Source organism: Pimephales promelas, chromosome 9 (genome assembly GCF_988280905.1).
Source record: "Pimephales promelas chromosome 9, fPimPro1.hap1.1, whole genome shotgun sequence".
Taxonomy (NCBI): Eukaryota; Metazoa; Chordata; class Actinopteri; order Cypriniformes; family Leuciscidae; genus Pimephales; species Pimephales promelas.
Window position 1 is genome coordinate 37648507 of NC_142777.1, and position 72089 is coordinate 37720595.

Below are 72089 nucleotides of genomic sequence, written 5' to 3' on the forward strand. Positions count from 1 at the left end.
ATTAATTGTAATGTAAATAATTGCTATTAACAATTTAATTCTGTTTTGGTCATGTCATTTACAATGTACAAACTAACATGATGTTTTTTTTTTTTACTTTGAATCTATTAAATAATAATAAACAGTAGTGGCCAAAAGTTATATCTAGCCTTGGAAAATCAACATCTTCACTTTTTATTCAAATAATATTAAAGTTAAAGTCCCCCTGTAGTCAATAATTTTATCCCTTTTAAACTCATCTTTTATCACCAAAAGTTTTCCGTTTTTAATTAAAAAACGAATTCCTTAAAATATCTTGAATGTAACTCGACACCCTTGCCTTATTTAGAATGCGCGGTTCTATGAATATGCAAATGAGCCCCGCCTCCACTCATAACAAATTGTGCGGACAATATTTTTGGTCAGGCTGTCATGCAAAGTTATACTAATGTTTGATTGTTGTAGACAATATAGGCTTTTTCATGTGTTTTTTTTTTTGCATTGTAAAAAAAATACTTATCTGTAATTTGCCAAATAATTGAGTCTGATAAATACCATAACCAGGTTTAGGGTTTAGTTTTTTTCTACTAATGTAAAATATATAAAAAAATATAAACTGTGTTTCTCATGTTTGGATCCTTTAATTGAACTTGTAAAATAAAATAAAATAAAAATCTTAAAGATATCACTTTTGGCCACTACTGTGTAAATAGGCTCATATGATTCACTTTAATGCTTTAAAAAAATTAATAACTTAATTTTATTTGCTTTGTTTGGCTTTGATTGAATCCACAATCCATTTTTTTAAATATTATTATATTCTGTTACTGGAAAAGTAGATTATATTGTACATGAGTGGCATTTCTTTAAGTGCTTCAATGTCCTTTTTTTGAGTAACAATTGCAGTTATTTTAAGTATTTGCGATTAGACCAAATAACCCTGATCTGATCATTAATGAATAATGGAGACGGGCCTACTCTAGAACTTGCTGTAACATCGGTCTCGTGGTCATTAACTCGATCGCACTCCTCACAGAGCTGAACCTCAAGCTATCCAGCCGTGGCAGCAGCTCCAGCCTATCAGAGAGCTCGAGCGGGTCAGGTGGTCCAGCCAGTCGCGTGGTCAGCTGGGCCGTGTGTTTCGAGCGGCTGCTTGAAGACCATGTCGGTGTGCGATACTTCACTGTAAGTTTTTAGACTTCTTACCGCTGTTTAGTTTAATGCAATATCTTTTTATTTATTCACATTATCTATAATATTAGTGTTAATGGGCTTAATCCTAACTGTGCCATTTAACTTTTTCATATATATTTATTTAATTTAACTAATATCTTGTTGTATTTGTGCGCTCTGGAAGATTAATTTACCAAGAAAATTTTTTTTTTATTCTGCTTCTGCTTTAAAATCTTATATAAAGATCAATATTGCTGTCCATATTACAGTAAAGATGCAAATAAGATGATGTAATCGCTGTAGAAAAATATATATAGTTTGTGTGAGCATTTAGAGATGTACCATACTATTTAAACAGGATTTATGTACAGTATATTGATTGTTTACAACAATTTAACAATTTGGTCTTTAAAAAAAAAATGTATTGAAGTGTTTGTAATCAGTTATTTAAAAAAATGTAAATACTGTTGATTGTCATGAATATTGCCATTGCTGCTAATATCGTGTTAAATCATAAATAAAAAAAAAAACAAGTTTATTTACATACAGTACACTCTAAAAATGCTGGGTTGTTTTAACCCAAATCTGGGTCCAATATGGACAAACCCAAATGTTGGGTTAAAAATATTGTTGAAAGTTGAAGTTGGGTTATATTTTTAACCCAACATTTGGGTTTGTCCATATTTGACCCAATTTTGGGTTAAAACAACCCAGCATTGTTTAGAGAGTATGTTATTTCCAACTTTAATCCACATAATATAGTCACATAAAGCAATATAGCAAATCTCAGCTGCTTTAATAGCTTTTATTGTCCCAAAATGTAATTATATTACTGTCCAGCTCTAATCTGCGAAATGTGACTAGGACATAAAGATATTATAAACATTAACACATGATTTTCTGATAGAAAACCGAGAAATAAGGCTCTTGTCTTCCCGTTCGCCAAATAGGGAGGAAAACTTCAACACCCATAATGCACTGGGCATGTTGCCGACAGAAGCCACGCCCACCAGTCTGCTATGGACACGCTTGACCAGTCAAATATCGCATTGCTTTAGTGTGTTAAATTTCTGCTATTACGTTTCAAGAGATTCTGCATTTCAAGTTATTAAAACTAAATGTGTTACTTCACACTTCAAGTTATCGGTCAAAAGGAAGTTTATTCATAAAAACACATACTTTACGTTTGGATATGATCTGTGAAGCATTGAAATGTTTTGTTTTTTCCCGCACAGGCGTTTCTCAGATCAGAAGTGAGTGCTGAGAATATCCTGTTCTACCAAGCCTGTGAAAAGTACAAGAAAATCCCGTCTACGAGACTGGAAGAGGTATGCACAGATGTATAAAATTGATATGGGAATTAAATTTCATTTAAAAAGGGGGAAAAATCCCATTTTAACCAGGAATAGACAGTTTTGGATTTTTGTAGATGCATTATGACTTCCAATGAGTGAGAAATGTGTCTGTGTGTATTGGACTCGATTAGTTTTTTTGTTTTTTTTTCATCTTTATGATGTTTAATATGTGAATGTGCAATCTTGTGAAATGCACGCCATCTTATAATTGCATATTAGCATTTTACACAGACAAACCTCAAACTAATAGACACTTACTAGTCGTCTTCAAGCTATCTGGGGTTTAACGCCTTTCTCAACGGCACAATAGATCTCCAAAACAGTCCTAATCTCACGAGATGCAACGTAACACAAGTAAAATGTGGTGCAACATTGCTTGATTTTAGTGTAAAACGTGTCTCAAACCATTAAATGAGGAGCAAGTTCAACTATGGGTGGTGTCTGACAAAAAAATGATCTATATAATCAATAAATGGAGCCAAATCGTGGAGAATGGGGGTTAAAATGCAGTATTTAAACTTAAATGGTTGTAATTCAAGAATGCTTTGGAATATGCCCAAGTTTGGTCTTGTTTTAAAGAAAACACTCAGCAGATTATTGTTAAAGTGAAAACACTTCAAAAAATGAAAGTATGAAAAAGTTATGGAAGTTTAAATTCATAGTGAATCAAATATACTGTACTATATATTTTTTATTTTATATAAAATATATTTTTTACTATAAAATCAAAGCCATAAATATAACCAAGCTATGTTCCAAATTTGAAGTTGATATCACAAAAATTGAAGTTCCCATGAGATTTTGTTTAGGCGTAGTACCAAAAATAGCCACCAGGTGCCATTGAATTCCATTGAATTTAGTTGTGTACATTCTGCCTTAACAAATTAATACATTTCTGTCCGAATATCAATCTGTCACAAAATTTGGAACCTTAAGACTCAGACCTTTCTGAAAATATGTGTTTTGTCAAGATTAGAAAAGGTTTTGATCATAAATCATGAAATATAATGATGCCCAAAAGGGGAGGAGCCTGATAAAATAAGTACCGTTTCTATGGTAATGCAATGTTCAACTATAAAACGGTTTTCACAGGATGAATTCTGAGTTTATAAGCTTTCAAATGATACCTAATTTATGATAACTACTAAAATATGTGATATAATAAAAAAGGCGATAAAAATTTTAGATTTTAGAGGATAATATATATATATATATATATATATATTATAATTTTTAGAGGATATGTTTTATTATGAACTTTAAGCATGAAAATAGAAGTTTCAATGATTAAAAGTGGGTGCATCGACTTTTTGTGACAGGTCAGACCAGATTTTTTGAGGTGCGCTCTTGTCATAAATTCATCAATTACTCTTCCTACATAATTTGTAACACAAAACAGGGGTAGAATATCTATTTAGGAGTCTTAGACCTTTCCAACGATATACAATTTATCATAATTAGATTAGGATTTAATATATAGTGAAGTAAAGTTAGGCGTCCGAGTTAGTGTAAGAGCAAGTCTAGATTTCTCTGCTCACTTATGCATGTTTAGCATAAACCGCCACTGCTATGAACTCGTTATTTTTACTTAAATAGGGGTTTATAATGAAATATAGCTGCAAGCAGCCATTACCGGGGCCAAGCGCAAGAAGCGGCAACATATGCCAAAATGGCAAGGAGTGGCAGACCAACTGCAGCAAGGAGCAATTAAGGGCATTTTGAGAGAACTTTGGGCAAATGGCTAAGAAAATCACATAAACATTAACTTATAAGATGATTTAATGGGTTATCACTTTCGAACAATAGGTGGCGCAGTTACGAAATAGATGTGATGTGGTCAGAGTGAGGTGACAATGACACATGCAAAGTTTGGTGTCAAAATGTGAAGGCATAGCAGAGATAAAGCCTAAATAGTCATTTTGGCAGCATGCCTAAATTTTGATGCTGTGGTATACGAAAACGGTTTTGTCTATCATCGTGCAATTCATAACTTTTAGTCGACACGGTCTGGAGATGATACGATTCAATTTTCGTGAAAATCGGACAAACGGTCTAGGAGGAGTTCGAAAAAGAAGGTTTTTCAAAGAAATAAAGATGGCGAACAGGACGTTTGTCTGATTATGGAAAACCTGATATCTATGTTTTTCGGCATAATCCAAGGAATCTATTAAGATCAGTTTCATTGCAATAGGTAAATTTATTCAAAAGTTATTAGCGTTCTCAGAAATTAATTATAACTTTTGACCAACAGTTGGCGCTGTCTCAAAATCTTTTGAGTACCTTCAGGGCATGCTGCTTATGGCACACACTGAGTTTTGTAATATTACACCAATGCATTTGTTTAGTATAGCATTTTATTTCACAAAACTCTATTGAAGTCAATGGGAATTTCACGTTTTGTTCTATTATAGCGCCACCAAGAGGCTCAGTCCCACAATTTTTTTTATGTGTCCTCAGAGTGACCCCATACATATGTGTGTCAATTTTGGTGCAAATATCTCAATTCACTTCCGAGTTATAAACATTTATATGAAAAAACACGTAAAAAATGACTGACACATGACTTTGTTTGAATTTTACTACCCCTTACTATCAATATTTTCGCATTTGGGCATTTGCATATAGTTAACAAGCTATGATTCCGTGTTTCTGGCGGTGGTTTCGTCTCGATCGGAACAGCGGTTTTGAAGATATCGCCAAGTGTTTTTTTCGCGCTAAATCGCTACGCTACACCAACCGTAACACGAAACCCAGCATGTTTAGTATCGTTGGACTCGGCAACGATTCAGGACCTAAAAAATATGACTCCCGTGAAAATAAGTGTACCACACCCAAAGTTATAAGCGTTTGAAAAAAACAATTCACCACTAGGTGGCGCTGTTTCGAAACTTCTCAGGCTCCTTCAGGGCATCGTACTGATGACCCATACCGAGTTTCGTAACAATTCGTTCATGCGTTCAAAAAATACAGCATTTTAGCACATAATTCAAAATGGCCGACAGCCAAAATGGCCGATCTGGGAAAATTGGATATCGGTCGACTCGGCATGACGCCCTGAATCTAACGAGACCAAGTTTTTGATTTTTGGAGAAACCGTTCAGAAGTTATGAGCGAAAATAGCCATTTTTCATATCTCCGGACCACTAGGTGGCGCTGCGCCGAAACGCTGCATGTAGCCTCAAGTCATGCTTGTGATTACATGTACCAAGTTTGGTCTGAATAGGATGAAGCGTTGCGGAGATAAAGCCTTACGTCTGTTTTCGCAAGCGTTACGTAAAATTAGTTTGTGCGTTTATCGAAAACGGTTATTCGAATTATCTTGAATTCCATAACTTTTTGTCAGCACTGTCTGGAGATGATCCGGTGCGATTTTGGTGAAAATCGGACAAATGGTCTAGGACGAGTTCGCAAAAGTACGTTTTTTGGAAAATTCAAAATGGCGGCCGTTTTTTTATGACGGAAAATGACGTCATAGGGTGCGATCGAATCGGCATGAGCTCAGGAATAAGAGGAAAAAAGAATTTTGTTGATAGGTCTTACGGTTCAAAAGTTATTAGCATAATAAAAGTGAAACTTTGGACAGTTGGTGGCGCTAGAGGGAATGAGTTAGAGACACCAAAATTGGTGTATTTAAAGTTGGGACTGTCCTCTATCAGAATGTCAAACCAAAACAACTTTCCCGCAAACCGGTCTATGGGCTGCCATAGACGCCCAGTCGGAAGAAGAATAATAATAATAATAATAATAATAATAATAAGAACCGGCACAGATACAATAGGTGCCTCCGCACCTTCGGTGCTTGGCCCCTAATTAAAATCATATTAACAAATAATAAATTTAAAAGACGCATACATCGTCATATGTGATGCACTCAAGCACAGATCTTCTGTAACTCCCACGTCTAGAAAACACACACTTGACCTCTGTAATAGAAACACATGATGCATGTAAACACCATTTAGAAAACAGGGCTCTAGGACTCTTTTATATCTCAATTCTGATTGGTAAAAGAGTCAGAATTGCAAGTTTATAAACTCTCACTTGTGTCTGAAATGAGATATACACTTTTTTTTGAGTGAGAATTTTCACACGACTGTTTAAATCACAATTTTGACTTTCTTGCAATTAAAATTGCAATTACCTATTTTTTTTTTTCAATTCATGGCGGAAACAAGCTTCCAGTCATAATGAGACTCAAATATCAGCTTTAAACGTTTGCATACTGTGTGTCCCCTCAGCTGAAGAGAGAAGCACGCTCCATCTACGACAGTTTTCTGTCTGAAAGCTCTCTGCATGCGGTTAATATCGACGATACGGCGCAGGTGGAAGTGAGCGCTTTGGAGACGCCGACACCAGACATGTTCGATAAAGCACAGGAACAGGTACACACTGACAAATCACATACCAATACTGTGATATTTATAGCATAGTTATTTAAAGTCCCCCTGTAGTGAAAATATCACTTTTAATGTTGTTTATGTGTGTATGTGGTGTTTTTAAAGTTCATAAGTATTTTTAGTGAACCAAAGACAGTCTCAAAAACACGGTTTGAAATCGCTGGTGTTTCTGACGTCACAAACGACCAGATCAACGTGTGATCATCAACCAGTGGAAGGGAGTGAGTGGGGGCGGGGCTCGTTTGCATATTCATAGAGCCGTGCATACTAAATGAGGCAAGGGTGTCGGGTTACATTCAAGATATTTTAAGGCATGACGAATTGTCATTTTGGTGATCAAAGTTGAGTTTTAAACAATACAATTGACTACAGGGGGACTTTTTGTGTTTTTGTTATTAAAGCTACACTGTGTGATTTTTACCCCCATCTAGTGGTGAAAAGGTATATGACCATCCAGTGAATATTAGTTTCTGTTCCTCAATTCCGATTTCGTTTTAACTCCTACGGTGGCCAATGTAGTCCAAGATTAACATGGCTTCCACTTCGACCTCGTTAATGAGTGTTAACTCAAACGTAAACGCGAAAGGCGGAGCTTATGTCCCTCTTTGGCTAATGTACTTTCAAGATGGAGGGGCAACATGGCGACCCCTTACCCAATGGCGTATTATACACTCACGAGAATACTTTATTACTTGAACGAAGTAAATATACATTAATGAGCACATATATTAGTGTTTTTAGCTAAGAATAAACTAAAAGAGTTACACAGTGTAGATTTAATTATTTGCAATTTGTACCAAAAGATCTGATTATTCATAACAAATGAGTTAGTCTGGCATTGCAAAAGTTGCTTCACTTGATGTAACTAAACAGTAAAACTAAGACTATGAAGCGTCTGGAATGATTCGACGGTGATGGTTTATTCTTTCCCCCCGCCGCAGATCTTCAAACTAATGAAAATGGACAGCTACACGAGGTTCGTTCGCTCTCCGCTGTACCAGACCTGCATGCTGGCCTGTGTGGAGGGTCGTCCTCTCCCCAGCGTTGGGACCCCGGAGCCCAAAAGCAAGATGTCCAAAAAGAGCGCAACGCCTCCCAGTTACAGAAAGGTAACGCATTTAAAATCCCTTCAACACAGGTTTAGTTACGTTAAACTACCCTTCAAAGGTTGAGGAGTTGATAAGCGTTTATTTCATGTCAAATACAGCAGTTTATTATTACAGTTTAAAATGACTTTTTTCTATTTTTTTTGACCAATCAATCACTTAATGCTGCTTTTACACCGTCAAATTCGCCCCGTGAACACTTTAAATCCATTTTTCTTTCCATTTCCAGATTTTGTTTTAGTATATTTTTCGGGACAATTTGGGCGGATTTGGGACAACAGCTTAGATTTCGGGACTGTCCCGAATTTTTCGGGACTTCTGGTCACCCTATACTCCAGAATCCTTCAGAAATCATGTTAATATGATGATTTGATGCTCAAGAAACATTTCTGATTTATTGTCAGTGTAAAAAAAAAAAGCTTCATATTTTTGTGGAAACTGTGTTGCAGTTTTTCTTTTGGAAATGTTTTTTTTACATAATTTAATGCATCCTTGCTGAATATAAGTACTAATTTCTTTCCTATATTATATTTTTAATTATTAATATTATATATATATATATATATATATATATATATAATTAATAATTATAAAATATATATAATTATTTTGTATATATAAATACACACACATGCATGTATATATTTAAGCAAATGTGTTATTCATATATAAAATATTTATATTTATATAATATAGATTATTTATTTTTATATATACAGAATTTAAACGCAAATAATTCTTAAATATATACATGCATGCATAGGTATTTATATATACAAAATAATTATATACAGCACACACAAATATATTATGTAAACACAGACTTTTATTTTGGATGCGATTAATCGCAATTAATTTTTGCACAGCCGTAATTTTTAAATGTTTATACTAATTAGGGCTGTCAAACAATTTATCGCGATTAATCGCATCCAAAATCAAAGTTTGTGTTTACATAATATATGTGTGTGCTGTGTATAATTATTTTATATATATAAATACACACGCATGCTTGTATACATTTAAGAAGTATTTTCATGAATGTACTGTATATATAATTTATATTATATATAAATATAAATATTTTATATATAAATAATATTTTTTTCTTAAATATACAAGCATGTGTGTAATTATATATTTATATATATATATATATATATATATATATATATATATATATATATATATATATATATATATATTTATATATATATATATATATATATATATATATATATATATATATATATATATAAATATACACAGTGCACCCACATATATTATGTAAACTCAAACTTTGATTTTGGATGCGATTAATCGTTTGACAGCCCTAAATATATTTAGCAAACACACAAAACAATGTCTTGATTCATCCAGATTTAATGAACCGAACGCTCAAAGTTTTGCTCCAATGGTTTGTTGCTTCATATTGCAAAATATCACGTTGATGGAGTGCATTTTCCTTTCGCTGCGTCTTATGTTGAGTTCAGTTTGCAGTGGAAATTCTGAAACTGCTTCTCCACGTAGGCCATGAAATGAACCCTCAAACTGTCTCTATATATCAGTATATATCTTCATATCTCACAGTGCAGATGTTTAAAGTGTTTGTCAGTCCGCCGTGGGAATATGATGCCGTGTGTCAGTGAGTAAGTAGACCAATAACCACAGAGGAACAAGTCTCACGTAGATCACTGTGTGTTTTTGAACAGAGCGTTGAATTGAAAGTGCCCTCGTCAGACAGCAAGACCAACAGGAAGAAGAGGTTAGAGAAGAGAGGCTCATGGGGAGGTACCATCTGACTCAACACTTCTCTATCTGTGTGTGGCATCTCTGTGATGTGCTTAGCTCTGGCCTTATGCATGTTTCATGCCAGTAATGGTTTGCAGATGCCCACAGTTTGCACCATTCTCTTCTCTGTCGGTTTGAACTGCACTAACAGCGTGTGTTTCTCAGCCGACCAGTCGTACCAGCACGTGTCGGTGTCTCGTAATGAGTCTCAGATCTCCGTGAAGTCCAACAGCAGCTTGGAGTTGGTCTCTGGATTCAGCCGAGCTGAGGTATCTTCACCAAAACAAATGTTCCTGGAGATTGTGTATTTCATGAAGGGAGTACAAATGCAAAATTATAGTGACACATTTGGGTAAATTGATCGCTGTTTCGAGTGTCACAATGTCATACTGTAGTGCTGAACAGGTGTTGCCAAATTAAGTCCTTTACCTAAGTTCAAAAAAGTGACCCATTATGCCCTTTTACAAAGTCTTGTTTTCGTGCAATGAAGCGAGCAAAAGTCAGCGAAAAAAACACTGACACAATGATGAACAAATATCAATAATATTCACAATTACATTTCGTTTTACTGAATTAAGTGAACAGATTTTCTTAATTTATCTTTGTAAAGAAACCGCATTGATTAACTGGCTACTCTCTGCGGTGTCAGACGACGACGACCTGTCGACCGCCATAACTTCTGTTGGTTGCAATTCGCATCCTCACCACTAGATGCCACTAAAATTGACAAACTGCACCTTTAAATTAAAGGAGTAGTTCACTTTAAAAAAAAAAAAAACTTTTGCTGATAATTTACTCACCCCCATGTCATCCGAGATGTCCGTGTCTGTCTTTCTTCAGTTGAAAAGAAATTAAGGTTTTTTTAACAAACATTCCAGGATTTTCTTCATATAATGGACTTCAATGGGGTCCAAACGGTTCAAGGTCCAAATGAGAGTTTCAGTGCAGCTTTAAATGATTCCAGACGAGTCATTTGGTTTTTCGAGTCATTTGGTTTGACTCGGAAAAAAAGATTCGTTCATTTTGATGAACAGGAGAGTCATGAACGCGCATCACAGAACAGAGCAAGGCGAGCATTTGTGCTTATAAAACTTAAAGTTTTTTATTTATTTTTGAAATGGCCGATGGTTTCACTAGATAAGACCCTTATTCATCGTCTGGAGTCGTTTAAAGCCCTTTGAAGCCGCACTGAAACTCTCATTTGGACCTTGAACCATTTGGTCCCCATTGACGTCCATTATATGGAGAAAATCCTGGAATGTTTTCATAAAAAAACATTTCTTTTCGACTGAAGAAAGAAAGACATGGACATCTTGGATGACATGAGGGTGACTCATTTAAGTTAAATGGACATCTTTTGATTGTCTCTCCATCAGAATGGACGCTGCAGTGTGGCCGTCTCTGACCCAGAGGCCTTGAGTTCTGGTTCTCCTACAGCTGATAAGTACTGTTGTGTGTATCTGCCGGACGGGACGGCCAGCTTGGCCCCTGCCAGACCAGGCCTGACCCTCAGAGACATGCTCAGCAGCCTGTGTGAGAAGAGAGGCTTTCCCCTGAAAGACGTGCTCATTTACCTGCACGGCAAAGACAAGGTCAGTCCACAACCCACTGCATTTAATCTGGACTTCTCTGTCCATGCTCCATAGACCACCATTATATGACTGACAGACAAGAACGGTTTGACCTAAAAATATCAATTACAAATCTTGGATGCCCTTGAGGTAAGCTAAAACATACCAAAAATTAATTTCAAAGTGAACTGTCCCTTTAAGTAGGACTACACTGCAATGCATTCTGGGTAAAAAAAGACGCTTTTCAAAACAAAAAAAACGTGGTGGATGGAGTAAGCGCATTTTGTGAAACAGTCTAACTTGCGTTAGCAAATTGTAGACTTGTCCAACACTATAGATCGCTTTATGCTATTGGTCCAGGTTTGTCTTGTAGTATTCGTGAAGACACTGAACACTGTGTGTGTGCGTCTCCACAGCCTCTTTCTCTGGACCAGGACAGCTCGGTGTGTGGAGATCAACAGCTCACGCTGGAACTCAAAGTTACTTTTGTGTGAGTCTCATTTAGAAACGCTTTTCATACTAACATATTTACTGTTTCCTACCCGTTTTATTCCCCATCAAACTCAAGTTGCGATAGTCTTTTTTTCCCTATTATTAAACCAAAATTTATTCAGACACCTTCAACATTTCTCACATTATCACCGTTTATTCGCTATAGTTTAGAAAATGGTAATAAAATATGAGGTTCTCAGATCAGTGGATATTTGACTGGTTTTGTCCGTCCTTTTGAATTATGTTGAATATCTGTTAAATTGAACTACACAATTAGATAATACAAGTTTAGCTCAGCCAGGGACCAAGCAGTGCTTCTTGTTCAGTGTGTGTGTGTGTGTGTAAAAAGAGCATTTACAGAAAACACACTTAATCAAAGTGTCCAGACTACCAGTGAATAATTTTTTGCCCAAAATTTGTATAAATTTTAGTGTATGAAGAATTATTTTGCTATCCTCACTAACATAAATTAACTATATTGTCCTGCACCGACTAGCAAAAAAAAAATCAAAAATTAAATTTGGTGTCTGAATTATTTTTATTTACTGTATATCCGAAACGCTTCTGAACTAGAACAAATGTGGGCGGGGCTTGATTTTGTCTGTGTGGAATTGATTGGCTGGTTGTGGTTTTCTATTGGCTGATCTCATGTGAGTGACAGGTTATAGCTCCGCCCACGTCATCAGAGAAGAGATGCAGCGAGATGAATAGATTCTGATTTAAGATTATTAAAACAATAATGATGTGCACCGAAGAATCATTTATGCAATATCACACACACACACACACACAAAAAACAAAACAAGAATTGTCCATTTTGAATTCATAACCAACATTATTACCGATAGAGCAATATGTAATCTAGGCTGATATTTTGATGATATTAGCATCAGCCAATAGCAATACCTGATGGTTGATTGACAGTAGCGTTAGTTCTCATTGAAACGGTATATATTAATCTGTGCATTATAATATGATTATTAGTCATTTTTGAAATAATTATATAGATCTAGACTAGTTATGGGGTGTTATTTTAGTGTCATTGAGAATGTAATTGTTTATTAATATTTTCAATTAGTTTTTTTATATATATATATACATATATATTTTTTAGTTTTACACACTTTGTGTTGTCTTTTTTTATTAGTTTAAAAAAGTTTTTATAGTTTGATTTATTTCAGTTTTAGTTAGAGTACATCGTTAATCTAAATGAAAATGAGAAATGTTCCCTTGTCCACAAGCTGAAATGATATTTTACATATAAACTTCTTTGAAAATGGTTTCATCTTGCTAGAATAAGCCTGTACCTGTTGTCTGTACAGGCTGGAGATTGTGTTTTTAGGAAGAACGATTGGCATCATTGCGAAGTCCAGCAAGACGTTGGGCGACGCGGTTTCGCCCGTCCTCCAGAAACACGAGCTGAGACCTCAGGATGTGCAGATCACGCTGGTGTGTAAACGCGTGCAAACTCATGTGAAGAAGCACAAATATCATATAATAATTAACTTTTTTTTTTTCTTTGTTGTTCCAGAGTGGCTCAAATGAACCTCTAAGTCTGAGCACCAATGTGTTTCGTCTAGCCAGCAAAACCATGCGTCTGGACAGAGTTAAAGGTGTTCTATCATCAGTTCATTGATTTGTCCATCAAATTATTTATTAAAGTATAACTAAATTTTTATATATATATATATATATATATATATATATATGTATGTATGTGTGTGTGTGTGTGTATATATATATATATATATTATTTATATTATATAATTATTATTTTTTATTTATTTTTATTTATTTTTTACATATGCATTTAGCAATAAATTATATATTATTATTATATATTTTTAATGATAATTATTGAAATTGTTTTTATTTAAATTGTGCAATGAATATGTAAATACAAATTTAACTCATTGTGTATAATTATACTTGTAATAAATATAAATAATAATAATTTTCTGATTTTAATTGTTTAAGAATATTTTTTATTCAATTTTAAAATAAAATCTGATCTAAATCTTTTTAACTGTAAAATACTTTTAATAATTATATAAAGCTAAAAGTGTATTATATTAATTATGATAAAATCTATTGAAATTATAGAATTATAATTTAAAAAATATTTTTCTATAAATGGTGTGTGTATGTATATATATATTTGTGTATATGTGTTTTTATATATATATATATATATATATATATATATATACACACACGCACACTGTACAGACAAAAACTTCTCAAAATGATTCAGATTAGTACATTTATTTATATATATATATGAAGAGTTCAGATGCAAAAGCCTCTAAGTGCCATTTGAAATTTTCTTCTAGAATGATCATTTTTATCAAGCTTGTATATTTAAGTTCAGTGATTTCACTTAAATGGCAATGATAATTACCTATTAATTGTTATTTAAGTGAAATTACTGAACTTAAATATACAAGTTTGATAAAAAATCATCATTAAAGAAGAAAATTTCAAATGGCACTTAGAGGCTTTTGCATCTGAACTCTTCATATATAGTTTGTGTCTAATTTTGAATTTCTTTCCTTTTAAATAGATGAGTTCCACCAAGTGGAAGAAAAACCTAAACCGTTAAATGGATAAACTTCCATAAAATGACAAAATATAGTTCTGAAGTCATCATGATGAACCCTTTTTTTATTTCTGAGCTTTTCCGCTTGTGAAATCTCTGTCTGAGTTTAGTTCTGCAAACCTCTCGTGATATTCCCTCGCTCTCTCTCTCTCGTGTCAGTTTGCGTTAGACGTGTTGTGCTTTCCTGTCACAGTGCTGTAGCGCACCACGAATGAATCTTCTCTGAGGACCACGTTACACACCTTAAGAACGGGATTATGGGGAGGTTTAACTGACATGACATCCAGTGATCCCTGTTTAACAGTGTGTGTCTGTGTGTTTTAGTTGGTTTGGAGACTCAAGCCTCTTCATCATCCAAAGCAAACCACAGACCCAGAAAACACCAGGAGATGGACGGTAATGCAGGAGTGTTATAAACATGATAGTTATGCATCCTCAGATCTGAAGCCATTGCAAATTATGCAGTGTGTGTGTGTGTGTGTGTGTGCACTGCCTAGTTATTTTGAAAGAAAATAGTGTGCAGTTCATATACTACTGTATGTATAATATGCAAATCACGTATATGCATACCAACATACATCGACGGGCATGTACTGGAAACTAAATGGCGGCACCATGGCTGGAAACGTGCAGATTAAGGGCCGATAATATTATAATAAGATCCTCTTCCTACATCAGAAGGGGACCGCTTATTTTTTGACATGCTTTCAGAGAAAGTCTTACAGGTTTTCATGATACGTCCACTTTATGCTACGTTCGCACCGGACGCGAATCGCGCGTCAAATTCGCGCCTGACGCGTCTAGTTTGACGCTTCACCACTTTGTGTTAATTCGCGTGTCAAGAGCGAAACTGGCGCGCGTAAAAACAAAAGTTTGAAGCGAAATTTACGCGCGTCAGAATCGAAATCCGTTGGCGGCCGTTGTTTTTATGTCGACCGAGCATTCATCGAGAGAGTTACCGCTCTGTATTTACTCTGGAGAGCAGAACAGCGGCGTGGGGATCATCGGCGCCGTATATTTGTGTCCACCGGACCCTTCGGAGCCGAACCGTTTGGCGAGTTTCTCGCTCCAGGAGCTGCGCTGGATGACGGCCGCTGTCAGCGGTACTTCCGCCTGTCCCGCGCCCAGTCTGATGACCTGCACTCTCAGAAAAAAAGGTACAAAAGCTATCACTGGGGCTGTACCTTTTCAAAAGGTAAACTTTTGTCCATTTTAGGTGTTAATATGTAGGCTACATTTTAGGTGCTAATTAGTACATTTTAAGTGTTAATAGGTACATTTTAGGTGCTAATAAGTACATTTCAGGTGCTAATATGTACATTTCAGGTGTTAATATGTACATTTTAGGTGCTAATATGTGAATTTTAGGTGCTAATATGTACATTTCAGGAGCTAATATGTCTATTTTAGGTCCTAATATGTACATTTTAGTTACTAATATGTACATTTTAGATGTTAATATGTACATTTTAGGCGCTAATATGTACCACTAAGGTGCCAATATGCAGCCTTTGGGTACAAAAGTGTACCTTTTGAAAAGGTACAGCCCCAGTGACAGCTTTTGTACCTTTTTTTCTGAGAGTGTGTTGTCCCGCATCGGAGCGAGGATCACCCTCGCCCTCATCCACCTAATCTAGCTGTCATTTATTTTTGTTTTGATGATAAATAGAGCCAGCCTTCAAAAATTATTAACCTGTCCTGTTTTTTTTTTTTTTCCTTTTTTTTTTCTCTCTCTCACGTCCAGACACGAACTTATGCACATATGTTGATTGTCTTTACATCATAATACTATTTCATATAATCTAGATATTGAATGAATAACATTCAATACAAAATGAACATGTCTCGTATATAGAAATAATGTTTTAAGTGATAAAACATTTGCTTTGTTGTGCATAATCCCAACATGCATTTAGTCATATTAACAAAATAATTTATTGAAGCATCCAGACACTTCACCACGTGAGCAAGCAGCTAGGCTCCTGATTGGTTGACGCGGCGCGAATTCACGCCAAAGTTCAGATTTTTTAACTCGGGCGGCAGACGCAAATTCGCGTCAAACGCGTGAATGCACAAATGGCACTAACGGAATCATTCGCGCGTAACGCACCAGACGCTCAATTCGCGCGAACGGCGCGGGAATTTTTCACGCACGTAAAGCGTCTTTGCATTGACTTAACATTGAAATCATTCGCGCCTGACGCCCTATTCGCGTCCGGTGTGAACGTAGCATTAAACAGAACCGCAGCTTGTGTTCTCTTCTAACCGGATCGGTGTCTTCCTCAGTTCTGGTGGAGCTGCTGTCCCGTGCCCAGTGCAGTCGAGTGGACGACCAGCGAGGCTTACTCACGAAAGAGCACCTGGAGCTGCCGCAGTTCCTTCAGCTGCCAGCAGGGGACGGACAGCAACACGCACAAGATGAAGACTGCGCCCTTTGACCTTTGACCCTGAGGACATGTCCCGTGACCTTGAGCACTATACAAGCATCTAACAGACTCAAAGCAGTTAGTTGTGTGGAGGAGGGAAACTGTGTGTGTGTGTGTGTGAGATTTCTTAACCTGAGAGTGAATGATTTGTGTATATTTCGTATATCACAGACACTGATCGAATATAGAGCTCTTAAAAACGCTGCCCATCGAAGAATGCAGAATTATGGGAAGATGCCTTTAAAAAAAGATCATACTACATAAATGTGTATTTATTTTCATATCGGATTGTATTGTCCAATAACAAGTGTGCTCTTTTTCTATTTCTAAGAGCATATTTGTTATGGGAAGTCTTACACAGAGTTGTTCACAGTGAGTTGTAGTGTCTGATTAAAGCGGTTTTGTGTGAGCTGCTGTGGGGAAGTTGCACTGTTTGACTTGTTTTGCACTTTTTTTTTTTTGCTTTGTGTGGTGAAACAATCTGATATGAAATAAGGCACGCAAAGTCATTTTCAGAATAGTTTAAAAAATGTGCCGTTCCAAAACTGTATTCAAGCTTATTTATCAAGTTACTGTTAGTGTGTTATTTGGTTAGTGCCTCTCTCTTCTGTAAAATAAAAGCAGATGTTGTACAAAAGCCATAAAATTAGTCTAGACAACCCTGAATATAGTCCACGAGTTGTAGGAAGTAAAAGAGCAGATGATTGTACAAATGTCTCCTTTCACAGACTTTAATCTCGATATTTAATGAGTTTATTCTCAAGATTGTATTTGACTTTTTTTATTGAAATTTAACGAGTTTTTCCTCAACACAGACTTTATTCTCAATATTTAATGAGTTTATTCTCAAGATTGTATTTCGAATTTTTTCTCTAGAAATTTAACGAGTTTTTCCTCAAAACACACTTATTCTCGATGTTTAATGAGTTTATTCTAAAGATTGTAGTTCGACTTTTTTCTCGAAATTTAACGAGTTTTTCCTCGAAACAAAGACTTTATTCTCAATATTTAATGAGTTTATTCTCAAGATTGTATTTCGAATTTTTTCTCTCGAAATTTAACAAGTTTTTCCTCAAAACACACTTATTCTCAATGTTTAATGAGTTTATTCTAAAGATTGTAGTTCGACTTTTTTCTCGAAATTTAACGAGTTTTTCCTCGAAACAAAGACTTTATTCTCGATATTTAATGAGTTTATTCTCAAGATTGTTTAGACTTTTTTCTCGAAATTTAACGAGTTTTTCCTCGAAACAAAGACTTTATTCTCGATATTTAATGAGTTTATTCTCAAGATTGTATTTCGACTTTTTTCTCGAAATTTAACGAGTTTTTCCTCAAAACACACTTATTCTCGATGTTTAATGAGTTTATTCTAAAGATTGTAGTTCGACTTTTTTCTCGAAATTTAACGAGTTTTTCCTCAAAACACACTTATTCTCGATGTTTAATGAGTTTATTCTAAAGATTGTAGTTCGACTTTTTTCTCGAAATTTAACGAGTTTTTCCTCGAAACAAAGACTTTATTCTCAATATTTAATGAGTTTATTCTCAAGATTGTATTTCGAATTTTTTCTCTCGAAATTTAACAAGTTTTTCCTCAAAACACACTTATTCTCAATGTTTAATGAGTTTATTCTAAAGATTGTAGTTCGACTTTTTTCTCGAAATTTAACGAGTTTTTCCTCGAAACAAAGACTTTATTCTCGATATTTAATGAGTTTATTCTCAAGATTGTTTAGACTTTTTTCTCGAAATTTAACGAGTTTTTCCTCGAAACAAAGACTTTATTCTCGATATTTAATGAGTTTATTCTCAAGATTGTATTTCGACTTTTTTCTCAATTTAACGAGTTTTTCCTCGAAACAAAGACTTTATTCTCGATATTTAATGAGTTTATTCTCAAGATTGTAGTTCGACTTTTTTCCCAATTTAACGAGTTTTTCCTCAAAACATCGACTTTATTCTCGATATTTAATGAGTTTATTCTCAAGATTGTAGTTCGACTTTTTTCTCGAAATTTAAAGGGTTAGTTCACCCAAAAATGAAAATTAAGTCATTAATTACTCACCCCCATGCTGTACCAACCCCGTAAGACCTTCGTTCGTCTTCAGAACACAAATGAAGATATTTTTGATTAAATTTGAGAGCTGTATAACTACCACATTGGCTCCTAAGGGACTGCCTCTTGACGGCCCAAAAAGTCAATGAAGAAAATGTTTAAATATCCCAAGTGACTACCGTGGCTCAACTATATGTTTATCAAGCGTCGCGAATACTTTTTGTGCGAAAAAACAAACAAAAATAACGAGTTTATTTGACTATTTCTTTTCTTCCTTGTAGGCCAGAACGAGACTTCCTTATAGATTTCCACGACGCATGCGCGAGAATTGCGATCTGCTCACACCAGCTTACACTACTTCAGATCGCAAATCTCGCGCATGCGTCGTGGAAATCTAAGAAAGTCTCGTTCTGGCCTACAAGGAAGAAAAGAAATAGTCGAGTAAACTCGTTATTTTTGTTTGTTTTTTCTCACAAAAAGTATTCGCGACGCTTGATAAACATATAGTTGAGCCACGGTAGTCACTTGGGATATTTAAACATTTTCTTCATTGACTTTCTGGGCCGTCAAGAGGCAGTCCCTTAGGAGCCAATGTGGTAGTTATACAGCTCTCAAATTTAATCAAAAATATCTTCATTTGTGTTCCGAAGACGAACGAAGGTCTTACGGGGTTGGTACAGCATGGGGGTGAGTAATTAATGACTTAATTTTCATTTTTGGGTGAACTAACCCTTTAACGAGTTTTTCCTCAAAACATCGACTTTATTCTCGATATATAATGAGTTTATTCTCAAGATTGTATTTCGACTTTTTTCTCGAAATTTTACGAGTTTTTCCTCAAAACATCGACTTTATTCTCGATATTTAATGAGTTTATTCTCAAGATTGTAGTTCGACTTTTTTCTCGAAATTTAACGAGTTTTTCCTCAAAACATCGACTTTATTCTCTATTTAATGAGTTTATTCTCAAGATTGTAGTTCGACTTTTTTCTTGAAAATTAACAAATTTTTCCTCAAAACACACAGACTTTATTCTCGATATTTAATGAGTTTATTCTCCAGATTGTATTTCAACTTTTTTCTCGAAATTTAACGAGTTTAATCTCGCATTACAATGACTTTAATCTCGAGATGTTTTTTTTTATTTATTATCATTGCTTGGCCTTTATCCTCTTCCATACAGTTGAGCAAATGAGCTTTCAAAGTACTAAAAATAATGTATAGCTAAATGGAAATTTTTTTAAAATGGTAACAATTTATAATTATTTAACGATATTGACATTAAATCCCCATGAAATCAAAATAGTTTTTTGGCTTTTAGTATGAAAATGTTTTGCCATACTGTTTGACAATTCACATTTAGAAGATATAATTAAGCGCTCAAAGCTTGGTCCCCTTCGGCTAATATGATCAATGATTTTGATGACGTCACTGCAGATCAGACTTTCTGTCCAATCAAACATATATATATATATATATATACATTTTTAGGGTGCAGCCCTTCTCTCTCTCACCCTCATTACACTCATGTGTTCGTGACTGACCTAGTGTGTGTGCGAAAATATGAATGAGGTGTGAGTGAGTGTGAAAGGGAGGGAGGGATGGAGCGACTGCATCGTGAAACGAGGAGGACTCACTCACAGACTGCACACCTTCACGGACACACAGGGTGAGTCTCCTTATCCTCTCTCTTATAATCTCTCCATTACAGTGAGTCGTTTCTCTGAGTTTTTCATGTATTTACTGGAAGGTATTGTATAATGATCTCCTGAGAACATCTGTGTGTGTGTGTGTGTGTTATACGGCTGTATTTGTATTCGTCTGTTGTTCCTGAATCACTGAAGGGCAAATTGACTCAAACATCATTTCTATTCAGTAACTGAACTCAAATGGACAAAATCCAAGCCCTGGTTCTGCTGTCATGATGATGTCATATGCTCTTCATGTCTCATGAATGTATTGAGTGTCTAAGATGATAATGTCCTCTCCGCTGAATGTCTTCTTTTAAAGTCCCTTATAGTCAATTATTGTATCGCTCGAAATTCCAAAATTACATATTTAACGGTTTTCATGTCTTCAAATATCTTGAATGTAACTCGACACCCTTGCCTCATTTAGTATGTGCGGTTCTATGAATATGCAAATGAGCCCCGCCTCCACTCACTCACTCAGAGATCCACTGGTTGACGATCACACGTTGATCTGATTGGTTACAAGGTCGTTTGTGACTTCAGAAACACCAGCGATTTCACACCATGTTTTTGAGACACTGCAGAAAATACTGTCGACTTATGAATTTACACATCGTTTTTCTTAAACAGTGTTGGGTGTAACTAATTAGTAAGTAATTAGTTACTGTTATTTAATTACTTTTCCCTTGAAAATGTAAAGAAAGGGATTAATTTATCTGTAATTTAATTACAGTTACTTCTGATGTAATTGAGGTAAATACTGTGTAAAGATCAATCCGATCTCACAGCGATTCGTATGCATTTTATGAGGTGTCTAAATATTACGACTGCACTCGTACAAATTCGTATGAATTATTGTAAAATATGCATGAAAAAAGTGTGAAATGTCATGAGATCAGACATAAAACAATAGTGGGTTTAACATCAAAATGTATTGTCTGATGCTAAAAAGTATGTTTTTATAATGTTGGTCAGTTTAAGGATAATTTATGCAATTTTATAGTATTTATTTTAAAGAATTAAAACAGATTCATGTCTATCCTTGTATTATTCAGCTAGTTGAAATTGATATGGGATTTTGAAAGTAATTAGTAATTAAAAGTAATTAAATACTTTTTAGAGAGAGCGATTAGTACAGTAATCTAATTACACTGTTGAAGAGGTCATTAGTAACTAATTAATTACTTTTTTAGAGTAACTTACCCAACACTGGTTATATATATATATATATATATATATATATCTAACACGTCTTCACTCACTCAGAACACAGTGGCCTCTTAAATACTCGTCTCACAAAGTTCTCTGTGTCCTAGAGAGCGAAAGGAACATGTAGTTGTTTTGTTAGAATGATGCGAATCTCTCATTGGTTGTTCTTTCAGATCTGTGTGTGTGTGTGTGTGTGCCTCAGAAACGTCACCTTCAGTGCTGTTGACTCACTGGTGTGGATGAATCGATAGGAAGTGTGTTATCGTCCTCGAGCCACAGAGGTCTTCACATCGAGAGCTTAACCTCACACACTACGCCTCATTGCTTTCGCTTTAACTTCTCACACACACACACTGTGGACATCTCTGGTCACTGATGACAGTTTTGTCAGTGTTAATTCACCCTCAAGACACTCCGGCTACTCATTTCTAGTGTGAAATCTTAAAAGTAGATGTTAGGTGGAAAATCAGAGCGAGAATTAATGCAAATAACTTCTCATTTTACAATCTTTTTTTAAAAGTGAATTCTTTACATTCTAAATAATTACTTTTTGTACTTTTTGAAGACTAAAGAACATGTCAAAATGATTGCGTTGTCACTGAAATGATGCCACATGTTGTCTACAGTAGTGCACAAGTGGAAGCAAGGCGAGCATTTGTGCTCATAAAACTTAAACTTGGTTATTTATTTATTAAATGAGTGATCGTTTCGCTAGATAAGACCCTTATTCATCGTCTGGTGTCGTTTAAAGCCCTTTGAAGCTGCACTGAAACTCATTTGGACCTCAAACCGTTTGGACCCCATTGAAGTCCTTTATATGGAGAACTTTTCTCATTTTACAATCTTTTTTTAAAGTGAATTCTTTACATTGTAAATAATTACTTTTTGAAGACTAAAGAACATGTCAAAATGATTGTGTTGTCACTGAAATGTTGTCTATAGTAGTGTGTACTGTATTATATGTGCACAAGTGGAAGCAAGGCGAGCATTTGTGCTCATAAAACTTAAATTTTGTTATTTATTTATTAAATGAGCGATCGTTTCGCTTGATAAGACCCTTATTCATCGTCTGGTGTCGTTTAAAGCCCTTTGAAGCTGCACTGAAACTTTCATTTGCACCTTGAACCGTTTGGACCCCATTGAAGTCCATTATATGGAGAACTTTTCTCATTTTACAATCTTTTTTTAAAGTGAATTCTTTACATTCTAAATAATTACTTTTTGTGCTTTTTGAAGACTGAACATGTCAAAATGAAATGAAATCCACTGAATTTATGCCACATGTTGTCTATAGTAGTGTGTACTGTATTATATGTGATATACACATTTCTAAGGCCTGTAAATGATCAACATCTGCTGAAAAACCTGTCCAGTCCTTCTGTTTTCTGATTGATATAGTTTTAGTTTGCTTTTAAAACTGTTTGTGCTTCACGTGTCTTTCTGCCGTCAAATAATCAAGAGAATGTAAGAATAACTTTGATATCTTTAGTCATATTTTAAGATGAATACTTACTGGATTGATGCAACTTAGGGAAAAAATTATTACTAGGCTTTTATTTGTTCTTAATGTATGCAAAACTACAGAACTTTGATCATTTGCATTACAAGTTTACAGGTCTGCACCAAATCGCATATTTTTGCCAGTTGGTGTAACTAATTACCAAGTAATTAGTTACTGTAATTTAATTACTTTTCCATTGAAAATGTAAAGTAAGGGATTACTCTTAATTTATCTGTATTTTAATTACAGTTACTTCTGATGTAATTGAGGTAAATACTGTGAATAGATCAATCCGATCTCACAGCGATTCGTATGCATTTTATGAGGTGTCTAAATTGTATGACTGCACTCGTACAAATTCGTCTGAATTATTGTAAAATATGTATGAAAAAACTGAAATGTCATGAGATCAGACATAAAACAATAGTGGATTTAACATCAAAATGTATTGTCTGATGCTAAAAAAGTATGTTTTTATAATGTAACCTTCTCCACCTGCAATTTTATAGAATTTATTTAAAAGAATTAAAACAGATGTCCATCCTTGTATTATTCAGCTGGTTGAGATTGATATGGGATTTTGAAAGTAATTAGTAATTAAAAGTAATTAAATACTTTTTAAAGAGAGTAATTAGTACAGTAATGTAATTACATTGTTGAAGAGGTAATTAATTAGTTTTTTAGAGTAACTTACCCAACACTGATTTTTGCTCAGTTTATGCCTCTGAATAAAAATGTAGCTTGTTTTTATATCATACTATATAAGACATGAAAGCCTGATATATCAAATGTGATAACACACATATGCAAACTATATATATCTAAGGTTTAAAAACTCCACTGTTTGAAGAAATTAGATTTTTCCATTATTTCATACAGTACGTCGGGCTTTACAGGGTTGTATTTATTGGGCATTGATGAAGCGTGTGCTGTGGCGACCTCTAGTGTTAGTGACATCGAGTTGCATCTGTGTGTGTAATGACTGGTTTATTCTCCTCTCTCTGACAGAAACTCAGGCTCAAGCGTCTGTGTGTTCACACGGTTAAATCATGGATCAGAAGGTGAGTAAAGCCTGCCGAGCTGACTTTAGCGTATGTACTCATTTACTGTGCTGAATTATCTGTGTTTGTGTTTGTGTGTGTGTGCGCGCAGTCCACTTCACCTCAGAGACACGCGGTGAAAAGCAGGTCAAAGTCTACAGAGGAAGTCCATGAAGCTAAAAAGGTGGAAAACCTCTTTACTTCAACAAATGAATGATTGTTAGTTGCATAATTGATATACAGTAGAACTGTTGATATAGCATCTGGTTCAAACATTTGCAGGAAACACCACAGTGGTGCCAGAATGCAAGTTAAAGTGTCCCTACTTTCTATTTTAAAGGCTCCTAATGTTTGTTCAGTGTCTCTAACACTGTTTTTTGACTTTGGATGCATGTAAACCTCATGTATTTTCTCGTGTCTGAAACGCTTCGATCAATGCTTCAGTCTCTCTAAGCCCCGCCTCTCCGAGAGCTGCTCTGCTGTGATTGGTCAGAAACCAACCGCTCATTATCATATGTGAATCTCAGCTCTTGATCACAGTGATACGTACGGTAACGATGGCGTGGGTTTGAGGGCGGGGCTAAGAGACGCTGTCAGCCAATCAAGACCGGAGACTGGCATTATGCAAATTAGTTACACAGGTTCAGCAGAAAGTGAACCTGGAATTACTGACGCGTTTTTATCGATTCATTCTTTTACATTCACAAGCTGCTCTATTACACTATGCATGAAAGGTAATATCCAGAAAGTATAACAGGAGCACTTTAATGTGTTGGACCACGCTGAATAACTGTGCTTTGATTTGTTAGGCCTTCCGCATCCCTCAGAAATCCCTGCCTGGAGGGTCAGAACTGGAGAAGGTGAAGGTGAGCATTACACTGTGTGTGTGTGTGTGCATCATGACCAAATGTCCCTAAAGTCATAGCAAACCATGATTAAAAACAGTTTCTTAAAGGAGTAGTTTATTGTAAAAAAAAAGTTTGCTGATAATTTACTCGCCCCCATGTCATCCAAGATGTCCACGTCTCTTTTTCTTCAGTCGAAAAGAAATGAAGGTTTTTGATGAAAACATTCCAGGATTATCTCCATATAATGGACTTCAATGGGGACCAAACGAGAGTTTCAGTGCAAACTGTTCAAAGGGCTTTAAACGATTCCACACGATGAATAAGGCCCTAATCAAGTGAAACAATCGCTCATTAAAAAAAAGTTTAAGTTTTATAAGCTCAAATGCTCGCCTTGCTCTGTCCTGTGATGCGCGTTCGTGACTCTCCTGTTCATCAAAATGAACGAATCTTTTCCTGAGTCAATTCGTTCATTTCGTTCGTTGAATGAACCAAATGACACGAAAAAAGATTTGTTCATTTTGATGAACGAGTTCGAACAGGAGAGTCACGAACGCGCATTACAAAACAGAGCAAGGCGAGCATTTGTGCTCATAAAACTTAAAAACTTTGTTATTTATTTATTAAATGAGTGATCGTTTCACTTGATGAGACCCTTATTCATCGTCTGGTGTCGTTTAAAGCCCTTTGAAGCTGCACTGAAACTCTCATTTTGACCTTGAACCGTTTGGACCCCATTGAAGTCCATTATATGGAGAAAATCCTGGAATGTTTTCATCAAAAACCTTCATTTCTTTTCGACTGAAGAAAGAAAGACATGTTTTTTTTTGTTTGTTTTTTTTTAAAGTGAACTACTCCTTTAAAGAGTGTTTGAGTTGGTTATTTCAGTTCATTTTGGCAAATCTCTGTTTCAGGTTGGTTTGTGTAATCACTAAAATGTTCCTGAAAGTTTCTATTTTTTTATTTAAATGTTTTTACTTAAATAGATGTAGGTAAATGTTCCTCTTTGTTTGTTTGTACTGTATATCAAATTTTTTTTTCAACCAGCCCTATAGCGAATGTAATTAGTATAATAATAATCTTTTTATTAATATAGAAGAACTGATATAGAAACATCCACGAAGTAAAACAACTGTGAATGTATTTATCCCTTGGTGTGTGTGTGTTTTAGGAGGGACCAGAAGAAAATGTGACTCCAGCGTCATCCATAGAAAAGCTGAAATGATGACACACACACACACACACACACACACACACACGCACACAAATGCTTGGTTTTTATAAACAAGGTTGGTATGGTACGGTGAGCATGAACTCTTCCTTCAGCTGGATCCCGTCTGTCACAGCTTTTTATTGAAAGATGAACCAAAATACTCTTTTTACAGGAGCAATATATTTTTGTTTAAAGTTTAGTTTTAATGAATTAATTTTATTTCATTTTTAAGTTGAATTAAATGCATTCAGTTAAACCGCTTGTATACTGTATTATAAATCATTGCATTATACTTTAATGTTTAATGGGTTTAGAACAGTTCATAGTTTGTAACTGGTACCTTGTCCAAAAAATAAAGAAAAACATTGAACATTAAGGTCTCATTTTGTTAATTTGAGTTAATGCATTAACTAACATGAACGAACCATGAGCAATGTTGACTGTTTATTAATAATGTTGGTTAATAAACATGTTCTTGTTAGTTCACAGTGCTTTAACTAATGTTTTGACCCTTATAATATTTTGGTAATTCTGAAGTTATTAAATGAGACCTTACTGTAAAGTGTCACCGGTACATTTTCTTGGTGTTTCGGCTTGTGTTGTTGATGCCACTCCAGCTCTCTCGTGTCAAACGTTTATTCTTTTACTTATTTATTGGCATCAGCTGAGATTACAGAGCTGTCTTACTGTATGACTCAGCTGAGATGTTGTGTAAGTGCTTACAGTATTACTAATAAACTGCTCATCATGCTGAAGTTCACTTGGAGTCACTGTCCTCACAGCCATTAATAACAAACATGAAAACAGTGTAGTTTGTTTGGTGCAAGCCATTTTTGACCACAGTAATGTTAAACTGCAATCCACACAGGTAAGATAAGATTTGTTAAGACACTTTTAACACGCCTACTCTTGCTGTCGTGGCTGCGTTAACAACTAGTTGAGTGCAAACACCGATTTAATAAACTCATTTCTCATGACCTGCATTTTTTGGGAGTGAATTTAGCTCTTGAATGCGGTTGTCACTCCTGTAAATAACCAAACTCTGTATTTAATGTGGTCTAAACAATGCAAAAATTAATAGATGTTAACCCCTAATAAGTTGGCTTCACTAAAACGATTTGAGACAAATTTAGTCAAACTTTACATTTTGATTCTGTAGCCTAGTACATAAACATGCTACTCTTTAATTAAAATATTGTTTAAATAACTTTGCATAAACTTTGTTAATATTTAACTGTTTCTTATGTGCTAAAAAGATCACTTTACAGTTGATAAAGTGATTATGTATAGTTAGTCGTAATTTTTGCAGCCCATCCTCAACCTAATTAAATGCTAACACATCTCTCCCTATATTAATCTTGTGCAAAAATAAAACTTAATTTAAAAAAAAATAATAATAATAGGCTAACACAATTTTTAAGGTGTGCTTTTATTTTCAGAGAAAAGGACTAAAGTAGTTCCAGCAGGTTTTTTTTTTTTTGACCACATTAGTTTCATATCAATCCGACAACCGCAAAAGAACCAAAACCCACAACGACATAAAGCAAATAGGCTAAATATAATAAACAATGATAAAAGCTAATTATTTCCATGTTTTTCCACAAAATTGCGTTTTATATACGGAAAGCACATGTTCTCCCGCTCAAACGGACACACACTCGCACAAAGTTCGGCCATTTAAAAGCTATAGACATTTCTCTCTCGTGAGGAAATAACGCGCTGTTCTTGAAGCAGATCAACGTCGTTTCACTATTAGCTGTTGCCAAACACGGTTAGAGACACACTTAATACTCAAAATTAATCTCTCTCTCTCTCTCTAGTAATAACTGCATTAGTTTGCTACCAGTCAAGCTCACTATAGTTCGTCTAATGAAGTTTTGTAGGCTTGGGAATAAGAAATCAGTCCTGGTACACACGAGCGTTAAAAACCTGACAAATATCGAAATACACCTGAATGTCTCGAGGTGTGGTGACAGTGTATGAGCAGAATAACTAGGTATTGATAGAAAATAAGGCAATTCGCGTTTTTCGCTTTCCGGTGGGCTTTGCCTGTATCTCGGCCCCCCGGGGGCCCAGGAAACTGGGGGTGGTCTCTTTCGAAAGGTCTCGGTCCGTTTTTGGTGACGAAACGTTGATTTTTCACGGAGATATTTGCGATTTTCTGCCGAGCTCGTGGCGCCATTTCAGAGCGCGGCCGACGATTTTCGGCTAATATCTCCGCGAATACTCTACCAAAAATCACGAAACGCATATGGTTTTGTTCAGTTCGGCGAGACGGTTCAAATGAGCCGACGAATATGTTGAGTTTTCAACGAGATATGTGTTTTTCGCTCCCGGTGTTCTGACATTCCACAATATTATGAAGCTGCAGACTCGGAGCCTGCATCTACAGTCCCCCACCGAGAGTCCCGCATTCTCAGACCCCTCGTTTTTCGAACACAGCGCCTCCTGCTGTTCAAAAGATCGAATGACACCCGCACACAGAGTACAGTGCACGATTATCCAAATGCAATTAAAAACAATAGGATGCAATATTATGGTCTTCAAATAAATTATCCAATATATATTTGCGTTCCCTGCTTAATACAAAAAAAAAAAAAAAAACTAATTGTTACTGATGGAAGGGATACAATTACAGATTGAACTATCTTCAGAAAAATAGTAGGCTATATTATATTGCTACAATGTTTTTTTATATATATATTTTTTTTTTAATTAAAATTCCAATTTTTCTTTCAGTTCAACCTTAGTCTAATTAACATTACCATGCTAACATTACAATATATGTTTTTGATGTTTTGAATGCGAAGCAAAACAAATCAGAATAGACAAAACACCAATAATAAACAATTCTGTAGTTGGCTACTTTATTTAATGATCACCTAAACATCATCTTGCTGTAAAGAAAAAAAGGAAGAAAAACTGTGTTCTTGACTTTACTTTTCGTCTTCAATTGCATTAAAAAAAACTCATTTATAATTATAAGTCGCTTTGCATAATCATAAAATGATATGTTGATGGATTCGGCAGGGGCAGCTCCATCGATGTATGGTGTGGAATAGCCTACAACATAGGACCGATAGCACATGTCTCATGATGTTTAAAAAAGAAAGAAAAAGATGTTTGTAAATGGTAGTTATATTGCACTGCTCTGTTAAAGTGTCCCTTGAGATGTTTTTGAACTTTGGACAGCTTTGTGGGTTTGAAATATATGGGGGCACAAAATGGGCAGTGAAAATAACTGCAGCATTTATGACATTTCTACAAAAAGTTCAAGGTTAAAGGCTAACGTAAACGTAAGCTATCTAAATATTTTCGGGGTGAAGAGGGCGAAAAAACATACATTAACGGCTCAAATCTTGTTACAAACCATCTTTACAAATATTAAATGGACTTTTCATATGTTGTATCGATGAGCTAAATTAGTTTTATTAATCAAACGAGTAGCCTAGGCTACTACGATTCTCTAAATAAAATTGAAGATAGCCTACTCACGTTTTGGCTTAAGTTCTTCACATGTTTATCCGATACAATTTGATAGGAGGCGCTGTCTCGAAAAACGAGGGGTCTGAGAATGTGGGACTCTGGGTGCAGGGGGACTGTAGATGCAGGTCTCCGAGTCTGCAGCTTCATACTACTCACATTCCATCCTACCCGTCAGATTGTCCTACCAAGGCTTACTGCGCATGCGCACATCAATCATACGTCATTTTTGTCACGCTGAACAACACGCCCATAATATTTTACTACTTGCGCGAGATCTTTTTTCACTATTTATGTCAATTATTACTATACAAAGATATAATAGCAGTAATGAGAACTGTTTACTCTCACATTAAATTGATGAATTGGCATGAATTGATTTGATTGTTTGGTGTAAAATATAAACACACACACGATTATACTACTCGTTTATTTCATACTGGTAGGACAATCTGATGAGGCATTTTGCACTGTAAAATCATAGGCTACTACTCGTTTATTTCATACTGGTAGCACAATCTGATGAGGTATTTTGCAACGTAAAATCATCCTACCGTTTATTTCATAGGACAATCTGAAGAGGTAACTTACTTTTCACTGTAAAATCACCGTAACATAGCCTAATAAGAAAATTCGGCAAAGTTACACTGAAATATTTAATGTACTAGTCACAGACGCGAAGCAGAAACGCTCAGTAGGATTTTACGACGAGGTAGGATCTTTTTACAGGTAGGATGAACCAATAGATATGGCTATAATTTTGCGCTACGGTAGGAAAATCTGACAAGGTAGGACAGATCGACAGAACACCGGAGGGGCTTTGGGGGCCCACGAGGCTGGGGGTGATCTCTTTCGAAAAGTCTCGGTCCGTTCTCCACTCGATAAAAATTTTGGCGTCGAAACGTTTATTTTTTACCGAGATATTTGCGTTTTTCGCTTCCCGGAGGGGCTTTGGGGGCCTGGATCATGTTGACCGTCATAACCGAACGCGACGCGCAGTTTGATTCTGAATGGAAGGAAAAGTTTACTTGAACTTGAATTTAATGAAGATGTTTTTATCGATTGAATTATGAGGGGGAAAAAACAATACTCGGCCAGATCTACATGTGCTATCTTGTCTATCTTTACTTCCGGGATTCTTCCAACCAGAGCCTCGCTTTCGATTTTTAAAATGGCAGCTGCATGAAATCAGCGTATTAGCCTATATTCCCTACATCCGGTCCGAAGCAAAGCATGCTGGGAATATCTGAACATAAGCTTTTTTTCTATTAAATACAATGAAATTTCAGTAATATTTGGGTAAAATGAACTTTTTAAATTAATTTCACTGTTTGGTTTTTCATTGTATTGCAACTCAATACTTGTATTTTTTTAATGATTGTGCTCAGATTTTTTTTCAGAGGTGAGCGGGTTCATGATGCTGTTTGACTGCTGACACTGCAGGCCTCGACAATAATTAATCTGACGAAAACCGAACATGACAAGACCTTCATGAATTACAGTAGGCCTGTTGTACATCAGATTTGACTTCTCCCAGGTGGATAGTGAGGAGAGATGTCAGAGGATTTGTTGCGCAGCAGATCCTGAGTGTCAATGACGATATCTTATCTTGGATAGGCTAATGTGTGGTCAGAACTATGAAGTATATCATGTGTGATTGTGAATTTGAAAGCGAATGTCCCTTTAGGTGCTCCATCCGAACATTTGCCTTGTCTCCATAAAAAAATCAAGCGTGCAAGACTGTCCCATGTCTTAAAAATGCCAAAGTGCAGTAAATGCACACTGAACCCACTATCTCCAAAACCACTTCTGAGGGCTATTCAAGGCTAAGCATATTATCTCATCATGCATTATGTTCTGGAACTCAGATTAGGAACATTTAAAACAATAATGATGTGCACAGATAAATTATTTACAATAAATGCTGCAATATTTCATTAAAAACGAGAATGAACGAGTTTTTTTTTCTCCTTGTCTTCATCTCTGCTTGAAATCTGCAATTGTATTCATTCGTGGAATTATCAATTTTATGCCTTGTCACGGCATAGCGCGGATGAACACAATGTTTGAGGAGACTGTGTGTCTGTCAGTCACCGCCGGTGTGGATACTGAATTACAGAATCACAGATTACTCTTTTCGGAAGTATGACCAACATAATCATTTTCACAGAAAAATGTCCGAACAAGTGAGTAACACCCACTTTTGCTCTTCTGACCAATTTAGTAGAAAAAGCATTGCAATAAATCGCGCGGATTAAATCTAACGATCGATTATCATATCACGTCAAACCGTGCAAATTATGTTAATGTTCAACATCATCATTGCTTGACTACATTTAATTATTTCCATTTCTGTGCAGTTTAAATTCTAATTTTCATACCAACAAATTAATGTTCCTCAGAACTGTTTATACAAACACACGTTTTACCTTTAAGCCCTTCCGATATTTTGTTTACGTTGGCCGGGTTCAGTCTCTTCTTTTCTGTCGCCACTCATTAGTCTTGTGCATTTTACAGCGGGTTTTCGTTTTAACCTTTCTGGATCCGCTATCAAATTAATAAGTTTAATTATATCAAGTGCTGTGAGAAAAGGATCTCCACCTCCAGCATCCTTACACGGTGCCAACTGGTCACAATAACGCTATAAAACATCAAGTTTAGTCTTCAGAACACTAATGAAAGTAAGAAAAACTATATTTACTAAAGAAATAATGGTGTTTGACAAGTTTGGTACGAGAAAATATTTGATACTTTGAAGCTGCAGTCCGTAAATCTCGATTTAAAACCTTAAGCTTTTCTCAAAACTTCACCAATATGAGGAAGTCAGATAACCTGCAGTATAAGAGCATAAGAAAATGAGATTGATTATAGGTAACGTTTTCAAGAAGTTAAGATTCATTTTAATATGTTTATTTGCACGATATAGTGTTTTATATTGTGTCCCGGGGTTATTGTAAACTAAAATCCTAAATAAGTTTCATTATTTGAAATAAAACTTTAATTAGACTTAATAAGACTTTAATTTTTAAAATAGAAACTTTATAGTTTCTCATTTACATTTAGTTTAACTTGTACTAAAATAACTAAAACTGAAATAAAAATGTAAATATTAATGACATTTTTAATACAATTAAAATGAAAACAGAAATTTAAAAATAATCTATTTTTAGATATTAACAAAAACTACACTTAGAAGAAATGGTTCTATTTAGAACCAGAAATGGTTCCATCCCCCGCTTCATATATGGAACTCCAAAATGGTTCTATATAGAACCTTTTTTTTTTTTTTTGATTTGGTAAAAGGTTCTATTGGCCAAGTATGGAACCCCAGGGTTCTATATAGAACCCAGAGGAACCCTTTTTTAAGAGTGTATAGAACCTTTAAGGGGTTCCAAATACGTAAAACTGATAGAACCTTTTAAGGTTCTATAGATGTTAAGAAAAACAAAAGCTTATGAAAATGGCAAAACACAACACAATTACTAAAACGAATATGAAAATAACTGAGATTGAGGTGAAAATGAATTCAAAGTATTAATAAATGTTTTATTGAGTATCTAAATAACACTGGAGTGTCACACATATTCCTTATTCAACATATTCACATATTGAATAAACAAACAAGAAAATGGACATTGTCTGTTCTCACCACAAGATGTCATGATTTTCCAGTAAAGAGATGCTGGAAATATGCATTTTAAACACAAAAGTCATTTTCGAACAGAATCTGTAGATTTTAGACTTTGAAATGAATGTCTCAGTGGTTGCGTCACACGCTGGTTTATGCGTGACCGATCCTGCATTTGGGCCTTCGCTCGTCTGACTGTAAATGATCTGACTGAACACGGATGATCCACGAGTTAATTAGTCAGAGAAGGTCATTATTGATGCCTTATGTCATGGTTTCCCATATAAACCTCCTTTACCATGTGAACTGTCAGTCTGAGAGCCTCGTCACCCGCTGGGGAGTCAAATCTGGAGCCCTGAAAGGTATAAAGATTTAATATAACACATTCAGGTCAATCTGTCCATAGTGAATAATGACTTGCTGATTTTGGTATTCAGGTGAAAAATTCATGGTGCAAAAGTTCAGTAATTCAACTTAAAAGGTGAAACTAATATATTATATAGACTCATTACATGCAAAGTGAGATATTTCAAGCCTTTATTTGTTATCATTCTTTTTTTTATAATTATAACAAATAAAGGCTTGAATCTCACTTTGCATGTAATGAGTCTATATAATATAGTTTCACCTTTTAAGTTGAATTACTGAAATAAATGAACTTTTTCATGATATTCAAATTTTTCGAGTTTCACCTGTATATTAGACAATCTCATATTGAGCATTAACTGTTTACACTAAAAAATTATTTTTTTGGAACATTATTGGAGTATGTTTTCTACTTTAGTTTTTTATGTTTAAAAATGTGACATTTTGGTAATTATTTGTCAAATTTAGGAATTTCTGAGTTTTTCCCAATGCATGGCCCCAAAATCATGTCTTGATGATGTCGTTGCATTAGAAAGCAATGGTTGCATTTATTTTAAAGGAAGTCCGCACATCTGTTTCAGTTGTTTAGGTTCTTCTTTGTGGCCGTTGTGCGTTCTGGACAACACTTGTTGTTCTGTGCACGTATTCCTGATTGAGTTCCTGTTTTGTGGCAAGACTAAATTCAATAAAACCATATTTGGTTCTCAGGGACACAATGGAGAGCCCGGTCCAGTGCTCGAAACGACATTGCACAAGCCATATTGCAATTTTGTCCCTTGCTGTGTTCTTGTGCTGATAAGGGTGATGTTTTAAAGCCTGTTGGGCTTAGCAGGGCAGTGTGAGTGAGAGTACACCTAATGCAGAACTCTGAAAGCATATCCCGGCTAACCAAAATGTGTTCCCAGAATGTTTTTCTGACGTTCCCATTAGGTTAATGAAACATTATTTTAGAGCCCAACCGATAAAGAATTTTGAAGACCGATACCGATATTTGTTGGTTTTAAAATCCGATATTCCGATATATCGGCCGATATTTTTTTTTTCAGAAACGCGCAACAAAACATTTAGAGATTTCCCTAACATTAGTTATTTGTAGTTATGTATGAGTTTTAACTAAAATAATATGATAATGCATTTTAAAAAGAAACCTGTTTCTTTTATTGTCACAACAGAACAGATGATAGTGGCATTATCTAGCTTTGTGGTTAGCTAGTCTATGATGAGCCATAATTTAGCAATGGATAACGTCATACTGCAAATTGTAAAACATAAATTTTCAATATAACAGGCCAAGGAGAGATGATCCGTCTCATTGCTATAACTGTCAAGCGCTATTAAAGAAATACTTCAGTCACATTGTCAAAAGTTAAAAGGACAGTCAGTCGACTACACTGTAACAACGTAACGTAATTACTACTAGCTAATTCCGCTTCACTCTCGGCTTATTTAACTGCAGCAAAACTGGACATGATAGTCACAAATTTTGTCCTGCTTATTTGAGTTTAGAGAACTGATGGGGATGATCTTTTAATTGTTATTCAAGCAATGTATGTATCGTGACCAACTCAACGAGTGTTGCCAACAGGGACAGTAGAGCGCCCTCTGGTGGACAAACTATGCAGCTCCAACACTCATGACATGGTTCAAGCATGTTTTCATTTATATTCATTTATATTCATTTGTTTTTCATTCAATATTCATTTATCGGCCATTATAACTGCCGATACCGATATTTTGGAAAATGCCTAATATCGGCCAAAAATATCGGTCTGGCTCTACATTATTTCTGAATGTTCTTTGTACGTTCGAAATATTTTTTTTAAACGTTGTTTAAAAGCTAAGGGAACATAAGTGACTGATTTTAAAAACATTTAAAAAAGCATATACCGACCCCAAACTTTGAACATACGGCTTTGCAATTTCAAATCTTATCAATATCAAATCTTGAATACCTAAACTAAACCCCGGATTATATGTTCCTCTTCAAAGAGCCAAGGACAGAGAAAGTGGCACCTGTGACAATATTGCGTTGAACAAGAACATAATCTATCATTCACTCAATCGCTCTGACATTCAAGAGCTCCTGCTTTCAGAAATGCATTAGTATGTCGTCCTATGAGAGCACTTTGCAGACAGACGGTGTGTTCAACAGTAACCTTGACATAAAAAGCACATTTAGCTGTTATTAAAAGACCTCTGAAACAAACCTGATGGCTCTGGGGGCATTCAGCTGGGAAACATGGTCCTCAGGGAGCACAAATGTGTTGTCATCTTTACAGTCCTGACAAGCATTCACTTATGTGAAAATTTGTCAGGAATAAGAAATAAATTAAGTAGACAATAATGGATTAAGTAGACAATAATGGATCTGAAATGACAGTAGGTCATTCATTTTGATGTTATTTGAACAAATACTTGATAAAATGTTTATTTTGGGTGGTGTTGTTCCATACCTGTATGTTTTATGGGTCAAAAATGGTACAAAGTACCCTACCCATGTGAACTGTGAGCCCAGTACTGACGAAAGTGTGGAAATATAGCTGCAAGCCACAATTAAGAGGACAAGCAACAGAAAAAAACAGCATTTTGATTTTGACGACGGTTTTAAGCTAAATGGTTGAAAGCCCATAATGCTATCACTTGTAATGTGACATTTTAACTTCTGACCAATAGGGGGAACTGACACCAAATTGATCTGATAAAGTCATTGTTGGGGGGTTTTGGGTGAGATTTTTCATCAAACTGTATATTTCGTGACCACTAGGTTGCATTGTGCCAAAACTGTGCAGGTACCCTCAGGTCATGGTTGTCATAACACGCACCAAATTTGGTCAGAATACACTAAAGCGCTGAGGAGAAATAGCATCATGTCCATTTTGGCGTGTTGTTCATATTTGTTCTCACATTCAATGAGAATGTTTGACTAATTGACTTGAAGTTCTTGGGGGTTTTTTTGTCAGCAAAGTCTGAAGATCATCTGGTGGTTTAATTTTCTTGATAATTGGATCATTTTTAATGAAATAATTTGCAAGTTTGTTGGTTGTGATGAAAGGATTCGCTATTTTGTCGGCTATAATGAAACGATTCACAAGTTTGTTGGCTATAATGAAAGTGTTCGTGAGTTTGTTGGCTATAATGAAAGTGTTCGTGAGTTTGTTGGCTATAATGAAAGTGTTCGTGAGTTTGTTGGCTATAATGAAATGATTTGCGAGTTTTTTGGCTATAATGAAACGATTCACGAGTTTGTTGGTTATAATAAAAGTATTCGTGATTTTGTTGGTTATAATGAAAGGATTCGCAAGTTTTTTTGCTATAACGAAACGTTTCACTTGTTTGTTGGCTATAATGAAAGTATTCGTGAGTTTGTTGGTTATAATGATAGGATTCATGATTTTGTTGGCTATAATGAAAGAATTTGCGATTTTGTTGGCTATAATGAAAGTATTTGTGAGTTTGTTGGCTGTAATGAAAGTATTTGTGAGTTTTTTTTTTTGGCTATAATGAAAGTATTCGTGAGTTTGTTGGCTATAATGAAAGTATTCGTGAGTTTGTTGGCTATAATGAAAGTATTCGTGAGTTTGTTGGCTATAATGAAAGTATTCGTGAGTTTGTTGGCTGTAATGAAAGTATTTGTGAGGTTTTTTTTGGATATAATGAAAGTATTCGCGTGTTTGTTGGCTATAATGAAAGTATTCGTGAGTTTGTTGGCTATAATGAAAGTATTCGTGAGTTTGTTGGCTGTAATAAAAGTATTTGTGAGTTTATTGGCTATAATGAAAGTATTCGTGAGTTTTTTTGGATATAATGAAAGTATTCGCGTGTTTGTTGGCTATAATTAAATTATTCGCGAGTTTGTTGGCTATAATGAAAGTATTCGTGAGTTTGTTGGCTGTAATGAAAGTATTCGTGAGTTTTTGGGCTGTAATGAAAGTATTTGTGAGTTTGTAGGTTATGATGAAAGGAATTACGATTTTGTCGGCTATAATGAAAGTATTCGTGAGTTTGTTGGCTATAATGAAAGTATTCGTGAGTTTGTTGGCTATAATGAAAGTATTCGTGAGTTTGTTGGCTGTAATGAAAGTATTTGTGAGTTTTTTTTTGGATATAATGAAAGTATTCGCGTGTTTGTTGGCTATAATGAAAGTATTCGTGAGTTTGTTGGCTGTAATAAAAGTATTTGTGAGTTTATTGGCTATAATGAAAGTATTCGTGAGTTTTTTTTGGATATAATGAAAGTATTCGTGTGTTTGTTGGCTATAATTAAATTATTCGCGAGTTTGTTGGCTATAATGAAAGTATTCGTGAGTTTGTTGGCTGTAATGAAAGTATTCGTGAGTTTTTGGGCTGTAATGAAAGTATTTGTGAGTTTGTAGGTTATGATGAAAGGAATTACGATTTTGTCGGCTATAATGAAAGTATTCGTGAGTTTGTTGGCTATAATGAAAGTATTTGTGAGTTTATTGGCTATAATGAAAGTATTCGTGAGTTTTTTTGGATATAATGAAAGTATTCGCGTGTTTGTTGGCTATAATTAAATTATTCGCGAGTTTGTTGGCTATAATGAAAGTATTCGTGAGTTTGTTGGCTGTAATGAAAGTATTCGTGAGTTTTTGGGCTGTAATGAAAGTATTTGTGAGTTTGTAGGTTATGATGAAAGGAATTACGATTTTGTTGGCTATAATGAAAGTATTCGTGAGTTTGTTGGCTATAATGAAAGTATTCACGTGTTTGTTGGCTATAATTAAATGATTCGTGAGTTTGTTGACTATAATGAAAGTATTTGTGAGTTTTTTTTTTTACTATAACGAAAGTATTCGTGAGTTTTTTTGGCTATAATGAAAGTATTCGCTGATTGGCTACAAAGCTAAACGCTGCAAAAACACGTTGTCAATAGAAACCTTTGAGCGTTTTTAAAGCAACCGGCTCTCAGAACGTATGGGTACAGCAGAACGGCAGGTTTCGTCACAGTAAATGGTAGAAGAATAAAGCGTTGACGGTTCAAATATTCATTTTGGAGGCCGCCAACATGTTTTTAAGAAGAGAAGAGCCTTATTCGCATATGAATTTATCATATGTGCAGTAACTGTTCCCTTAAATGAAAAAGCAAACCTGAATTTCCTCTCAATCTCAATACACAATGATCATGAAATCTCTTTTGATCTCTTCACAGACGGCACCATGTCATCACGGCCAATCAGAATCACCACAACAGAGCCAACCATCAGCCTCAATGGTAAGACGTCAGAAACATTTAATTATATATATACAGTATATAAATCAAGGGGGGTGCACACTTTTGCAGTTAGTTATTTCAAGCTATTTTCTTTCCCCCTGAAATGTGCCACTTTGGTTTTCAGTGGCATTAAAGGTACAATAGTTCTGTCTTTGTTCCCTTGTTTCATTTTTACATCACAATAACCAATTGTTTTAACAGGGGTATAGGCTTTTTATATCCACTGTGGGCATGTATGAATGAAAACAACTGTTTTCAGCATTGATGATGATAATAAAAATGTTTCTTGAGCATCAAATCATCATATTAGAGTGATTTCTGAAGGATCATGTGACACTGAAGACTGGAGTAATGATGCTGAAAATACAGCTTTGTGACACACCTTCTTCTAGCTGGGGGTCACGACCCCAGAAAAAACAGCACAAAACCAGCTGACCTGATGCAGTCGTACTAAATCACCACTATTGATGACTCATAATTTGTTAAATCTGTGTGTTTGCGTTCTTTCCTGACTAGAGTGACTGATGCACTGCAACACAGATAATGTATATATAATTTCTGCTCGCCCTCAGCACAAATGGACTCCCGCGTTCATTAGTACTTATGCATTAAATAGATGCAAGTTATGTGCTGACACTTCAGAAAACAGAAGCTCTGTGAATTTTGCAAATCATTATCAAGCAACACGGGTGATCAGCTGATGCTTTGATGATGCAGTTCAGACCCAAATAATGTAATGTGAACACAATCCAGAATTCGGTTTCAGACCAGATAATCGAACCAAGTGTAAAAAGCACCCCAATCTTTATGATTCATGCTTATTTTGAACTCTCCAAAGTAACAATGTTAAACTAGCTCTCCTGCACACCGAGACAGGACCGTGATCATGTGGTTTTTCTCGTCTGGCAGTGCCCACAAAGACGAGCGAGGACAGCCATGGAGGAAAGTCTTCCCCGTTCGCCGGTTTACTGAGGGTTCCTCTGCTCCTGCTACTCCTCTATGGGTTTGTTTGTTCTCTGGACGTCCTAAGCTCTGCTTTTCAGCTGGCTGGAGGTGATTATTCATCCTTTACCACACGTTTTGCATCTGTTAACCACATTGGGGTTTTACTCACTTTTACCTTTTAGCTGTTTTTGCATGATTCACAAGTTTTTTTGGCTATAATGAAACAATTTGCGAGTTTGTTGGCTATAATAAAAGTATTCGTGAGTTTTTTTGGCTATAATGAAAGTATTCGTGAGTTTTTTTGGCTATAATGAAATTATTCGGGAGTTTTTTTGGCTATAATGAAATTATTCGTGAGTTTTTTGGCTATAATGAAAGTATGTGTGTTTTTTGGCTATAATGAAAGTATGTGTGTTTTTTGGCTATAATGAAAGTATTCGTGAGTTTTTTTGGCTTTAATGAAAGTAGTCGTGAGTTTTTTTTGGCTATAATGAAATTATTCGTGAGTTTTTTGGCTATAATGAAAGTATTCGTGAGTTTTTTGGCTATAATGAAATTATTCGGGAGTTTTTTTGGCTATAATGAAAGTAGTCGTGAGTTTTTTTGGCTATAATGAAATTATTTTTGAGTTTTTTGGCTATAATGAAAGTATGTGTGTTTTTTTGGCTATAATGAAAGCATTCGTGAGTTTTTTTGGCTATAATGAAAGTATTCGTGAGTTTTTTTGGCTATAATGAAAGTATTCGTGAGTTTTTTTGGCTATAATGAAAGTATTCGTGAGTTTTTTGGCTATAATGAAATTATTTGTGAGTTTTTTGGCTATAATGAAAGTATGTGTGTTTTTTTGGCTATAATGAAAGTATTCGTGAGTTTTTTTGGCTATAATGAAAGTATTCGTGAGTTTTTTTGGCTATAATGAAAGTATTCGTGAGTTTTTTTGGCTATAATGAAAGTATTCGTGAGTTTTTTTGGCTATACTGAAAGTATTCGTGAGTTTTTTGGCTATAATGAAATTATTCATATGTTTATTGGCTATAATGAAACTATTCGCGAGTTTGTTGGTTATATTGAAAGGATTCATGATTTTGTTGGTTATAATGAAAGGATTAGCAAATTTTTTTGGCTATAACGAAACGATTAGCGAGTTTGTTGGTTACAATGAAAGTATTCGTGAGTTTTTTTGGCTATAATGAAATTATTCATATGTTTATTGGCTATAATGAAACTATTCGCGAGTTTGTTTGTTATATTGAAAGGATTCATGATTTTGTTGGTTATAATGAAAGGATTAGCACTTTTTTTTGGCTATAATGAAACGATTCACGAGTTTGTTGGTTATAATGAAAGTATTCGTGAGTTTTTTGGCTATAATGAAAGTATTCGTGAGTTTGTTGATTTTAATGAAAGAATTTGCGATTTTGTCGGCTACACTCACTTTTCAGCTGTTTTTGCATTCTTCAGCACATTTCCCAGACAATTGTTTCCCGGTCTTTTCTTTCTGGGTCAAATGTCATTTGTTTTCATGCAATTCTTCATAATATAAGTTACTGCTTCTGAACTGCTGCATGTGTGTGAAATAGTTTGCAATCATTGGTTAGACATTAAGATTTAGTTAATCAATTCTAAACGCGTTAATGACGATGAAGAAATGGCCTTGCATGATTAACTTGAGCAGTCAGCGCTGTGGTGCATGTCATCTGTACAAAAACAAGACATAAGTTGCTGTTAAAGGGTTTAGTTCACCCCAAAAACACAGACTGTCATCACTTGCTCTTTTGTCATTTCTAAACCTGATTACTTGATGTCCCCGAAGAACATTCATCTTTGTCTTTCCTTGGCTTAAATAAAAGTGAATACACTGTAAAAAAAATATTGTTGGTTTAACTTAAAAAAGTAAGTAACCTGGTTGCCTTAAAATTTTAAGTTCATTGAACTGGAAAAAGTGAGTTAATACAATGAAGGAGAATGATTTAATCATCAGAAAACTCAAAATTATATGTTATCTGAACTAAATAAATTATTTTAGTAAAATAAAAAGAATATTTTATTTTAAAAAAAATATTAAGTTGATTTGACAAAAGGAAAAATGTAAAAAAAAAATATTGTTGGTTTAACTTAAAAAAGTAAGTAACCTGGATTTGTTTGTTTTTGGGTGACCTGTCCCTTTAAGATTATCACATCAAAACTAGCTCACTAAAATCAATTTTTTTCAGGCAAAGTGGCTGGAGACATTTTCAAGGACAACGCCGTCCTGTCCAACCCTGTAGCCGGACTCATGGTGGGGATCCTGGTCACGGTTCTGGTCCAGAGCTCAAGTACTTCCACATCTATCGTGGTCAGCTTGGTCTCGTCTGGACGTAAGAAACACATCTCGACTAAACTCCTCATATCCTCTTATTAGAGTCAAAATACACGTAATTAAGTAACTACTATTCAGAATTTTAAATATTTTAAATATAAATATTTTACTTTAAATATTTTTATTCAGCAAGGACGCATTAAATTGATCAAAAGTGACAGTAAAGACATTTTATTTATCCTGAAGAATCCTGAAGAAATAAGTACGTCACGGTTTCCACTAAAATATGAAGCGGCACGATGTTGATAATAATCAGAAATGTTTCTTGAGGTAGGCTATATCTTTTTCCACTTTATTTCCAGAAAGCCTCATAGAAGTTGTTCCCTGCGTTATGAAGAGCTATCTCTCACGGATGAGCTGTTGTGGTGTGTGTGTGTGTGTGTGTGTGTGTGTCTATCAGATCTCGATCCAAAGAAACAACAGATGCAGAGCTTTAATTAGCACGCATTGTTTGGGTTAATGAGCTTATGTTTAAGAGTTTAATTATATACAGTGGGGTCTGAAAATCTGGGATTAGAAAATATGATAATATTTCAAACAAATGGACATTCACCATCTGAAATCTTCAATGCAACTTTTACTCAAATTGTTATGCCGATAATATAATTCATAATAAAACATGCGCATTAATTTAGAAAAATGCGAAATACAAGCATGCCTGTGTGTGTGTGTGTGTGTAGAGAAAATACAGAATGTGAAATAGTGTGTGTTTGGGGTTTCTGAGCTCACCGCAATCCTGTCTCTTGAAAGAAACCTTTATCTTTAGGAATGGTTTAAAACGAGATAAACCTTGAATAAAGCTCGGCTTTTCTCCGAGTAAGTGAATTGAAGCGAATGGATGTCAGGAGTGGGAGTGTGTTCAAGTTCTGTGTGCTTTCAGTGAACACACACTCCAGCTGTTGTACACCCAGAAGCCGTAATTACTGATCTGAAACAAATGTGACTTGACTCGAATGCTAGCCGGATTTAAGAGTCAGTAAACAATGGGAATTCAATTCAATTATGTCATATCCAGTGTTGGGGCTGTCAAACAATTAATCACATCCAAAATAAAAGTTTGTGTTTACATAATATATGTGGGTGCACTGTGTGTAATTATTTTGTATATATATAAAAATGCACACGCATGCATGAAAAAAGGGAAAAAAAATACAAATTAATTTAAGAAAAAAATATTATTAATATACAAAATATTATGTAATATAAATCTATAAATTAGGGCTGTGCAAAAATTAATTGCGATTAATCGATCCAAAATAAAAGTCTGTGTGTACATAATATATTTGTGTGTGCTGTATATAATTATTTTGTATATGTAAATACACACGCATGCATGTATATATTTAAGAAAATGTGTTATTCATATATAAAATATTTATATTTATATAATATAGATTTTGCATTTATATATATACAGAATTTAAGCGCAAATAATTCTTAAATATATACATGCATGCATAGGTATTTATATGTACAAAATAATTATATACAGCACACACAAATATATTATGTAAACACAGACTTTTATTTTGGATGCGATTAATCACAATTAATTTTTGCACAGCCCTACTATAAATATAAAAAAAAACTATAAATACATGAAAATATTTCTTAAATATATACAAGCATGTGTGTGTACTTATATATATATATATATACATATATACATATATAATAATTATACACAGTGCACCCACATATATTATGCAAACACAAACTTTTATTTTGGATTAATCATTTATCTAGTGTCATAAACCACTGAACAGGAGAGATGCTTCGGGACGGACCATTTTGCACATGTAAACACCACTGAAAGAAGTGCATTTATAATGTTGTGCATTTATAAAGTCTCACCAAAGCTGCATTCATTAAAAAAAGCAATATGTGGAAATAATATCACTTTTAAAACAAGCTGTTTTCTATGTGAATCGATCGTAAAGTAAAGCTAATATCAGCATATGAGAATGATTCCTGGATCATGTGACACTGAAGACTGGAGAAATGATGATCACAGGTGATTTACTTCATATTCACATATAAAAAAAGTTGTTTTTTTTTTACTTTTAATCAAATAAATGCAGCATTGGTGAGCAGAAGAGACTTGGTTGCATGCATCCACATGAAATTATTCCTGTGTGTGTGTGTGTAGTGCTGGAAGTGAAGTCAGCGGTCCCCATCATCATGGGCTCCAACATCGGCACGTCTGTCACCAACACCATCGTCGCCCTGATGCAAGCGGGAGAGAGGAACGAATTTAAACGGTACCGACCCAACCATCACGTCATCATCAGCATTAAATCAAACCATTCTCAAAGTATTTACAAGTTCATTTGCCAAATGATTCTTAATTTTGCAGAATTGGTTTCTCCAAGTCAGCATGAAATCACCTAATGGTCCGCATTTACATGTTCTACGTCTTATTGTGAATAATTTATCAGTGCAAGTTATTCTAAAGAAAACTAATTATCTTTCCAAGCTTTTCTGCCTCTGAAATGACTTTCAGTGTGTGTGTGTAAACTGATGTGATGTGTTTCCTTTGGATGCAGGAACGTCTAGTTTTCTGACTAATTGAGTTTCTGTTTAAAACAAGGAAAAAATGACCTGCCGATGGAGACAAAAAACCTTAAATCAAAGGAAACAGTGTCTATTTTTCTGACTTTGACAAATATTTGCAATAATATAAATCACTTTTTTCAGAGTAGCTCTTGTTTTATGTAATGCAACCTTTCTGAAATTCGGCAGAAAGTTAACAGAAACACACACTGACTTCAGGGCGATGGAACCGGATGTGTTTTATGCGACTCGTTTCTGGGTTTTGTCCTACAAAAATACATCATTCCTGCAGCAAATAATGACGATGACCTTCAGCCTTCGTGTCCTGCCGAAAGCCTTCACAAAACTCACACTCATCCAGCTCTCGCTCCGTCTGATATGAAACCAGCCCAATCCCCATGAATGATTTATCATTTCCATCACATTACAGGCTGAATGTCCTGCTGCGAATGTCATTTCAGGTTTACTTTTACTACATTATTCATCACATTTCCTTTCTCTTCCGTTTTTATCTGGGAAAAACACACATTAAAAAGCATCAGTGATGAATGCAGAGAGTATAAACACACACAGCTGTGTATGGAGGACCAAACCTGCAGAAATTAAAAATGAATAAATGGATAAATAAATGTGATAAATGTTTAAATAAATGTGAAAAAATGGATAAAAAAATTTGTATTATTATTTTTCTATACATTTTTAAATAAATTTAAAAAATCGTTTTAACTTAATTATTTAAATTAATTATTATTTGATTTATTTTTATATTTATAGATTTATTCTTACATTTATTGATTTATTTATTTATGCATTCATTTATTTCTAGATTTATTTATTTCCACATGTATTTATTTTTAGATTTATTTATTTATTTAGATTTATTTATATATTTGTCTTGTATGATAATTAGGTGGGTTGGTCTTGCTTACCATTGGTTAATCATGTGTTTTTTTCTGCTGAACTTTACTATTAATAATGAAATAAAACTGAAATAAAATAAAATATAAATATTAGTTGAAAAACTAAATGAAAATTAGAAATGTTTCCGTTTTACGGAAGCATATTGCATTCACTTGAGGAAACAAAATCTAGTCTGTTTTTCTGAATTAATGAGTTAATTATCTCAGAATTATGATATATTTTTCTTGGAAAAAAAAATGTTCACTCTGTTTTTATTAATTAATGAGTTACTCCTAAATTTTGAGATAGTCAAATCATTAATTCAGAAAAACAGAGCAAAAACTTTTTTTCCCGTGAAAAAATATCACGTTATTAACTCGTTAATTCAGAAAAACAGAGTAGATTTTGAATGCAATACGCTTCCGTACCTTTGTAAACTGAAATACAGCACTAAAAGCACTAAAATTAGAAAAAAAAATTAAACTAAGTAAAAATAAATAAAACATAACAGTTATATAAAAATAAAAAAAATGACATAAAAACATAAAAAAAATTACTAAAAATAAACTAAAATTAACATTGAAAACGAATTAAACTCAACTAATCACTGCGATGATTTTGCAAGACGCAGTGTTATATATCACAACTTAAAATTCAACATTAGAAGAAGTAATAATCTGTTGTTTCAACTTAACGTCAGATTTCGTGCATGCTTGACCTAAAATTGGACGTTTAGTCAAAGCCCCCCTGTCGTCAATAATTACATCCCTTTGCATCCCAACTCATCTTTGATCATATAAACGTTTTTTTCCTTGAAAAAAGTTCTTGAATGTAACTCGACACCCTTGCCTCATTTAGTATGTGCGGTTCTATGAATATTCAAATGAGCCCCGCCTCCACTCACTCACTCACTCACTCAGAGATCCACTGGTTGACGATCACACGGTCGTTTGTGACGTCAGAAACACCAGCGATTTCAAAGCGTGTTTTTGAGATTTAAGTTCTCTCCACATATGTAAGTTGTGACGCACGTAACTGCAGCTCTGCTCTCTGGTTCTCCAGTGCGTTTGCGGGAGCCACGATCCACGACTGTTTTAACTGGCTGTCGGTGCTGGTTCTGCTGCCGCTCGAGGTGGCCTCGGGTCTGATGAGCTTCCTGGCCAGAGTCACTGTCAGCGGCTTTCAGCTCCACAGCGGAGAAGAGGCTCCCGAACTGCTGAAGACGCTCACTGAGCCCTTCACCAAACTCATCATACAGGTGTGTGTGTAGACCCGCTGATGTCTCCTCGAGTGCTGAGATGTGTAGATGTGCAGTGCTGCTGACTCTCTCTCTCTCTCTCCCTCCAGCTGGATAAGTCGGTGATAACGGGCATCGCTCTGGGTGACGAGTCCATGAGGAATCACAGTCTGGTGAAAGTCTGGTGCAAGTCCAGCGTCTCAATGGTAACTCCTCGCTCACACACTCCTAATCGCCACATCAAGAGTTTACCCAGAAACCTTACGTTTCTTTTCTTCTCTGTTGAAAAAAAAAATTGCTTGATTATTTTATGTAGCCTATTAAGAATTTTTGATTGTGTATGAATATATACATATATATATGAAGAGTTCAGATGCAAAAGCCTCTAAGTGCCGTTTGAAATTTTCTTCTCGAATGATGATTTTTATCAAGCTTGTATATTTAAGTTCAGTAATTTCACTTAAATTGCAATTAGGATTACCTATTAATTGTCATTTAAGTGAAATTACTGAACTTGAATATATAAGCTTGATAAAAATGACCATTTTAGAAGAAAATTTCAAATGGCACTTAGAGGCTTGTGCATCTGAACTCTTCATATATATATATATATATACATGCATACAAACTCCCACTTAAATGAGAATTACCAAAATGAACAAAAATAAGCTTTATTTCCATAAATAAATAGTTTCTCTCTCTCTCTCCAGTCTTCAGTGAACGTGACCGTGGCTGCCGCCCATAACTGCTCAGCTGAACTGCATTGTGGGAATGACAGTGATCTCACGTGGATCACACAGAATATCACCTCGCAGGTCAACACAGAGAAATGTGAGTGTAATCTTGGAGTCATTTTCAAGTCAAATTCATTTACAGTTAAAGTTATTCATTTACTTTTTATTTTTAGTTTGATTTATTAATTTATTTTTTAAGTTTATTTTTATTTAATTTATTTATTTATTAGTAGTTTATTTAATTATTTATCTATTTATCTATACGTTTATCTATTTAGATTTTAATTTAGATTTTTTTGTACTTTCTATTCATTAACTTCATTCATTTATTAATTAATATTTTATTTTTTATTTAAAATTTTTTATTTAATTTCTATTTATTTATTTCAGTTTTTAGTTTTGATCTATTTACATTTTATTTATTTATTTATTTATTTAATAGCTTACTTTCTATTCATTTACTTAATTTACTTATTAATGATTTTTTTTGATATTTTTATCTATTTACTTTCTATTTATTTATTTTTCTTTTTTTTATTTATTTATATTTTTGGATTTATTTATTTATTTTCTTAAATTTTATTTATTTACTTTCTAATCATTTACTTTATTTATTTATTAATATTTTTATTTATTTAGATTAATAATTTTGATTTTTTTCCCACTTTCTATTTGTTTTATTTAGTTACTTTCTAGTCATTTACTTTATTTGTGAATAGTTTTTATTTATTTAGAATATCGTGCAAAAGTTCATTTATTTCAGTACTTCAACTTAAAAGGTGAAACTAATATATTATATAGACTCATTACATGCAAAGTGAGATATATCGAGCCTTTATTTGTTATAATTTTGATGATTATGGATTATGAAAATCCCAAATATGAAAGGTTTTCATAAGCTGTCATCCATAATCATCAAAATGATAACAAATAAAGGCTTGAAATACCTGTATCTCACTCTGCATGTAATGAGTCTATATAATATAAAGTAAAATCACTGAAGTAAATCCCCGATGTTCTCCTGTGGTGTGTGTGTGTGTGTGTGTGTGTCTCAGGCCGGCACCTGTTTGTGGACTCGGGTCTGTCGGACCTGGCGGTGGGTCTGGTTCTGTTGGCCGTGTCTCTGCTGGTGTTGTGCTCCTGTCTTCTGCTGCTCGTCAAACTGCTCAACTCACTACTCAAAGGTCAAGTGGCAAAGGTCATCGAAAGGGTCATCAACACAGGTGAGCCAGAGTCACACAACCCAACACACACACCGCTCTTCAGATCTTCAGATCGTTTCAAAGCAGCTTCACCGTAATAAACAATATATGATGATAAATAAATATTATACGATTCAAATTCTTTATAGAAAGTCCATTAATTATGAAACTGGTTATTATTACATTTCTGTTAATTGAAATAAAATATACATTTTCGTTGAAAAGCTTGCAACTAATAGCAAATTAGAAATGTTGCCTTGGCAATAAAATGATATAAGTTTAAGTTGAAGCACTAAAATTATTAACTGGAAATAAATAAACTAAAACTGAAATAAAAATAAACCCAAATAGCAATATTTGAATCAATCAATCAAACAAACAAAACAACAAACATAAAATAATGACAGAAGAACATACCAGAATTACTAAAAATGTAACTGAAGTATATAGAAATTAAATATAATTTAAAATATTAGTAATAAACTATATAAAAACTAAAACTACCTAAAAAAAAAAATGTTCAAAGTAAATCAAATTGAAGACACACACTTGTTTGTAAGGAGTGTGTGTGCCGTGTGTCCTGCAGATTTCCCGTATCCTCTGGGATGGCTGTCGGGATATGTGGCGATGTTTCTGGGAGCCGGAATGACCTTCATCATCCAGAGCAGCTCCGTCTTCACCTCGGCCCTGACTCCGCTCATAGGTGACTATCTGTGTGTGTGTGTGTGTGTGTGTGTTTGCTTTTATGTTATTTATAGGCCATACAAGAACAGATTCAGTGCATTTTTAAGTGTTTTTTGTTTGTTTTTGTTTTTAAATGTTATTTATAGGCCATATAAGAACAGATTTAGTGCATTTTTAAGTGTCTTTGTTTGTTTTTGCTTTTATATGTTATTTATAGGCCAAATAAGAACAGATTCAGTGCATTTTTAAGTGCTTTTTGTTGTTTTTGCTTTTATAAGTTATTTGCATATAAGAACAGATTTAGTGCATTTTTAAGTGTTTTTTTTGTTTTTGTTTTTATATGTTATTTATAGGCCATATAAGAACAGATTGAGTGCATTTTTAAGTGTTTTTTGTTGTTTTTGGTTTTATATGTTATTTTTAGGCCATATAAGAACAGATTTAGTGCATTTTTAAGTGTTTTTTTGTTGTTTTTGCTTTTATATGTTATTTATAGCCATATAAGAACAGATTCAGTGCATTTTTAAGGTAATCTACAGACTCGTGAAAAGCTCTGAAAATCCCGGGATCAAAAATGATCTTTACGTGCAGCAATAAGTTAAAAGATTATTATGTTTTTTGGATGTTCCCTTTTAACTTCAAGATACTGACACAAAATATCTGCTGATTCAGCTATAAACTAATGAACACAAACAGTTTTGATTAAACTTTAATGTGTGCTGTTTCTTGAAACATGTTCAGATGTAGAGGCTCCGATACATATTAACTGGGACTCTGTCAGGCGAAACCACGCGCTTTTCCTTTCAATTATTTCTTCATGAATTTACTCGACAATGATTCATAACTGCTGCGTGATTATGCTAATTATTAACTTCTCAGCCAATAGGGATCCCCCAGTCTCTTGGAGATTGCACTGACCACAGAGTTCATCATTTATTAAAGTAAAGCAAAGGTTAAAAGATCATCATCATCAGCGCTGATAAAGGGACATTAACCCCATGACCTTTCGCTCATTACAACGAGACCATTTACACGGCCCTGTTTGTGTTTTGACATTTTTCCCGCGTCGTTTCGAGTTTATGGAAATCATAGAATTGAGTTTCTGCCGTTCCAGAACTTTCCAGAGTTGCTGTCGGATGCATGTTTTCAATTATTCACAATGCATAACGTTTCAAAGCGGCTGCATGTTTCTACATTATAAAGTAATCAGTAATCAGAGGTGACTGTGCCGTCTTCAACATCAGGCGTTCAGTTAGACTCAACCCGTGAGCTCTTTTGGTAATGATCACAAATTCACAATATATGGAAAATATGAGCTTCTTGTGTATGGAATGCCAAGTCTGCCAAAATAATATACATAAATGTAGAAATAAATACATGTGTTCATTCTGAAATAAAATAAAAAAGTATCAGTTTCCACAAATAAAGCATTTGTGAATCTTTGATTGTTTGTTCATGTCAGTTCAACAAATACAAGATTAATTTTAATAATGTAGCAATAGCATCGAGTAATATGAATAAATGCTGTAGATGTTCATTGTTAGTTGATGTAACTAATATTGTAAAGTGTTACTGAGACTTCTTTCAAAAACATCTTACGGACCCCAAACTGTTGAAACTCGAAAAATTAGAATATGGTGCAAAAGTATATTTATTTCAGTAATTCAACTTAAAAGGTGAAACTAATATATTATATAGACTCATTACATGCAAAGTTAAATATTTCAAGCCTTTATTTGTTATAATTTTGATGATTATGGATTACAGATATGAAAATCTTTTTTCACGTGTATGTATGTATGTATGTATGTGGAGACCGGGGCTAGTTGTCACAAGGGATCTACTTCATATCTAGTAAATAATCCAATTGAACAAACTTGTATTCTCTAGAAGCGGTTTCAGACATTCTCAAACCGAAGTGTGATTGGATATGCGCCTCATAACTGTCGGCCTTTGACTCTTGCAGGCATTGGTGTGATCAGTCTGAACAGGGCGTATCCTCTGACCTTGGGCTCCAACATCGGCACGACCACCACCGCCATCCTCGCCGCCCTCGCCAGTCCCAGAGAGAAGCTTCCCGCTGCGTGCCAGGTAGGCTACGGGACCGAGAGACCCGCCCGAAAAATGAATGGGAAATTGGCAAAAATGTGAAAATACTGAGTTTTTTTGTGCATACAATCTACAAATCAGCCACGATCTTGAAAAAAAGCACACAACAGTGAAGGGGTCAATCTATAAAACATCAAGAGTGCAAAACAGACACATCCAGACACACACACACACACACCAAAAGATTCAAATTATACATGTGTTTTGCATTTTTAAAATGCTCAGTTTGTCCACCAGATGGCATCCATCTCATTTCAAAAATTGCTTTTATGAGGCCTAGGCTTGACTCTAAAATGAAATACAGCTTTAAAAAAAAATATATATATTTAAAAAAAAAAAAAATTTTTTCTTTATGTTCAATTGGGGGAAATTTTGTCATAATTATTGCATTAATACTAATTATAATTTTTTTTTATTTTTTAAATTTTCTCAAAACACCAAAACAGAGAAGAAAAAATATTATAAAAAACGAGTAAAAAAAAAAATCATGATTTTTTTTTTTTTTTTTTAAATATGAATCCCGCCCTTTGGGTCCATTTGTACCCGAACACCCTGAGTGTGACTCTGAAACGAGTGGGTAGGGTTAAGTTTAGGGTTGGGTATCGTTTGAATTTGAACGATTCTGATTCCGATTCCTTGTTTCGATTCCGGTTCCTAAAGATTCTCGATTCCGATTCTTTTAAGAGGCAGGGTCAAAAAAGTTTAGCTAACCTTGCTAACCAACGGCCTTTCTGAAGGAAATACTCCTTTTGTCACAAATTTTGCATTTTGCGAAGACTTCGTTATTTTTAGAAAAGTGAAGCCACACTTTGGACCGCCGACGTAAGCTACTCATGTTCGACTTGCGCGGTTAGACGCTTCTTTGTTGGTGTTGTTCAGCCAATTCTTCTTCTGCTCGCCGGACTGTGAATATCGAAACTAGGAATCGAAATTTTAACTTTTGAACGATTCCGGGAAAAACGAAAAGTTAGTCTCGGTTCCGATCGATACTCGATTCTCGATACCCAACCCTAGTTAGGGTTAGACCACTAGGAGGCGCTAAAGAGCGAACGGGCTGATGATTTGCAGCCCGACTGATAATTTATCATCACGAGACAGTGAAAATGTCCCGTTTTCCCTCCAGATCGCCTTGTGCCATTTTTACTTCAACATTTTTGGGATTTTACTGTGGTACCCCGTCCCGATGACTCGCCTGCCGATCCGCATGGCGTCTGCGCTGGGCGAGCGCACTGCTAAGTACCGCTGGTTCGCCGTGCTGTATCTGCTGGTGTGTTTTCTGCTGATGCCCTGTCTCGTGTTCGGCATCTCTCTGGCCGGATGGCAGGCTATGGTCGCGGTGGGAACGCCGTTCTCCGCGCTCATCGTCTTCATCCTCCTGATCAACCTGATGCAGGCCCGTAACCCCACACGCCTGCCCAAGACGCTGCGCAGCTGGGACTTTCTCCCGCACTGGATGCACTCTCTCAAACCGCTGGACAAGCTCATCTCCAGAAGCACGGCGCTGTGCTGTAGCCCGGCTCGAATGAAGGACCCCGAGGTGGTCGTGGTGTCTCCAGAGTTCAAGAAACCAGCCGAGTGTGGCTACGATAACCCTGGCCTGTCTCTCCCGGAGGAGATCTCCTCCGAGCCCAGAGTCTTTAGACTGAGAGGACTGGAGAGATGCAACAGCACGCCGCTATAGACGCTCTCTCAGATTCAAGCTCTGCTCCAAAACCTCATGCACTGCAAAAAATGCTTTTCTTACGGAGTATTTTTGTCTTGTTTCCAGTCCAAATATCAAAAGATTCTTAAATCAAGATGCATTTGCTAAATTCGTAAAATGCCATAATACACTGTAAAACTGAATGCGCTTTATCTAATCAAAAATCTAAGTACAAGCAATATTATTAATTCAATTTAACAATAGAATTGAGTAAAATTAATCAAATTAATTCCTTAAAAGTTAACCATTTAAAATGAGTAAAGTGTACCAAAAAAAAAGTACTCGTTGGCCTCGTTTACACTGCATGGTTCAAGTGACTCAAATCCGATTTTTGCCTCTCATGTGGCACAGATTGGATATGACCGGTGAACGTGTAAGCAGGAAAAAAACGCATGGATTCCGATTTTCTCAGATCGGATTCAGGCCTCATTCATATAAATCGGATATGAATCGGATACGTGCATTTGCGTGTGCCATGTAAGCAGACAAATCGGATATTCCCTCGTACGTCATTAAAAAGTGCGCGATTATAGGCGCGATGGAAGAAAGGATGCACATTGCGGAGGTTTCATGTCTTTTGAGTGTTTGGGGTGAAGAATGCAGGCCAAAAATGCAAGATTGTTACAGAAATAAATCAGTTTTTGAAGACATTTCACAAGACATGAGGCATCGTTTTAAGTAGAGCCTCTCCTCTTTTTTTCTCCGCCGTACAAGACCAATTGTTTTGATGACTTATTGAAATATTGTGGAAAGAAAACACTGGATAATTTTATTCGCATCTGCATCCATTGAATTTCGTGCTGTGTTGCTTAATTTCCCGGGTCAGAACGTCTACATTTGGTAGTTTCAGCAGTGAGTGTAAATGCAAAAATCGGATATGGGTCACTTTTAAAGGATGATGTAAGCAGGTCGTCAAAAAAATCGGATATAGTCAGAAAATCGGATTTGGGCATCAAGACCTGCAGTGTAAATGCAGCCTTAAGTCACCATTATGGTGATCAGTGTTTGTTTTAAAATGACGGTTTTCTCCTTCAGTGATTCTGCTCGTTAACGTCAAGTGTCTTCAATGTTGGCAATTTAAAATAAAGAGTTCTTAATTATGCTTTTTAGTTACATTTTTTGGTAAACTTTACTCATTTTAAACGGTTAACTTTTAAGGAATAATTTGATTAATTATTACTCAATTCTAATTTGTTTGTAATCTGTTGCCACATTTTATTGATTAGGTAAAGCATATTCATTTTTACAGTGTATATTATGTCTTGTTTTCTGGGGGAATTCGTCAAAATGAAGTGAGTTTTTGCTTAAAACAAGCTAAATCAGCTGAATTCTGTTTGAATTAACATTATTTTTCTGACCCCATTGGCAGATCATTTTGCTTTTTTTTTAAGCAACAACTCACTTCATTTTTGATAATTCCCCCGGAAATCAGGACATAATATAATATATAATGGCATTTTACTCATCTAGTAGCTGCTTGATTTAAGAATCTATTGATATTTGGACTGGAAACAAGACAAAAATACTAAGTAAGAAAAGCAGTGTGAAACTTTTAAAGCATCATATGATTATGCTCAGCCTATTCACAAGGGAACCTGAAAGCTGATTAAATAAGCTTTGCATTGATGCATGGTTTGTTAGGATAGGACAATATTTGGCCGAGATATGACTATTGAAAATCTGGAATCTGAGCATGCAAAAAAAATAAAAAAATCTAATATTGAGAAAATCACGTCAAAGTTGACCATTTATGTTCATGATTGTGCTGCATTCACTCACAAAAATATATTTTTAATAGGAAATTTACAAAATATCTTCAAGGAACATAATCCTTACTTAGAAAAATAGATCATTTTGACCCATACAATGCTATTGCCACATAAATACCCATGCGTCATCATGTGACTGGTTTGATCCAGGGACACATATCAGATTTCGGCCTAAATCTAAGACAGCGTCCCGTGTGTCTTTCATGTAGAATATCATATCATATAACGCACAGTGACAACTCGGTAAGAGACAAAGTGAAATAACGGCTGATTAGAAATGTATTTTCTAATCATCTCAGAGTTGAGATGTTTGCCTGTTGTAGTTTATCCTGTCAGACTCACACGTTTAAAAAAAGAACATTCCATTAAGTTTTCTCTGAACATTCTAAACGGCCAGTATTTTAAACGTTTTTTGAAAAGTGTGAACATTCTATATGATCATTCCAATGTTACTTTTGAATGTCGTCCGGACATTCTGAAGCAAACATTTAAAAAATGTTTGATTGACATCTAAAGAATTTCAGAAAAAAATAACTGCAATTGAATGATTTTTGTGCAAACGTTTTGAGAACATTATTAAAGACAACTTTAAATGAACGTGCACTGTAAAAAATGCTGGGTTGTTTTAACCCAACTTTGGGTCAAATATGGACTAACCCAGCCATTGGGTTAAATTTTTACATTACATTTTTAACCCAACATTTCGGGTTTGTCCATATTTGACCCAAAATTGGGTTAAAACAACCCAGCATTTTTTAGAGTGTGCTATTGAAGAACGGTTGTTCATCACTGAAAGTGAAATAACGGCTGATTAGAAATGTATTTTCTAATCATCTCAGAGTTGAGATGTTTGCCTGCTGTAGTTTATCCACTGTCAGACCAACACTATCTCACGACCAATTCGTACGAATTCGACGCATGATTAAAAAGTGGCTAATTCGTACGACCTCACTCGTACTAATTCGTACGATTTGTCTAAACTTACGTGATGGTTAGGTTTAGGGGCGGGGTCAGGGGTAGGTCATTCGTACGAATTCATACGAATTGGCCAATTCGTAAAATATGTACGATTTAGCAAAATCGTATTAATTCGTACGAGTGAGGTCGTATGAATTGTTACGAATTAGCCACTTTTTAATCATTCGTCGAATTCGTACGACTTGGTCGTGAGATCGGGTTGGTCAGACTCACACGTTTAAAAAAAGAACATTCCATTAAGTTTTCTCTGAACATTCTAAACGGCCAGTATTTTAAATGTTTTTTGAACATTGTGAACATTCTATATGATCATTCGAATGTTACTTTTGAATGTCGTCCGTACATTTTGAAACAAACATTTAAAAAATGTTTGACTGACATCTAAAGAATTTCAGAAAAAAGAAATCTGCAATTGATTGATTTTTGTGCAAACGTTTTGAGAACATTATTAAAGACAACTTTAAATGAACGTATTGAAGAACGGTTGTTCATCACTGTGAAAACTTTATCCGAACGTGTTAGCTAAACGCCACTGATCAGGTCATGATTCCTGCAGACAAAACCGCATTTCAGCTGAATATTTTAAGTAGCTATCAAGTTTTGATGCACCACTTGATAAAATAGTTCAATGCAATTAAATATGGACTATTGTACCTAGTTTTTGTGTATGCTGTATTATTAAAGTTTACATGCTAAGACCAAACTCTATAGAGGAGTGCTATGTTTCTGCATATTACAAATCAGTCACTTTTAAGGGTGTTTAGTTATTACGATGGAGCCAGTCTCTTGTGCTCAACAAAACTGCATTTATTTGATCAAAAATACAGTAAAAAACTGTAATGTGAAATTTTATTCAAATTAACAAAGAGCAGTTTTCTATGTGAATATATAGTACATATCCTGTGATCAAAGCTGAATGTTCAGCATCATTACTCCAGTCTTCAGTGTCACATGATCCTTCAGAAATCTGCTTAATAATTTTGTTGAATCCGTGATTTTACAATTATGTCTTTACTTAGCCTGTCACTTTTGATCAATTTAATGCAACCTTGCTGAATATAAGTATTCATTTCATTCATTAAAAAACCCTGATTTTGAACAGTAGTGCATGTCAGACAGCAAGGCAGTTCACTGGGTTTTGAAACAGAGCCTTAGTTTTACATACGGTGTTTATTCAAATTGGAAATGCATTTGCATTTTTGTGCAAACCAATCTATTTTATTCACCATAATATTTTTACAATATGTTCAGAGCATTAGCTCCAGGCCATTGTGTCTCCGAGGAAGCTGGTAAATGAACATTTTGTTTTGTCCTGCAGTCATGCATGAATGTTTATCATCTGTAAATCTGGCTGAATAAGTGGTTTGAAAGTCTACATCAACAGAAATAACTCAGGGCCATCCCTGCACACCTCGTGTTATTAAATATACAGATATTGAAAAACAAATAGCTTTCTTTTTATTTCCCATGCACAATGCTAATGAGAGACCACATGGAGTGTTATTAGCAACAGTTTGTTTTAATTAAGTATTAAACATTCCCCAGTGTTACTGTGTTTTGTATTAAAATTCATTGAAAGCAGAATATTTGCTCTCACTCTAAAAATGCTGGGTTTTTTTTGCCCAACTTTGGGTAAAATATGGACTATAAAATATGGACCAAAAAATTGTTTTTAACCCAATGGCTGTTTTTTTTTTTCATATTTGACCTAAAGTTGGGTTAAAACAACTCGGCAATTATTCAATGGGAAGAAAAGCTTATAGATTTACTGAGTGATTTTCACATTTGAAACACTGAAAGCTGACCATTTCATCAAACATCATTTTAGGTTGATTTAGTGTATAGGGAATGTTTAATTGAAATAAGCTGTGTGTTATTTTGTATGTGTTTTATATCAGGTGTGGATACTCTTGTAAACACATTAAAGGCACATTATACTGATGACAAACTTTGGGAAAAGTAACGGAATAAAGAAAATGAAACACAAATGGTACAAGAATGCACTATGTCTAATTGTAGTTGTGAAGTAACCAATTTAGACTATTTGCAATTAATATGCACACATTCACTCGATTTAAACACCCACGCGATCGCACTCCAAAATGATCAATTACCGATTGTATCAATTGCATCATTACACCAGTAGGTGGCGACACGCGACAAAATTATGTTATTTTATTCATTTGTCTGTTCAGAATCGTGATCTGTTTGAAAATCATGATTCTCAATTTAACCAGAATTGTGTGGCTCTAATTCACTCTTATTTGCATGTCTTAACATATCGAAAAAGCTAAAGTTTCTTGTCACGAGTTTTTAATAGTTCACAATCACAGTTTTTCACCTGTGCAGTATTAAGTAATAATAATAATAATATGTTTTATTTATATAGCGCCTTTCCAGGGCTTTACAATGAACAAGCAACAATAGCAATGATAACAAACAAAACAACAGTAGATGAGAGTAAAAGATCAGTGAAGGTTGAATATGTAGGTGACTTTAGATGATATATACACTATCAGCGCTACGTATTTGGAACCCCTAAAAGGTTCTATACACTCTTAAAAAATGGGTTCCTCTGGGTTCTATATAGAACCCTGGGGTTCCATACTTGGCCAATAGAACCTTTTACCAAAAAAAAAAATGGTTCTATATAGAACCATTTTGGAGTTCCATATATGAAGCGGGGGATGGAACCATTTCTGGTTCTAAATAGAACCATTTCTTCTAAGAATGTAATCTTTCTGTCTTCATAAATCACCAGTTGCCTCCTGTGAAATGTCTACTGTGACCGCTGCCACAGCGCCTGTCCCCGAGTGTGTGTAGGGGGCGTGGCTTAGCCATAGGTCAATTCTGCCGGCCCAGAAAGTTAGTAAAGACATCGTTAAACAGTGGCTCAACCTTAAGTTTGTCAAGCGACGAGAATACTTTCTATGCGCAAAAACTGTATTCTCGTCGCTTAATAACGATGTCTCTTTAACAAATCTTTTAACCAATTTCAATCCCTCAAGAAGCCTATGGAGGAGTGATCCAGCTCTCAGATTTAATTAAAAATATCTTCATTTGTGTTCTGAAAATAAACGAAAGTCTGACGGGGTTGATCAACATGAGGGAGAGTCATTACTGGCTGTTACGGACCCAATTTTCACGAGTATTACGTAAGCAGTGGACTCTACTAAAGCGCTCACACTGGGGTCGCTGTGGCAGAATGAACACTAATTATCTGGAGACTGTGGCGATGATGACATTTCAGATGTTTTTATAGGTATAGCAACACAAACACACACTGACTGCCACTGAGATGAATGAAAACGGATACGCTCCCCGGGTGTCCCACATGGCTGAGACTATAAAATGAGTTCATTTAAGACGAGTAAATGCATTAAATGATGGGCTTTGCTTTGACATGAACTATACTTTCTGGTGCTTGATAGCCATTGACTCCATTTCACCTTCATCGGTATCTAACACTTTAAAATAAGATTGCAGATTATACCTCAGTTAAAATGAATTTCATTTTCTAAAGGCAAGGCAAGTTTATTTATATAGCACATTTCATACACAGTGGCAATTCAAAGTGCTTTACATGGAAGAAATTAAAAATAATCAAAAGAAATCAGAATAATTAAAACAGTTTAGAATAAAAAAAATCATAATGATAAAATAAAATACAGTAAATAATTAAAACAATTTAGAATCAAAAATAAAATGAAGTAGAGAAACAGTCGGATGAACAGTGGCACAGTGCTCATTCAGTAAATGCCATCAATATAAATAAAAACAGTTAAGAGTAAAAATAAAATAAAATAAAGCATTTATGACTCTTAGTTGATGTTCATTTAACGTGTAAAGTGTCACCGCTCCACCAGAGGGCCTTTTGCCTTTGTTTGTTAAAATAAAAATATGAAGAGTTCAGATGCAAAAGCCTCTAAGTGCCATTTGAAATTTTCTTCTAGAATGATCATTTTTATCAAGCTTGTATATTTAAGTTCAGTAATTTCACTTAAATGGCAATGATAATTACCTATTAATTGTTATTTAAGTGAAATTACTGAGTTTGATAAAAATCATCATTAAAGAAGAAAATTTCAAATGGCATTTAGAGGCTTTTGCATCTGAACTCTTCATATCCTATACTAAACTGTGAAAACATTTGAAATTGGATGAATACTATACTTTAAATACTTTAAAAAGGCTCCTCCCCCTTAGTGGGCGTGTCAGGTTTCATATTACAAATTTACTGCATAATCAAAACTTATCCAATCTTGACGAAACGCAAATTGTTGGAAAGGTCTGAGACCCGAGGTTTCATATTTACGGAGGCGTATTGCATTCACTTGAAGAAAAAAAAATCTACTGTGTTTTTCTGAATTAAGGAGTTAATTTTTCATGAGAAAAATAAAATTTGCTCTGTTTTACCGAATTAATGAGTTGATTTTTCATGAGGAAAAAACGTTTTGCTCTATTTTTCTGAATTAACGAGTTAATTTTTCATGGAATTTTTTTTTTGCTGTGTTTCTGAATTAATGAGTTATTTTTTCATGAGAAAAAAAAATATTTTGCTCTGTTTTTCTGAATTAATGAATAAATTTTTGATGAGAAAAAAAGTTTTTCCTCTGTTTTTCTGAATTAACGAGTTAATTTTTCATGCTCTGTTTTTCTAAATAAAACTCGTTAATTCAGAAAAACAGAGCAAAAACTTTTTTTATCACGAAAAATCAACTCATTAATTCAGAAAAACAGCAAAAAAAAAATTCTCATGAAAAATTAACTCATTAATTCAGAAAAACAGAGCAAAAAAAATTTTTACTCATGAAAAATTAACTCGTTAATTCAGAAAAACAGAGCAAAAAAATTTTTTCTCATGAAAAATTAACTCATTAATTCAGAAAAACAGAGAAAAAAATGTTTCTCATGAAAAATTAACTCATTAATTCAGAAAAACAGAGCAATTTTTTTCTCATAAAAAATTAACTCCTTAATTCAGAAAAAAATGAATTTAAAAAAAACTGAATTTTTTTCTTCAAGTGCATGCAATACGCCTCCGTACATATTTGCTGACTGTTTTGTGATAGAAGTGATATTTTGACAGAAATGCATTCATTTGCAAAAGGAGAAACGATCACCTTTAAAATTTGGAGCACAAATGGCTTTGATTTCATTGGATTTTAGGAGTCCAGATTATTTACTCAAATATAGACTGTGTGTTTTGTAGTGCATTTGCTTTAACTTTGTAACGCTTTCATTTTTTAGGGCCTACACAAATCTGTATTCTTATGATGCATATCCAACTCAAACATATTTTTGATGAAAAATTATAGTTGAATCCACATCGAGGTTTAATCTATGATCTCATTCAAGGTCTTTCATGTCTCCGGTCGGCGAGTCAAGGACAGTATTTAAACCAAATGTTAGAGATTTGTCTTGGGAACAACACACAAACCTGATAGCCTACGTTAAGGCCGTGTGTGTGTGTGTGTGTGTGTTCATGCAAGTGTAAGATTAAGTAGTATATGTGAAGGACGTGTAATTGACCATCAGTTTACCCAGTGTGTGTGAAGGAAAGCTGGAGAAATATTTCTGACAAAAGCTTGTGAAAGTCATCAAAGTGAAACACAAAAACCTACAGTAGTAGTTACATTTATCACACAACTTTGCTTAGGTTATTATTTTTTCCAAATGAATGGCATATAACAGTCTCGTCGGGCATCTCTCAGTGTCTGACTTTGCGATTTGCCGTCTTTTCATAGAAAGATGAGAGATAAAGCCCTGCTCGGCTCTGATGATAAAAGCTCTGAATCTGTAATAGAAAAACAAGTTTCAGCTGAATCCCCCAGAAACGTCTCTGAAGAAAAACACAGCCGTTATCTTAAGATTACCTGCATTTATGAAGAAGCTGAACACACTCAAGGCTCTTTTGAATACTAATATTTCCCATACTGAGCACATTGTATGTTGAGAAGGCGTTTGAGCTCACATAAGACGTACTCTCACTTTGGTCTTATATAGACCTCACCTAAAGGATTATTAAGAGCACCACACTAATACTGTGATTGACCCCATTTTGCCTTAATTCTATGTGGCATTGATTCAACAAAGCGTTCTCTAGAAATGTTGGCCCATATTGATAGGATAGCACCTTGCAGTTGATGGAGATTTGTGGGATGAAGCTCCCGTTCCCCCACATCCCAAAAATGCTCTATTGGGTTGAGATCTGGTGACTGTGGCGGCCATATTAGTACAGTCAACTCATTGTCATGTTCAAGAAACCAATTTGAAATGATTCCAGCTTTGTGATATGGTGCATTATCCTGCTGGAAGTAGCCATCAGAGGATGGGCACATGGTGGCCATAAAGGGATGGACATGGTCAGAAACAATGCTCAGGTAGGCCGTGGCGTTTAAACGATGCCCAATTGGCACTAAAGTGTGCCAAGAAAACATCCCAACACCATTACACCACCACCACCAGCCTGCACAGTGGGAACAAAGCATGATGATCCATGTTCTCATTCTGTTTACACCTGAATGTTCAACAGAAATCCAGACTCATCAGACCAGGCGACATGTTTCCAGTCTTCAACTGGCCAATTTTTGTGAGCTCTTGCAAATTGTGGCCTCTTTTTCCTATTTGTAGTGGAGATGAGTGGTACCCGGTGGGGTCTTCATCCGCCTCAAGGTTGTGTGTGTTGTGTCTTCTTCACAAATGCTTTGCTGCATACCTCGGTTGTAACGAGTGGTTATTTCAGTCAACGTTGCTCTTCTATCAGCTTGAATCAGTCGACCCATTCACCTCTGACCTCTCGCATCAACAAGGCGTTTTCGCCCACAGGACTGCCGCATACTGGATGTTTTTCCCTTCTCACAGCATTCTTTGTAAACCCTAGAAATGGTTGTGTGTGAAAATCCCAGTAACTGAGCAGATTGTGAAATACTCATGCTATGCTCAAAATTGCTTAAATCACCTTTCTTTCCCATTCAGTTTGGAGTTCAGGAGATTGTCTTGAGCAGGACCACACCCCTAAATGCATTGAAGACACTGCCATGTGATTGGTTGATTAGATAATTGCATTAATGAGAAATTAAACAGGTGTTCCTAATAATCCTTTAGGTGCGTGAAACCTCCAACACTATGCCAGTGTTTCAGTTTCATTGTCCAACTCCTGTAAATGTATTAACATGCATATTATATTTGCTTTTCCATCAAGTCAAGTCAAGTCAAATATATTTATATAGCGCTTTTCGCAATATAGATTGTATCAAAGCTGCTTCACAGTATCAATCAAGATAACATAACACTAACAGTGTTTGTTTATTCATGAAAAAGACAATCAAGTTTGGTAGAGCTGATCAATGGTATGATGGGTCATTTAATTTGAATATCCCCAACTGAGCAAGCCAAAGGCAACAGTGACAAGGAACCGAAAAACTCCATCAAGTGACCCGACGGTGTCCTAAAACTCCATCAGATCACCCAATGGTTCTCCTCTGGCGTTTATGAACTAGATGCCAAATTTACAGTAACTGTGAGATAAAAAATGTATATGAATGCCAGGCTAAATAAATGCGTCTTTAGTCTAGCTAAGTCATGGAAATCATTTTCCATGAATACGGAAAGAAAAACTTGGCAGATGCTTTCATCTAAAGTGATTTAAAGTGCATTCAGACTAAATTATTTCATCAGTATGTTGCTCTACTTTCAATTCACTTATAATGGGTGCTTTATATTAAAGACAATAACGGGAACACCGTAAAATACACTTGCATATCATCGCTAACGAGCACTATTTGCCTCGTCAACGTTAAAAGGGTTATTGTTGAAAATCCTCTTTCGATAATTCTAGTAAGAGAGGACAGGTGCTGTCTATCCATTTTGCTGATCATGTGTTTGGCTTTTAGTCCATGTGTGTTAGCTCTTTATGCTAATGCTGACAGGCTTTTAGCCGATTTGCACCTTTGATGACTCGTCCTGCACTACATATATTTTTGCCCAATCAGATGCGCTCTACAATACGAGTGTGGGAGACAAATATCACCTGCAACCAGCTGGAAAGGTAATCGGCTGAGAATGAGTCTTTTGATTTTGTCCTTCCCAAACTTCCCGTTTCAAAAGAGGAAGAAAATGCACTTGATGACTGATTTCAAGGGTTAGAAACGCTCCAGTGAACAACACCATCACAAAAATGTCTTGCATGTTGGTATAAATCATTTTAAGCCAGCATCGCATATATACATTCACAGACAATGCAAAACATTTTCCCAACACTCTTAGAAGAAAAGGTTCTATATAGAGCCTTAAAAGGTTCGATCAGCGCTACGTATTTGGAACCTCTAAAAGGTTCTATACACTTTAAAAAAAAAAGGGTTCCTCTGGGTTCTATATAGAACCCTGGGGTTCCATAATTGGCCAATAGAATCTTTTACCAAAAAAAATGGTTCTATGGGCTATAGAACCATTTCGGAGTTCCATATGTGAAGCGGGGGATGGAACCATTTCTGGTTTTAAACAGAACCATTTCGTTTAAGAGTGAAAATTCAGAAACCAATCCATTCAGTAGCAAAATAGTTCAGTCTAGTTAAAATTGGCATTTATTTTATTTTTTGAACACGAATCCACACACAAACACACACACGTACTAACCAGTCCTCGCCGCAAAGACTGTTTGTGAACGCGAATGTACGAGCACCTGGAGGAACACACTCTAAAGCATTTTATTGATCGGATATGAAACAAATTTTCCACTGAAAGAAAAACTACGTCAGCCACTGGTCCAGATGACTGTGTGTGTGTTTGTGAACTTTTTCCGAAGAATAAACCACCTTATTTGATATTCAAGCTGTTTATTTCTGGCTTACCAGAGTAAGTAAGCAATAAGGTATGAAAGCCTGTGCTCACGGCTGAAGGGCGATGCCAAGCTTTTATAAAACGGTTACCACATAATACAAATATTAAAGCCAAAAAAATATGTTTCAATGCAACTTTCTTGAAGTAAAGTTACTAAAAGCCTTCCTTCCGCTGGAAAAAAATAGTCCCCGGTCGTGAAGCAACAGAAAGAAGTTAACGTTAAGTTAAGTTAAGAAGTTACACGCATTATTTCTCCATTAGATGGCAGCAAACACTTCCTTTATGAGCGAGTCAGTCAGTCGAAGAAAATACTTATATTTATATTGAAAGGACTGAAACTTGTGAACACGGACAAATGACTAGCGTGAATGGCACAGAAACCCCGTTCTGTTAAAAGCAGCGGACATTCAAACGGATTTTTTTATTACGAAAAATTAAAAAGGAAAATGCTAAATCTACTGTAAATGTTTACACACGCTCACTCGATCTCTCACAATACTAATAAGCTTCGATGAACAATATCAATGAGAAAAAACAAATGTTTGCGTTGCTAAGAGTGGTTGCTAGGGTCGTTGTGTAGTGATACACAAAACCGTTGTGTGAAGCGGTCACAGCCGTGTTTTATCGTCAATAAAACACAGCTATTGACCAATCAGAATCGAGGACTGGAACTAGGCGATTTAGATGCTAAAAAAGTCTTTAGTCATTCAGAATGTTTTTGTGTTGTTTTGAATCTCAGAAAAACAAGTGTAGGTACATCCGCACACACACGTAGCTCGGTGTGTGTGTGTGTGTGTGTGTGTGTGTGTGTGTGTGTGTGTGTGTGTGTGTGTGTGTGTGTGTGTGTGTGTGTGTGTGTGTGTGTGAGTGCATCTGCTGCGTGTGAAGCTCTGGTTTGTGCATCTGGCTCTGGAGATGTCGTGACAGTAGGTCACGGCTGAGTGTGTGTTTCTGTCATTTCAGCCTCATTTGCACTGTCACTAAACACACAGCACTGGTTTTATTTGTCCGCTGTAAATGGGCCAGGCAGTGGAAACAGCTCTGCGGGACACTGACCTGTGTTTTTACCCCAAACACACAAATAGACACCTTTTTTCTCTTTTACCCTTTTTAGATGATGGAGATTGAGTCGAGTAGATGTGGGAGAGTCTTTATTTTTTGCTGCACATTATTTATGTTTCTCTAACAAGGTATATTGAAAAGATTTGGGGTTTTGCAACTTTTTATTTATTGATTTATTTATCAATAAAAATATAAGAAAGTTTTCTTTATTGCAGTAATTCTCTACATTTTTTTATTCCATTGTCCACAATAATACTGAAAGGATTTTTTATTAAAAACTTATTTATTTGGTAGGCTATATAGTTAAATTTAAAAGTAAGTAAAATAAATATAATTAAAACTCGACCTTAACTTTATGAGGCATAACTCTTTCCAATACATAACTTGCCCAAAAATCGAGTGTTTTGTCTGTCGTTTTGTACTTTCATGCAATCAGATATTCATTTTTGTGGTTTAGCTAATCATAGTTCAGGTTTGGATCTGTTATTTTTTCTAATCCAATATTGCATGCCAATAAACTTTGTATAATGACATTGTGCAAGCGCTCATACATCAGCTCACGGTCTCAGACCTGATCAAGAAACTTGGTTGCAGTTCTGCTGGTTTGTGAATTGATGTCATATTGGGGGAATTTTGTTCTCTTTTGCATGTGCATGTAAGTTTGTAAGGTATTGGTTTATATATCGCCAGTTACATATGCAGATAAAGTTGGACATGCTTAAATATCGAGTTAATTATCTCAGAATTACGAGAATTTTTCATGGAAAAAAGTTTTTGCTCTGTTTTTCTGAATTAATGACTTAATTATCTTAAAATGATGAGTAACTCATTAATTCATAAAAACAGAGATTTTTAATGTAAAGCCAGAGTTTTTAATTTTCAACATGTTTTATAATGTTTTAATGTTTTAACATTTTTAATGGAAAAATTCATTTCGTAATTCTGAGATAATTACCTTGTTAATTCACAAAAACAGAGAACTTTTTTTCATGAAAAATTATCTTGTAATTCTGAGATAATTAACTCGTTAATTCAGAAAAACAGAGCAAAAACTTTTTTTCATGAAAAATATCTTGTAATTCTGAGATAATTAACTCGTTAATTCACAAAAACAGAGCAAAAACTTTTTTTCATGAAAATGTATCTCGTAATTCTGAGATAATTAACTTGTTAATTCAGAAAAACAGAGCAAAAACTTTTTTTCATGAAAAAAATATCTTGTAATTCTGAGATAATTAACTCGTTAATTCAGAAAACCAGAGAATGTGAATGCAATACGCTACCATAGATAAATACATATTGTGACAACATCATTATTGAATGTTGCTGTAATATTTAAGGAAGTGTTTGTGGTGTCAGAGACTTAAACCACATTGGAATATTACTGTAAATCATTAGCTAGTTGTAATCAGAAATGACTATGAGCTGTGAATGAGCTTGATATTTCCACACAGATGTCCTTCACACCTTACTTACTCAGTTTTTTTCTCTCTTGGAGGGAAAAAGGTTTTCAGCTCAAAGCCAATAAACATTCTGGACAGCCGGAACAGTTTGTTCCAGAGACAAGCTTGTGCTTTTTGCTCTTTGTGTTGCTAACCTTTTGGTTTTTGAGCAAATGTTTATTATGTAATATATTTGTCAGAACAATTACAAACACAAGCTTGTGTGATCATGCTGTGTTTATTTGTCCGTGCTCTTGTCTGCTAATATAATGCTCTTCCTCAGTATTTCTTGTCTTGTTTTCTAGTAGAAATGAAGATACATTGACTTATGGACGCTTGTTTCCACCACTGAATAATAAAACAAATAATAATAATTGCGACTTTTTATCTCACAATTGCGAGATATGAAGTCAGAATTGGGTGATAGTCAGAATTGCGAGATATAAAGTCAGAATTGTGAGATATAAAGTCAGAATTGCAAGATATAAAGTCAGAATTGCAAGATATAAAGTCAGAATTGTGTGATATAAAGTCAGAATTGCGAGATGAAAAGTCAGAATTGTGAGATGAAAAGTCAGAATTGTGAGATATAAAGTCTGAATTGTGAGATATAAAGTCAGAATTGCGAGATATAAAGTCAGAATTGCGTGATATAAAGTCAGAATTGCGAGATATAAAGTCAGAATTGCGAGATATAAAGTCAGAATTGCGTGATATAAAGTCAGAATTGCGTGATGTAAAGTCAGAATTGCGAGATATAAAGTCAGAATTGCGTGATATAAAGTCAGAATTGCGAGATATAAAGTCAGAATTGCGTGATATAAAGTCAGAATTGCGAGATATAAAGTCAGAATTGCGTGATATAAAGTCAGAATTGCGAGATATAAAGTCAGAATTGCGAGATATAAAGTCAGAATTGCGTGATATAAAGTCAGAATTGTGAGATATAAAGTCAGAATTGCGTGATGTAAAGTCAGAATTGCGAGATATAAAGTCAGAATTGCGTGATATAAAGTCAGAATTGCGAGATATAAAGTCAGAATTGCGAGATATAAAGTCAGAATTGTGAGATATAAAGTCAGAATTGCGTGATGTAAAGTCAGAATTGCGAGATATAAAGTCAGAATTGCGTGATATAAAGTCAGAATTGCGAGATATAAAGTCAGAATTGCGTGATATAAAGTCAGAATTGTGAGATATAAAGTCAGAATTGTGAGATATAAAGTCAGAATTGCGTGATATAAAGTCATAATTGTGAGATATAAAGTCAGAATTGCGAGATATAAAGTCAGAATTGCGTGATATAAAGTCAGAATTGTGAGATATAAAGTCAGAATTGTGAGATATAAAGTCAGAATTGCGAGATATAAAGTCAGAATTGCGAGATATAAAGTCAGAATTGCGAGATATAAAGTCAGAATTGCGAGATATAAAGTCAGAATTGCAAGATATAAAGTCAGAATTGTGAGATATAAAGTCAGAATTGCGTGATATAAAGTCAGAATTGTGAGATATAAAGTCAGAATTGTGAGATATAAAGTCAGAATTGTGAGATATAAAGTCAGAATTGCGAGATATAAAGTCAGAATTGCGAGATATAAAGTCAGAATTGTGAGATATAAAGTCAGAATTGCAAGATATAAAGTCAGAATTGTGAGATATAAAGTCAGAATTGCGTGATATAAAGTCAGAATTGCGAGATATAAAGTCAGAATTGCGAGATATAAAGTCAGAATTGCGTGATATAAAGTCAGAATTGCGAGATATAAAGTCAGAATTGTGAGATATAAAGTCAGAATTGCAAGATATAAAGTCAGAATTGTGAGATATAAAGTCAGAATTGTGAGATATAAAGTCAGAATTGCAAGATATAAAGTCAGAATTGTGAGATATAAAGTCAGAATTGCAAGATATAAAGTCAGAATTGTGAGATATAAAGTCAGAATTGCAAGATATAAAGTCAGAATTGTGAGATATAAAGTCAGAATTGCGAGATATAAAGTCAGAATTGCGAGATATAAAGTCAGAATTGTGAGATATAAAGTCAGAATTGCGAGATATAAAGTCAGAATTGCGAGATATAAAGTCAGAATTGCGTGTTATAAAGTCAGAATTGCGAGATATAAAGTCAGAATTGCGAGATATAAAGTCAGAATTGCGAGATATAAAGTCAGAATTGTGAGTTATAAAGTCAGAATTGTGAGATGTAAAGTCAGAATTGTGAGATATAAAGTCAGAATTGCGAGATATAAAGTCAGAATTGTGAGATATAAAGTCAGAATTGCGAGATATAAAGTCAGAATTGCGAGATATAAAGTCAGAATTGCGAGATATAAAGTCAGAATTGCGTGTTATAAAGTCAGAATTGCGAGATATAAAGTCAGAATTGCGAGATATAAAGTCAGAATTGCGAGATATAAAGTCAGAATTGCGAGATATAAAGTCAGAATTGCGTGTTATAAAGTCAGAATTGCGAGATATAAAGTCAGAATTGCGAGATATAAAGTCAGAATTGCGTGTTATAAAGTCAGAATTGCGAGATATAAAGTCAGAATTGTGAGATATAAAGTCAGAATTGTGTGTTATAAAGTCAGAATTGCGTGTTATAAAGTCAGAATTGCGAGATATAAAGTCAGAATTGCGTGTTATAAAGTCAGAATTGCGTGTTATAAAGTCAGAATTGCGAGATATAAAGTCAGAATTGCGAGATATAAAGTCAGAATTGTGAGATATAAAGTCAGAATTGTGTGTTATAAAGTCAGAATTGCGAGATATAAAGTCAGAATTGCGAGATATAAAGTCAGAATTGTGAGATATAAAGTCAGAATTGCGTGTTATAAAGTCAGAATTGTGAGATATAAAGTCAGAATTGCGTGTTATAAAGTCAGAATTGCGAGATATAAAGTCAGAATTGTGAGATATAAAGTCAGAATTGTGTGTTATAAAGTCAGAATTGCGAGATATAAAGTCAGAATTGCGAGATATAAAGTCAGAATTGCGAGATATAAAGTCAGAATTGTGAGATATAAAGTCAGAATTGCGAGATATAAAGTCAGAATTGCGAGATATAAAGTCAGAATTGCGTGTTATAAAGTCAGAATTGCGAGATATAAAGTCAGAATTGCGAGATATAAAGTCAGAATTGCGAGATATAAAGTCAGAATTGCGAGATATAAAGTCAGAATTGTGAGTTATAAAGTCAGAATTGCGAGATATAAAGTCAGAATTGCGTGTTATAAAGTCAGAATTGCGAGATATAAAGTCAGAATTGTGAGATGTAAAGTCAGAATTGTGAGATATAAAGTCAGAATTGCGAGATATAAAGTCAGAATTGTGAGATATAAAGTCAGAATTGCGAGATATAAAGTCAGAATTGCGAGATATAAAGTCAGAATTGCGTGTTATAAAGTCAGAATTGCGAGATATAAAGTCAGAATTGCGAGATATAAAGTCAGAATTGCGAGATATAAAGTCAGAATTGTGAGATATAAAGTCAGAATTGCGAGTTATCAGGCCAATTCTAAGGGAAAAAAAGACTATCAGAATTATTCAGTTACTGAATAATATTCAGTTATTTTGGTGTGTGAACTGTATATACAAACAGCTATTCAAGTTATTATTGTTGACTTTAAAAAAAAGGGGGTTGTTATTTGAAATGAAAATCTCAATGACACTAAAAAAACACACTAAAAATAACATCAATTTAAATGGTCCCTTTTATTTGTTAAAGTTGCACTCAGCTGTAAACCTATGAGGAGAACTGCAAGTTTTATTGTGCTGCTGTTTCTTTCTCTTTGTTTATTTAGCTCAGCACTCGCTCACCTCTGGCTCTTGTTTTGGGGTGACGGGGGTCCTGGTGCCATACAGGGCCAGAACATTGTGTTGATGATCAGTGGGATCATTTCTCAGCCGCAGTGCTTCTTGTTTTCACTTTCTCCTGAACTGCTGTGAGTTCAGAAACACTGCGAGAACAAACTCAAATGAAAGTATCCCACGTCTCCATATCCTCTGCCCGGTGCGGTGTGTGTTGGGCGGCTGCCAGCGCGGCGAGGGAGAGTACAGTGTATTTCTTTAATTAGTCGGGTATTAATATTTAGTGTCTCTTTTAACCTTCTCTGGCACATGACGGATCCTGGACTCTATAAGTAAGAGTGTTTTCTCTTTCCTTCAGGGCTGTTTGATGGAAAGATGTTATACAAGTTTAAATGGGACCTATTATGCCCTTTTACAGAGTGTTGATGTAGTTTCAGGCTCTACTAGATTATTCTCCTCATATTCTCCATTGTTGCGGCTCCTCTCTTCCCAGTCTGTCAGTAACGCTCTGTTTACTTCCTGTCTCCTCCTTCTGAAAGCACACTGTGCTCTGATTGGTCGGCTGGATCAGTGTGCTGTGATTGGTCGAGCGCTTCGAGTGTGTT

General features: G+C 34.9%; 2 protein-coding genes and 1 long non-coding RNA gene across 4 annotated transcripts in view; all 3 read left to right on the plus strand.

Annotated features, from left to right (window-relative positions):
• Positions 1-17295, plus strand: part of rgs14a (regulator of G protein signaling 14a) — a 23208-nt gene extending 5913 nt beyond the window's left edge. For both annotated transcript variants that reach the window (XM_039655140.2, XM_039655141.2), the window contains exons 3-14: positions 1016-1164; positions 2388-2480; positions 6746-6889; positions 7846-8013; positions 9720-9798; positions 9964-10067; positions 11175-11390; positions 11786-11859; positions 13184-13310; positions 13393-13474; positions 14785-14856; positions 16747-17295. In XM_039655140.2, the coding sequence (XP_039511074.2) occupies positions 1016-1164; positions 2388-2480; positions 6746-6889; positions 7846-8013; positions 9720-9798; positions 9964-10067; positions 11175-11390; positions 11786-11859; positions 13184-13310; positions 13393-13474; positions 14785-14856; positions 16747-16898 (1460 nt within the window). In that variant the 3' untranslated portion in view covers positions 16899-17295. The remainder of the gene's footprint in view (positions 1-1015; positions 1165-2387; positions 2481-6745; positions 6890-7845; positions 8014-9719; positions 9799-9963; positions 10068-11174; positions 11391-11785; positions 11860-13183; positions 13311-13392; positions 13475-14784; positions 14857-16746) is intronic.
• Positions 17296-20096: 2801 nt separating this feature from the next.
• On the plus strand, positions 20097-27204 carry LOC120465264 (uncharacterized). The gene is made up of 5 exons (XR_005618821.2): positions 20097-20614; positions 24355-24407; positions 24499-24570; positions 25196-25252; positions 26403-27204. It is a non-coding gene; the product is annotated as an uncharacterized LOC120465264 (long non-coding RNA).
• Positions 27205-33825: 6621 nt separating this feature from the next.
• On the plus strand, positions 33826-57917 carry slc34a1a (solute carrier family 34 member 1a). The gene is made up of 12 exons (XM_039654895.2): positions 33826-33917; positions 39092-39154; positions 40064-40207; positions 42313-42456; positions 44608-44719; positions 46974-47169; positions 47259-47354; positions 47859-47979; positions 48938-49105; positions 49671-49787; positions 51735-51859; positions 53001-57917. Exons 1-12 carry the CDS (start codon positions 33827-33829, stop codon positions 53556-53558), a joined length of 1935 nt encoding a protein of 644 aa, XP_039510829.2. The 5' UTR covers position 33826; the 3' UTR covers positions 53559-57917.
• The last annotated feature ends 14172 nt before the right edge of the window (positions 57918-72089 follow it).

What these genes read in the sequence shown, in the direction of transcription:
- slc34a1a (XM_039654895.2), top strand. Translation starts at nt 33,827, where the DNA reads ATGGTTTCCCATATAAACCTCCTTTACCATGTGAACTGTCAGTCTGAG. An exon ending in GCCAACCATCAGCCTCAATG is followed by an intron (nt 39,155 to 40,063) that starts GTAAGACGTCAG and finishes CTCGTCTGGCAG; the next exon opens with TGCCCACAAAGACGAGCGAG. An exon ending in CAGCTTGGTCTCGTCTGGAC is followed by an intron (nt 42,457 to 44,607) that starts GTAAGAAACACA and finishes GTGTGTGTGTAG; the next exon opens with TGCTGGAAGTGAAGTCAGCG.